At 39.7% G+C, this 72,089-nt stretch overlaps 1 protein-coding gene across 1 annotated transcript; it reads left to right on the plus strand.

Moving 5' to 3' along the window:
• The first annotated feature begins 1,156 nt into the window (after nt 1-1,156).
• Nucleotides 1,157-44,075, plus strand: mapk9 (mitogen-activated protein kinase 9). The gene is made up of 12 exons (XM_057850309.1): nt 1,157-1,343; nt 10,092-10,238; nt 11,107-11,236; nt 19,587-19,645; nt 21,007-21,145; nt 22,144-22,309; nt 23,072-23,143; nt 34,998-35,180; nt 35,478-35,602; nt 35,703-35,766; nt 38,952-39,023; nt 39,110-44,075. The coding sequence occupies exons 2-12, from the start codon at nt 10,123-10,125 to the stop codon at nt 39,244-39,246; spliced, it is 1,263 nt and encodes a 420-aa protein (XP_057706292.1). The 5' UTR covers nt 1,157-1,343; nt 10,092-10,122; the 3' UTR covers nt 39,247-44,075.
• Nucleotides 44,076-72,089: the final 28,014 nt, after the last annotated feature.

A 72,089-nucleotide genomic window follows, 5' to 3' on the forward strand; every position in this document is an offset into this window, starting at 1 on the left:
ACTCCTGCAATGAGTCACATGACATTTTGGAGGGAAAATGACAAGCAGTACTCAATTTGGACATTTAGGGGTGTACGTAGTTTCTAAGGGGTGTACTCACTTTTGTTGCCAGGGGTTTAGCTATCAATAGCTATATTTTGAGTTATTTTGAAGGGAAAATAAATTAACTCTATTATATAAGCTGAACACAGACTACTTTTCATTGTGTCAAAGTGTCATTTTGTCAGTGTTGTCCCATGAAAAGATATACTTGAATATCTGCAGAAATGTGAGGGGTTTTCTCACTTTTGTGATACACTGTATATAACACACACAGAGATCTGAGCCAACATTCAAAGAACCAGAACATTCATTTACTGCTCAATTTTATTTAAAACTGTGCAGAATGGGAAAAACAAGCAACAAAATTGACTGCACTGTAAACAGAAGCTTAACAAGCTAAAAAAAAAAAAAAAAAAACTATTATTATTATCAGGTGCATACCGCCACCTATTGTACAAGGGTGTGCAGCACCCAGCTGAAGGCACGCTCCTCTCACTGTTGGATTTTTTCTTGTTCACCTGCCTAATCTTGCTTGTACTCATGTTGCTGCCTCTAGTGCTCGGTTACGTTATAGTTGCATGGGGGCATGAAAACGAAACTATCAATTCACAATGAGAAAAAACAACCAAATAAACAAAAGGAACTTGTAACGCAGGTGACAGTTTGAAAGTTAGTAAAAGGACGAGATACGCGCTGGACAGATACGCACTGTAAAATGTAGTGAAGTAAAAGTAAAAAGTACAACTTCATATTTGTACTCAAGTAAAGTACAGATACACAAAAAATGTACTTAAGCACTTCGTTACATTCCACCACTGGTACGGGATGATGAATGCACTAAAAAATATCACATTTTTACATGATGATTAATAAGCAGATTTCCATATAAATTTTGGGGGGGGGGGGGTGCGTACGTTGCTCGCTTTTAGCATAATGGGGGAAAGCGTGACACTGGAATTGTTCTTTTTGGGGGCGTGGGGGGGGGGCAAACGTTTCAATTATTTATTTATTTTTTGTTTTTTTTGCGTTCCCGTGTTCAACCAATCAAGTTTCTTGGAGTTGACGTCAGCCTGCGTGATGACGTCATGCGCAACTCCTGGCTGCCTGGGGTGACGTCGTCCTCCTCCGCACTCGGCTCCGCCACTGGGAGTTCGGCTAGGAGCTGCTGGAAGCCCCGTCGTCGTGACAGACCGAGTGGCATTTCGCCCAAACTTTTCCTCCGATTCTCGGACGTGTCGGAAAGACTGAAGGGGCGCCTTTTCTGTTTCGTCCATGCCTGGGAGAACCCTGCGTGCGAGAAGGTAAAGTGTTCGCCGGCTCTTCCGCCCCCTCGGCGAGGCTCCGCAAACCCGCCGGCTTTCACTTCAGCTTTCCGGCCCACGACTACCGCATTCCTCCCATATTTTCGGACACCGAATGACTCCATAACTTAATTCCATCGATAAAACTACGCTAAACGTGGTGCTTGTTAAACTGACTCTGTCGGCGCCTCATTTTTGGGGCGATTTACGGCCGTGCAAAGCCACCTTTTTGGCCCAGCTGTGCTGCGGCGTTCGCGTTGTCATCCACGCGTGACTTCATACGCCGTCTATGCTTGCTTGTGTGTGTATTTTAGAGCAGGCATGCGGCGTTTGGGGATTAAAATTGGCCAGGTATACACCCTGTTATGTCACATGATAGTCCAAAAAGCCCACCCCTCTTGGGTCCTCCAAAGACCTCCACCACGTCCGTCTGGACAACTGGTGCTGTAGATCATCCCCACATTAATTTGGAGACAAGTTTGGACCTGTCAACACATGTGAGTGGTGTGTACATTGATACATGGGTGATGACACACATACACACTCACGCATGGACACAACACATTGTGTTAAGTCATCTTAACCAAGCATTACATTTAAAGAGCATCCCTGCATGGTGCAGCATCATCGGCGGGCTGTTTTTTTCTTACCCTCGCATAAGTTTGAGATGCCAAGTCTTGAGGCCATGCTAATACAATCAACCACTCAGCTCACTGACTCCCATCCAGTTCCCAGATTTGAGCTGTGGTCATGTCAGACCCCAAAGGCTTAGACTCGGAGTGGACAGCAGTCGTGTGGAGTGGAGGATGGCACTGTGAAGGTCACGCTGCATCATATCCTTGGCCTCAAAACTAAATCATATGCTTATGTAACTGATTTTGCAGTTGGTTATATTTGAGCTGTTAGTGGTTTCACTATGAAAGCTAGGAGATGACTGACAATAATAACATGCAACATACAGTGCATATTAAATGTCAGCTGGTTTTCTTCATTTTGATGGTCCTTTTTCAAGCCAAAGTTCATGTAAAATAGGTAAATATTTATTTGTAAATGTATTTTGTTGAGGGACAAACTCAAGGGGTTCAAGCTGAAATGATCAAGCATTTATCAGGCCGCTGAAGATAGCATCAGAGATTTGTTAAACTACAATTATATAGGTACAACCTGTAATAAAGTGTTTGTATTATTTGGTATTCTGCAAATTTATTGAATGAAACTGTTAGTAACAATAGTTTTTCCCTTCAAAATTGTTTTTGTACATTAGAGATGTCCCAGTTGCATATTTTTGCACCGGCGTCCTAGTCACCTGATTTTGAGTATATGCAGATAGAGAGTACCGATCCGATACCGAAAAAAATCTTATTCTTTCATTTGAACAAAAGATCCTATCAAGTTACAGTACTTCCTCTTCAGCTTTTTCAGGGAGTGTTGTGGAATAAAATGTCTAGATTTTTGTTTCTTTTGGCAGTGCCATCATATTTCTTCATTATTTTTTTACTTTTTAGCATTTAAAATATATACTATATTTATATTTTTTTCATTAAAACCCCGATCCTTTTCACCCAATTCCAATCCTCTGCAAAATGGCCCGATTTCAGATCACATGGTCCGATCGGGGACATCCCTATTGTACATATCAGTAACATTAATACACACATGTGTAAGAGATTGCATTTGTTAATTTATTTTTTATCAGTCTGCCTAAATTTGTGCCCTGCAGCTGGTGCAGGATTGTACACTTTATTACTGCAGCCAAAATGGCTTTGGGGTATGATTAATTGCCTTGTCACTATGTTCTTTTTAGCCGACACTGATTTTGAATCTGTGCTTAGAGCATTGCTTGAAAGAAATTACCTACAGGGAATGAATAACCAAGTATTGTTGAACTTGTCAGTTGGTGAAATATTTGAAGTACCGGTATTATTGGTAATGGGCCTTCTATTTTGGTGCAGCAACAGAATCGAACTGAAGCTTCACTATTTTTTCATAGTCACCTGAGTGTTTCAAATTGGAATATTACTACAGGTAGTCCCCAGGTTACGAACGAGTTCTGTTCCTACTCTGGCGACGTAACCTGAATTTCCACGTAAATCAGGGATAACCCTTAAATTAAGTTACCCCTGAATCTCCCCTAAATCTAAAAATAACTATCCAAAAACATGTATTATACGTCATTGTACTGTCCTTGCCAAGACATTGCAGCTAAGTCCTAGCTAGACAGTGTGCTAAACTGTAATCTTTCTCCTCTCTCTCTGTTACTAGGCTGTGCAAAAGCAATCTTCCTCATGTGTGCGGGTGCACTCTTCTTCGTGTGCGCAAATATGTTTTTCTTCATGTGTACCTGTGCTCCTACTCGCGTGCGGAAATACTACCTGATTTACGCTTCCTGCACCAAAATAAAAGCATGCATCACAAAACAAAAGTCAACATTATAATGAAATACACATATCACCAAAGGCCGGAACAATAATATTAATAAAATAATGTAAAAAAATAAGATTTTGTGAGGAACAATTAAGTACTGTTTACGCAACTAAAAAAAACAAAAACAAAACACTGGAGACAGAATGGCGGACAAGACTCCGGTGTTGTAAAGTCGAAATCACCTAAGTCAGGTATGTCGTAACCCAGGGACTACCTGAATAGAAAAACTTAAAATAGCACTATAAGTACGGTAGTGGAATCATAATGGGAAAGTTTAAATGTGTTTTATTTGTATCAACTAGTGCTGCAACGATTAATTGATTAAATTGAGTAATTCGATTAGAAAAAAGCTTCGAATCAAATAGGCTGGCTCGAGGATTTTTTAAATAGAGTGGCATTGTAATGGTTTGTTTTGAAAGTGTTATATTTAGTTTTATTGACTTGGGTGGATACACTGCACTCTAGTGGTAACGGTGACAGTAACTCATCAAATATGGATGAATCCAGCTGCTCCGTAAGGTCAACATCAGGTTATAAGTATGTTTGTTTATGCATTTGTAATTTAGTTTATTTAGCAGTTTTTTTGAGGGAAAATGTGTCTGAACGATTTGTTAAGAGCAGTGTTAAAAAAAAAAAAAGCCTGAGCATTTAGCATTTTCTAACATTTAAGTTAGCGAACTTTTGCAATGCAAGTTGGTCAATATTTTTTATACCGTTTGAGGCTAAGTTCAGGCATTTTAATCATTTTTAAAATGCTTTTATTGCCCTTGTGAAATAAAAGCGCAATTCTGAATAGTTTGAAGAAACCCTCAGGTATTTTGTTTTATATTAGCGTTTAATGCACGTTTGAAAGTGCAATTTTAGCAAGCCAAAATAAATGTTATTGCAGGCATAAACATTTGTTTCTTTGTTTTACATTTTCTAAAATTTATTCTGCAATGCATTAAATGTTTATAATCCAATTATTCAAACTAATTAATAGATTATTCAATTAACTAAATAATCGATAACTGCAGCTCTAGTGTTAACCCTTTATAGGGCACTCATTTAACTCATTGGCTGCCATTGACGGCACTAGAGGTTCAGTCCATTTTGTCTGGGAGATGTAACCATTCAGTAGCATCTTCTTTCCTTGGAAAAAAAACATGTTACAGTCCTGTATATGGAACTTTTTGCATATACTGTAAGATTATGAAAATCTTCTGATTGCGGAATTGTTTTCCCCAATGACCTTCTATTAGCCTCTGTGTAGAATTTTTATTCGAGCTGGACAAATTCAGGAAATAATAAGGAATGATAAATTTTAGAATCCTCAAATGTTGGAAAAGATCCCAAAGCAACTAATGTCTCATGTTTAGTCAGAGAGCCAGTTGGATGAGAAAAATCCACAGAGGCACGAGAGGGAATAGAGATGAGGATATTTTCTTCCCCCTTCACCGAGTAAAGCGGAGTACCACTAAAATCTCCACCAGCTGACAGTCTTTTTTTCCTGCTTCTGTGGAATTTCAAAACAGCGATGATAGGTTCAAATGTAGAGAACCAATCATTTGAAATACTGTAATAAGTCTAAATGTTGCAGTGTTTATAAATAAAATAAGTTGCATTCTTCACCGCTTTATGGTATGAAGGTCTTAATCTGGCTTGCCCACACACATACACTGTCTCAATGTGTTTGTTTACATAGTAAGAATCTGTCAGTTTGTGTTGCGGTGATGCTCGTCTCGAGTACTTTGGAACTCCCAAGCTGTCATCTGCTCTGCCTCTGTTCTCCCCTAAAACATGCCAGAACTACTTCTTTTATCTACAGCCTACTGTCACCTTTGCCAGTTTACATGAAAGCTTTGGTGAAGTGCTTGGCTAAATTAGGAAAATGACAGGAGTGATACTAGTGAGAGGCAGATTGAACTACTGAATATTTAATCTTCCACCTATGTATGGAAAATAGAGTACTCTTCTCTTTTCTATGATCTTGCTGCAAGATTTTGAGGCATGTGTAAGAATGTTTGTCCATTCCTTTATTTGCAGTGGTGGAATGTACTGAACTGAACTACATTTTACACCAGGCATCCGTACTTTTTACTCCACTACTTTTCAAATTGTCGTCTGTGTTACAAGTTACTTTTTTTTTTTGTCTACTTCTTTTTGTGAATTGATCGTTTCGTTTTCATGCCTCCGGCACAATCGATAAGCCCCGTGCAACTTTACTGTAACTGAGCACTAGAGGCAGCAACACGAGTACAGGCAACATTAGGCAGGTGAACAAGATATTGACCAATTAAAACCACCACATTCTTGTACAGTAGATGGCAGTGGGCACCTGACAGTATTTTGCCATCCGCCATAGAGCAAGGTTTTGGGGTTTTTGAGCATGTAAAGCTTCTGTTTAGAGGTCACTCAATTTTATTGGTTGTTTTTTTGCATTCTGTACAGTTTTAAATAAAACTGAGCAGTCAATGAATTTTCTGGTTCGTTCTTTGAATATTGACTCAGATGTCTGTATGTGTGTATATATTTATGTATGTATGTATGTATGTATGTATATATAGAGTACATATTGGACAAAATAATGGAAACACCTAACATGTTTGCATCATAATCAGTGAACAATTGTTAAAGAATTGTATGAGGAACATTCCAATGAAGTTGAGCATCTCGTATGGCCAGCACAATCCCCAGCCCTCAACATTATTGAGCATTTATGGTCAATTTTAGAGATTCAATTAGGATTTGATTTGATTGATTTAGTGCCGCAACGATTAATTGATTAACTTGAATATTCGATTAGAAATAAATATTCAAATTAAATATTTTTGCTTCGAGTATTCGTTTAATTAAAGTGGCGTAATGGTTTATTGTGAAAGTGTTTGCATTTAGTTTTATTGATTAGGGTGAATACACTGCCGTCTGGTCTGCCTCTTTTCACATGGCTGAATCCAACTGCTCACTGTTAAGACCAACGTAAACTAAGTTTTTGTTTGAGCTAATGTTTTTAATGCATTCAGAATTTAGTTTATGGGTATATTCAGTTTTTTGTGGGAATATGTGTCTGAACCATTTGTTAAGAGCATTGTAAAAAAAACTGAGCCAATTCTTATGTTGTACATAGATCTTCATTTAAAAAAAAAAAAAAAAAAAAAAAAAAAAATATATATATATATATATATATATATATATATATATATATATATATATATATATATATGTACCGTATCCAATTACTCGATTATTCAAACTAACTAGTCCATCGATTAATCGACTACTAAAATATTCGATAGCTGCAGCCCTAGATTGATTTGATTTTGACCGCCATCGTCTTAGCTATGAATTTGGAGGGTATTTTAAAATTTCTCTTTTCTGAGCACCAACAACTTCCCATACTGCTGCTTTTTTATTTAGGTCTCGGAAATTATGCCGAGGTATCATAAAGTATGTGCTGGCAGCACACTGCTGAAATGATACCCTCCTCCATGTTGACAAAGTGTGGGGTGTGGATGTCAATTTCTGGGTTGGCCAGTGTTCTCGCAGTTGATTTGTCGATCAGTAAATCCGTTTGTGATTGGTTGTAATACCAGGACAGAAATGGAACAAAATTCCCATGTAAACCTAATTTCTAAGCAGCATACTGCTTGATGTCGAAAGTCATAGATAATAAAAGCTAGATTCATAAGTTTGTAGTTTTATGCATTAATCATGAAAGTATTTATCGGCTAAACAGTGAAAATTAGAGGGAAAATGTTGCATGTCGATTTACAGTGTGCAGCCCTGAAACTTCTGTTGGCACCTTTAAAATTTTAAGTTAGGAGCCACTGTACTCAGAGTGTTCATCTGGAAGCCTGGGCCACCCGACAAGACATTTTGTCATGCCGGTACTATTTTAGCAAATCAAATGTGAGTATCCCAAATTTCCCACCTTTCCTTGTGATGTCATTAATACCCAATAGTCTATCAGTGTGTAAGAGGTCAGGTAAAACTGAACTGAACAAAAGTAGTGATTTTTTGTCTTTAAACTTGTTTTACTCTATTACCACAGGTCCAGTAAAGTTGCCTTTGTTATACTTAAATACTAATTATATGCACTGCTGGCCTAAAATATTGGCACCCCTGCAATTCTGTCAAATAATGCTCAATTTCTCCCAGAAAATGATTGCAATTACGAATGCTTTGGTAGTAATATCTTCATTTATTTTGCTTGCAATGAAAAAACACATAAGCGAATGGGAAAAAAATAATAAGTCATTATCATTTAACACAAAACTCAAAAAATGGGCCAGACAAAAGTATTGGCACCCTTTGAAAACTCCTGTAATGCTTCTCTAATTTGTTACCAGCACCTGTTACTTACCTGTGGCACATAACAGGTGGTGGCAATAACTGAATCACACTTCCACCCATTTAAAATGGATTAAATTTGACTCAACCTTTGTCCTGTGTCCTTGTGTGTACCACATTGAGCATAGAGAAAAAAGACCAAATAATTGTCTGAGGACTTGAGAAGCAAAATTGTGCATGGGCAACCGGACGCAGTGTCATCAATAAGTGTAAAGCCCATGGCACTGTGGCTAACCTACCGAGATGTGGACAGAAAGGAAAAATTGACGAGAGATTTCAACGAAAGATTGTGTGGATGGTGGATAAAGAACCTCGACTGGCATCCAAACAAGTTCAAGCTGTCATGCTGTCCGAGGGTACAACAGTGTCAACCCGTACTATCCGTCGGCGTCTGAATGAAAAGGGGGGACTATGGTAGGATACCCAGGAAGACCACACTTCTGACCCCGAGACATACAAAAGCCAGATTGGAGTTTGCCAAAACTTACCTGAGAAAGCCAAAAACGTTTTTGGAAGAATGTTCGCTGGTCAGATGAGACAAAAGTAGAGCTTTTTGGGAAAACGTATCAACATAGAGTTTACACGGAAAAAAACAAGGCCTTCAAAGAAAAGAACACAGTTCCCACAGTCAAACATGGCGGAGGTTCCCTGATGTTTTGGGGTTGCTTTGCTACCTCTGGCACTGAACTGCTTGACCGTGTGCATGGCATTATGAAGTCTGAAGACTATCAACAAACTTTGCAGCATAATGTAGGGCCCAGTGTGAGAAAGCTGGGTCTCCCTCAGAGGTCATGGACCTTCCAGCAGGACAATTCAAAAAGCACTAGAAAAATGTTCGAGAGAAAGCACTGGAGACTCCTTAAATGGCCAGCAATGAGTTCAGACCTGAGTCCCTTAGAACACCTGTGGAGAGATCTGAAAATGGCAGTTTGGAGAAGGCACCCTTAAAATCTGAGACCTGGAGCAGTTGGCCAAAGAAGAATGCTCTAAAATTCCAGCAGAGCATTGTAAGAAGCTCATTAATTGATACCGGAAGCAGTTGTCCGCAGTTATTTTGTCTAAAGGTTGTGCTACCAAGTAGTAGGCTGGGGGTGCCTATACTTTTGTCCGGCCCGTTTTTGGAGTTTTGTGTAAAATGATAATGATTTAATTTTTTTTCTCCCATTCTTTTTTGTGTTTTTTCAATACAAGCAAAATAAATGAAGATATTACTACCAAAGCATTTGTAATTGCAATCATTTTCTGGGATAAATTCAGCATTATCTGATAGAATTGCAGGGATGCCAATATTTTGGCCAGCAGTGTAGTTATTGTGAAAAGATAATGCAGACTCTATTTTAGGAGAAAACCCAAGTGAGTCACGCAGAGGCACACATTTTATATTATCCATCATCAGGAACGCAGTGTTACAGGCGTAACGTCGCAAATAAAGGAAGACATTGACGAGGCTGACTGAAAAGCAGTTTGTTTGTTCGTTGTTTGTTTTTTTGTCCAAAAAAATACTAGATTAGAATATTTCTTTCTACAGTGCTACTCCAAATTATTTGTTTTATAACTAAAGTCATAATTCTTGTTCATGCATGCACTGCCTTTCCTTAGACGTAAGAAACGGGATGCGCAGTGAGTTAGACAAATTCTTTATTTCAAATCAAGTGATTAGTATCAGTCAAAATCAGCGTGGGATTTTACAGATGTTCCTGCAACCATCAGTGTTTGAATGGGCACACACACACTTTACTTCATCTCTCTCCTACTCTCGACGCCCCCTGCCAACAAAAACTCGTACATGGTTGGTTACCTTTAAAATTGGAATTCACAGAATTTATGAACCATGCAATTGCAGTGTTGCAAGTGTAATAATATTCAATGGTTATTTCACTTGCCACCTAAAGAGCCCAGAGTGCCACACTGAGACGGCAGATGTATAGTCAAGTCTTTAACTTTAGGGATATACAGTGTATTTACTCTGTGTGTGCGTGTGTGTGTCATCCACAGACAGCGCTGGTGCCCCTGACTGTCCCTCAGGATGAGTGAGGCCGAAAGTCAGTTCTACAGTGTTCAGGTGGGGGACTCTACCTTCACTGTGCTCAATCGCTACCAGCAGCTCCGTGCCATCGGATCTGGAGCCCAGGGCATCGTTTGGTGAGTCTCTTAAGGGTTTTAGGAGAGCCTCTGTTTCACACATTGTAAAAGCAGGTCAGTTGATAAATTAATAAACCCTCTAACAGTGTGGGTCTAATATTGCCTTAGTTCATTTTTTTCCATTTTTTTTCTCATGAGGCACTTTTCTAGCAGATGAATTTTGAATGTAAATGAATAATTCTGATGTCTGCTGTCACAATGGATTGTAGCTCATCTAATTTGGAATCGCAAGTACTAGTTACATACACAAGCATAATATTCTCAAGTATATTAGAGTCCCCGGCCACAAAATCAAAAACACCTACAAATCTTGTTTGATTGTGGCCAGGGAGTGAATAACATTTAATGTGCCCCAAGGACAAGCTAGGTTTTGCATACATAAAGTACATCCCCCAGCAATACACTGCTTTATTTCAAAAATTTGTCAAGCAAAAAAATTATTCTGTAACAAAGTCATTTGTATGTCCGTGCCAGAGTCCGAACAGCTTTCCCGGAAAAGAGGTCTCTTGTTTAATGACCAGGAATGCTAATGATCAGATTAGGATGATCTTTTAATGTGTATATGCCTGCTGAGATCTTGCAGCACCATGAAAGTGAATAATTATCTTTGTGTAATGAACTACGCACGTTAACGGGCTCAATGGTCCATGCTAATATCGGGCTCTCACCAGGTTAGCTTCCGTCCTTCTTGTTTCCCATGTCATCTTAGGTGGCTTGTGCTTTGCATAAAAACTACCTACTTCAGCATTTCATGACTGTATACATGTTCCTCATTTTTATAAGCTTTATTACAAAATGTTTCAATCTTTGACTATAAGTCCGAAGACTTTGTTGGCTGTGACACCATTTCTATCTTCTGTATGACCAGCTCTGCCCTAGATACTGTCCTGGGCATTTCAGTGGCAGTGAAAAAGCTGTGCCGGCCCTTCCAGAACCAGACACATGCTAAACGTGCATACAGGGAACTTGTGCTGCTAAAATGTGTCAACCACAAAAATGTAAGACTTACTCATATCCTCCCCGAACACCCCAAACTGCCTTTAATATAATGCTTTTTTTGGACTTACAGAAATGCATACCATACACTGCACAGTAAAATAAGCATCAAAGATTCTTTTAATATATTTTCTTCCCTTGTCATTTTGAACTGGAATACACCACTGGCCAAAAGTAGTGGCACCCCTGCAATTCTGTGAGATAATGCTCAATTTCTTCCAGAAAATGATTGCAATTACAAATGCTTTGGTAGTTGTGGCGGGGCTCTTGCTCACAATGAATGGCAGTTGGCAACGGAAGCAGTTTGACAGTTTTTTAGTGTTTTTATTAACGACGTTCCCAACAGTGTTCTGTGACAAAGTGCAAAAGTGATTATTTACAAAAGTTAAACATAAATTCACCATATTTAAAAAAAAAAAATCATAGCATGACAAATAAAACAAAAAGGTCTGTTACCTGATCTGCACCACTGCGTGACTCCAACTGACTGAGGAAGAAAAGGTAGGTCCCTCTATATATTTCTCCTGGCCCCTCCCCTCCAGTCAATTAACTCAAAAAGGTTCGTTTTCTGCTCAACAACTCCAGTTTGTTCAATATTAGCTGCATAGTAAATTAAAGAAAAATACAATAAACAAAATACTGGTACTACTATACCGAAATAACATTTGTAATGAAAAATATTTAAATATATTAAATATTTACGTGGGCCAAAAACCCACCCCATACGGTGACGTCACACGCTGACGTCCTGCCCGTGACGTCATAAATTCAGGAAGTAATGAGAGCTCGGTTTTGACAGTTCAGCATGCAAATGGAGGATGAATACTTGTGGAAAAGTTTGTTAAGAGTATGGCGTAAGGATGTTGTAGCAGCAGCCTAGTGTGCACCCCAGACCTCCGCGACGCCTAACAAGTTAACAGGTATGGTGTGAGCGTATGTGCGCGTGTGTGTATGTGTCCTATGAATTATATTGAAGACGCCGGGTTGGCCGTGTGTCATGCGTTATATTGCGGAGGCCGAGTTTCCCATGTGTTATGTATTAAGCCTGAGTTATACTTCCGCGTCAGACCTACGCCGTCAAGGAAGAATCGAGTTACGACCCTACGCCGTAGCCTGACGCGCACCTCTCGATTTTTGTAACCTTCACGTCGCGTAGACGCGTATGACGTAGCGAAAACGGACTGTGATTGGTCCGCTCAGACTGTTGTTTCCGGTTTACCGCGAAAACACCGCCATTGTACAATAGAATCAAACATTCTTTTCTACACGCAAAAATGGACCAAGCCGACGGGAGTATCATCGAAGAGCAAGTCTCGTCAAGAAATTATTATTGTGATTGCCAAATGGCAAGGTCGGCGATCGAAAAAAATAAATAAATGGAAGAACCACCGAGACGTGGGTGGTCGGAATCGAGTGGCCACACGAAGCGGTGACCCAGTCGGCCAAAAACTGCCAACTTTTTATCACTTTATGTCGTATTTTTGGTTGGTGCACTTCATCATTTACTGTGTACATATGTTTCAAGTATATGAAGAATAAAGCACAGATTTTGGTGTCAAAAGAGTTGTTTTTAATCTTTAATTTTCAATAACAGACAGTTCACACACACAATACATCATCACTGATTGAGAGTGCCTCGGTGCTTTTTATGATAACCTTAAAATCAAGCCTCCCAACGCAGTTTGGGAAGTTCCCTAGACGCCAGAAATCTGCTATGGCTTCCCACTGGCTGGTTGTAGGACACGGCAAACAAATCAGGCTGGAGGGCTTTGCAGACCTTGAACGCAGTGCTCGACGCCAGTTTGAAGCTAGCCGCCACAGCTAGCTCTCTCCACCCGAGTCTAAAACTCTGTGCGGCATCAAAAGTCGGCCAGACCGCCTCGAAACCGTCTTCTGCGTCGCCTGCCCGTCAACATTTGTATGTTCCATATTTATGCAGTGTTGATGAGCAGAATATTTACTTTCAAGAGTTCCATCTTGTATTGTTTATTTTTTCTCCGACTAGCGGAAGTAAACAAGCATGCCCCAAAACCGTACAAACATAACGCCACATCCCTCTAGTGGCTTGGCGGTGAATTACAGAGCAACGCATTCCCTCACCGCAGAACTATCGAATGTCGAATGACGCCGTAGTCGCTACGCCGTCACCGCAACGCGGGAGTATAACTCAGGCTTTAAACCGAGGACGCAGTGTTTCCCCCGTGATCTGACGGGACTACTCAGTCACACCATCCACCTCCTCCCGAAGGTTGACCAAGTCTTGGCAACCTGGAGAGGTAGTCAGCTACCAAGTTGGACTTCCCAGACCGGTGTGTGACATTAAACGGGAAAGGCTGCAGCAAAAGGTACCAGCGTGTCAACCGGCTGTTATGGTCCTTCATGGAGTTGATCCATGTCAGGGCCCGATGGTCTGTCTCTAGATCAAATTCTCGTCCCAATAAATAATACATCAGACTCTCGAGAGCCCACTTGATGGCCAGCCCCTCCTTCTTCACCACAGAGTACCTGGCTTCCCGTGGTAGCAGCTTCCAGCTCAGATACAGGATGGGTTGCTCAGCTCCGGGGTCGCCCTGTGCAAGAACTGCTCCGAGGCCAACATCGGAGGCATCTACCTGGACCAAGAATGTCGATCAAAATCAGGACTGCGCAATACTGGGGATGAACAGAGGAGTGTTTTTAGAGTCTCAAAGGCAGCTTCATACTCCTTTGTCCAAGTCACTGGACTGTTTTTGTCTTTGTAGTCAGAGCGGGGAGTGGGGCTGCAATTGTGGCAAACTGCGGAACAAATCTGCGATACCATCCCGCAAGGCCAAGGAATGATCACACCTCCTTTTTTTGTGCAAGGACGAGGACACATCTGAATTGCTTCCACCTTGTCAATTTGGGGTCTTACCTCTCCTCCGCCCAGTTGATACCCTAGGTAAGGGGTTTCCCGGCATGCCCACTCACATTATGATACATTTAGGGTCAGCCCAGCCTCCTTGATCGTCCCTAATACTACCCTCAGGTGTTCGAGATGTTCTTCCCATGTGCTACTGAAAATCACAACATTGTCCAGGTAAGCTGCACTAAATGCTTCACAGCCTTAAAGAACCCTGTCCATGAGGCGTTGGAAGGTCGCTGGGGCACCATGCAGGCCGAATGGCATTACTGTAAATTGATACAGGCCGGTAGGTGTTTGAAAGGCCGGAAATGGTCGGCTGGAGGCTTCCAGCGGTACCTGCCAATAGCCCTTACATAAGTCCAGAGTTGTAATGAAAGTTGCTGAGCCAATGCGATTTAAGAGGTCATCTATTCTCAGTATAGGGTAAGCATCGAAAGCAGAGATGGAATTGAGTTTTTGGAAATCAACGCAGATACGCAAGGACCCGTCCTTCTTCAAAACAATGACAACTGGGCTGCACCACTCTGATGTTGATGGCTCTATGACTCCTGGTGTCAGCATAGACTCCACCTCCTGCATCAGCTGTTCTTTCAATTATTGGGGGATCCGGTATGGGCGTTGAAGAATGGGGTTGGTGTTCTTCAACCGGATTACATGCTCTGTCACAGTGGTCCTGCCAGGCTCCGCGCTGATGGTATCTCCTCGAAGATCTTCTGAAGGTTGGCAGCTTGGTCAACTGAGAGGTGAACTATGTGAGGGTCAGATGGATCATTGACTAAAGGAACACCAGGATCTTCATCATCTACCTCCAAGGTCCTCACTAAACAGGTGATGTCTGGATTTGCTGGAGGAGCCACCTTCCATTCCTTCAGCTGGTTCACTTGGTAAGTTTGCTTTGACTTTTTCTTGTCAGGCTGATGTACTTCATAGGTGATAGGTCCCATTCGTCGCAGGACGGTGTAGGGACCTTGCCACTTTGCCAATAACTTGCTGCTGGAGGATGGAAGTAACAGCAATACTTTCTGGCCCGGCTGGACGTCACGATGTCTGGCTTGTTGGTCATACCATAGTTTATGCTTCTTTTGCGCCTCCTTCAGGTTCTCTTCAGCCTCTTCGAGATAGTCAGACAGGCGATCCCTCATTTGCAGCACATACTGGACGATTCCCCTCTCAGTGGCTTTGGACTCGGATGATGCCCATGTCTTGCAGTCATACCTGGTTCTAGGCTTTATTATTTTTTAAGAAGTTGTATTTTTTTACGTGGTTTTTTTTAGGTATGTTTCGGGTGAAATGTCAAACTTGGCCAACAGGGCTGCTTTCAGGTCTGAGTAGCGGTATGCTTCCCCTTCATCCATGGCTGTATATGCTTCCAGATTGACAGAAGTGGCACAAGCCGGCATGCCCACTCAGTCTTTCAGTTCTTTCAAACGTAACAGATAATTCTCTAGGTCTTCCCTCTTCTCATATGGCGGAATTTTCGGTTCTGCTGCATATGGCCTCGGCTCTATACTTGGTGGTGGAAGGTCTTCTCCGGCGGCGCCCTCTTCTGGTCCCCCCTTGTGGACTGTCCTAGAGGCTGCCTTGACTGGGCAGGTGTAGGCAGCGCCATCCTCGGGCTGCCCACGCTGGATAACAGGTCATGTTCAGCTGAAAAGGCAGAGGTAGCTGGTCTCAGCGAGACATGGAGGTTACACATCTCGTTCAACATCCCCTCCTCTCTCCTCTGCTGACCGGCCAAAAACTCCTTCATTAGGCCAAGGAGCTCCCCTACGGGCTGTTGCGCTGCTGCCGCCCCCTGGTCCTCCGAAAATTCTTCTTCCTCCACTTTTCGCTGTTGGGAATGTCGTTTCCTCCGGTTTTGCCATCCCACCACTACCACCATATGTGGCGAGGCTCTTGCTCACAATGAATGGCAACCGAAGCAGTTTGACAGTTTTTCTAGTGATGGGACTAAATGAGCCGAGGTTCCGAAGCTTGTGTCGAGTAATGGGAGGGGGGTTTCCACGAAGCTTGTAGCGAGGCGCGCTTCATTTCGGCAAAACCCGGAAATGATGACGTAGGAAGCCTCGCCGGCGGCCGGCTGAATCTCGTGAGTGCTTCGGAAGTGATCCAACGTTTGGCGCACATTGCAAAAACAGGATAGACTACGGTATAAATTGGTTGCAAAACGCAATGGCGATCGCCTGTTATCTCACATTTTGTGGATTTCGGGCTCCTGTACTTGTTACATCTGTGCGCAACAGTGCAATCTTTTTTCGAGCCTTGTCCTTTGCTTGCGATGGAACCTGCGCGAAAAGAGCGATCCTCCCCTGTATGGGAACATTTTGATTTGATTGCTTTCAATAAGGTAAGGGAGAAAAACTACTTTAATATAAATGTGTGTGTGTACCTATCTGAACCAAACATCAACAGAATGAACAATCCATTAGTGTACTGGGAGGCACAAAAGAATACCTACCCAAATTTATATAAACTGGCACTCACATTTCTCTGCACCCCAGCTTCATCTGTGCCTTGTGAAAGAATATTTCCTAAAGCTGGTGAAATATTTTCCCCCCAAAAAAAGAAACTGTTTAAAGCCAGCCACTGTGGGAAAGCTATTATTTCTAAATAAAAATGAATAACAAATTACCCTTAGCACTTGTTGTATTTTGTTCACATACTAAATTACTAACACAAGCACATTCATATCTTTGTCTTAAGCAAATAGCCATTGAATTTTTAACAATGTTGACCTCTTGGGCTTCTAGACCACTTGATGGCGCCATAGGGTAAATGAAGCACCATGAAGCTTTGCTACATGTGCAAACCAATTGGCTGCAAAGCTTCATTGCTTCATGAGGCTTCATTTGGCCACCACTAAGTTTTTCAGTGTTTTTATTAACGACGTTCCCAACAGGCTTCTGTAACAAAGTGCAAAAGTGATTATTTACAAAAGTTAAACAAAAATTCACCATATTTACAAAAACATTCATAGCATGACAAATAAAACAAAAAGGTCTGTTACCTGATCTGCACCTATGCGTGACTCCAACTGACTGAGGTATGCAAGGTAGGTCCCTCTACATATTTCTCCTGGCCCCTCCCTCCAGTCAATTAACTCAAAAAGGTTGGTTTTCTGCTCAACAACACCAGTTTGTTCACTATTAGCTTCATAGTAAATTAAAGAAAAATACAATAAACAAAATACTGGTACTACTAAACCGAAATAACATTTGTAAAGAAAAATAAATTTACGTGGGCCAAAAACCCACCCCATACGGGGACGTCACACGCTGACGTGCCGCCCGCGACGTCATATATTCAGGAAGTAATGGAGCGCTCGGTTTGGCAGTTCAGCATGCAAATGGAGCATGAATACTGGTGGAAAAGTTTGTTAAGAGTATGGCGTAAGGATGTTGTAGCGGCAGCCTAGTGTGCACCCCAGACCCCCGCAACGCTTAACAAGTTAACAGCTGTGGTGTGAGTGTATGCACGCGTGTGCATGTGTCCTATGAATTATATTGAAGACGCCGGGTTGGCAGTGTCTCATGCGTTATATTGCGGACGCAGCGTTTCCTGTTTGTCATGTATTATACCGAGGACGCAGTGTTTCCCCCGTGATCTGACGGGACTACTCCGTCACAGTAGTAATGCCTTCATTTATTTTGCTTGCCATGAAAAAACAAAAGAGAATGAAAAGAAAAAATCATTATCATTTACACAACACTCAAAAAATGGGGCGGACAAAAGTATTTGCACCCTCAGCCTCATACTTGGTAGCACAACCTTTAGACAAAATAACTGAACAACCGCTTCCGGTATCCATCAATGAGTTTCTTACAATGTTCTGCTGGAATTTTAGACCATTCTTCTTTGGCCAACTGCTCCAGGTCTCTGAGATTTTAAGGGTGCCTTTTCCAAACTGCCATTTTCAGATCTCTCCACAGGTGTTCTAAGGGATTCAGGTCTGGGTTTATTGCTGGACACTTAAGAAGCCTCCAGTGCTTTATCTCAAACATTTTTCTAGTGTGAGAGAGACCGATCTTTCTCACACTGGGCCGTACATTATGCTGCAAAATTATTTGGTAGTCTTCTTATTTCATAATGCACTGCACACGGTCAAGCAGTCCAGCGCTAGAGGTAGCAAAGAAACCCTAAAACATCAGGGAACCGCCGCTACTTTTGACTGTGGGGACCGTTTTCTTTTCTTTGAAGGCCTCGTTTTTTTTTCCTGTAAACAATGTTGATGCCTTTTCCCAAAAAGCGTTGTTTTTGGAATGTTTTTGGCTTTCTCATGTAAGTTTTGGCAAACTCCAGCCTGGCTTTTTTATGTCTCTGAGTCAGAAGTAGGGTCTTCCTGGGTATCCTAGCATAAAGTCCCTTTTCATTCAGACGCCGACGGATAGTACGGGTTGACACAGTTGTACCCTTTTACTCCAGGACAGCTTGAACTTGTTTGGATGTTAGTCGAGATTCTTTATCCACTATCCGCACAATCTTTCTTTGATTATCTCTTGTCAATTTTTCTTTTCCATCCACAGGAGGAGGTTAGCCACAGTGCCATGGGCTTTACACTTGTTGATGACACTGCGCACAGTAGACACAGACACATTCAGGTCTTTAGAGATGAACTTGTAGCCTTGAGATTGCCCATGTTTCCTCACAATTTTGCTTCTTAAGTCCTCAGACAGTTCTTTGGTCTTCTTTCTTTTCTCCATGCTCAGTGTGGTACACACAAGGACAGAGGGCAGAGGTTGAGTCAACTTTAATCCATTTTAACTGGCCGCAAATGTGATTTAGTTGTTCCCACCACCTGTTTTGTGCCACAGGTAAGTAACAGGTGCTGTTAATTACACAAATTAGGGAAGCATCGCATGACTTTTCAAAAGGTGCCAATACTTATGTCCAGACCATTTTTGGAGTTTTGTGTAAAATGATAATGATTGAATTTTTTTTTTTTTTCATTCTCTTATGTGTTTATATATTGCAAGCAAAATCAATGAAGATATATCTACTAAAGCATGTGTAATTGTAATCTTTTTCTGGGAGAAATTGAGCATTGTCTGACAGAATTGCAGTGGTGCCAAAAGTTTTGGCCAGCAGTGTATATGCTATGTCACACTGATAGTTAATAATAAATCGAAGCATTAGAACCTTAACGCTTAAAATAAACATTGCCTTATAGTAATTTGTACGTATAGTATCCACATTTATAGACCTCAATCTGGGGTTAGTTTTGCAAATCGTCATCATTTGGACACCAGATACTTTTACCTTGAGCTTTCTGCAGACAATTTCTTTGATTGCTATGATTATTGTTTAGATGACGGAAAAACAAACTGCTAAGGTTTAGAATCCTAAACAAGTTATCTCCTTTTGAAGCATTACACTTGCAAATATAGAAAAATAGTTCATCCCCTATCTGATGTGGATGAGGAATTATGATGGGACAATCACAGTGTGATGTAACGCCTCTCTTCTTCCAGATCATCCGTCTGATCAATGTGTTCACGCCTCAGAAATCCCTGGAGGAATTCCAAGATCTGTGAGTTGTCGTCTAAGCCAGTGTTTCCCAACCTTTATTCTGCCAAGGCACCCGTTTCACTGTAAAGTAAATAAATAAATGAGTCTCACATCTCGTCCACATACAGTACCTTAGAGCAGTAATTTTCAAATAGTGGGGCGCGCCCGCGAGCCCCCTTTGGCGCGTGTGACCTTGCGGAACATACTTTTTTGCCGTACTCGAAGAATGTGTAATTGCATATCCACTCAGTGGGTGTCAGTGGCGCTCTCATTTTCAGAGCGGGCGCAGTATTTTTTAACCAAATAATCACATTCAATCACATTCATAAGCCGCTTGAATTTTTTTTTTTTTTTTGCGAAAACGTGCGGAATATTGCCAACACTCGTCCCGCTTTGTGAGTGCTACATCAGTAAATTGGCGAGCACTGTTAGCGTCATACAAGGTGGCATATCAAGTTGCTCAGTGCAAAATAACCCCACACTATAGCAAAGGAGCTGATACTGCCTGCAGCATTAGACATGGTCTCAGTCATGCTGGACGATACAAGTGCTGAATTTTTTTATCATCTATTGATTTTATTAAATTTTATTTTTCAGTATCAATTAGTCAAAAAATATGCCTGAGTGTTTTTTGTTTTTTTTTCAGGCAAACTGATGTGCTTTAAGTCTTCTCTGTTACAAAAATAAATGTTAATAGAGTTGTACTTTATTGTAAGTTGATCTGTATTTTTTTTCTTTAATGTTATGCAGAGGTGTGCTTATAATCATTTTATAGACAAATGATACTATTTACAGTGGCGGTAGAAAGTTTGGGGAAGGGCGCGAAACCTTCTTCCTGGGGGGTATAGCAGAAAATATTTGAGAAGCACTGCCTGAGGGCATCGCGAGATCCTTTTCAAAAGACCAACACCACATTTTATCTATATTTCCACTCAAGGCACGGTGGTTGGGAATCATTCATTCATTCATTTTCCGCTTTTCCTCACGAGGGTCGCGGAGGTGCTGGAGCCTATCCCAGCTAACTATGGGCAGTAGGCAGGGTACACCCTGAACAGGTTGCCAGCCAATCGCAGTGCACAAAGAGACATACAACCATTCACGCACACACTCATACCTACAGTCAATTTAGAGTGTTCAATCAGCCTACCATGCATGTTTTTGGGATGTGGGAGGAAACCGGAGTTCCCGGAGAAAACCCACGCAGGCACTGGGAGAACATGCAAACTCCACACAGGAAGGCAGAAGCCCGGGATTGAACCCTTGATCTTAGAACTGTGAGGCAGACGTGCTAACCACTCAGCCACCGTGCCGTGGTTGAGAATCAATAGTCCCAAATATTGCATTTGTGTTGAAACACGACTATTTTATATTTACTCCTTTGAGGTATTTGGTGATGGAGCTGATGGATGCCAGCCTTTGCCAGGTGACCCACATGGATCTGGACCATGAAAGAATGTCTTATCTGCTTTACCAGATCCTCTGTGGAATCAGACATCTGCACTCTGCTGGTATCATTCACAGGGTATGGATAGCGGGTTTTCCTTTCAAACTATATCACATACATTATCTACATGGATACATATACAATCCATTCATTGAGAGATTTCACTGCTACACTCAGGTTGGGTTGCTGAATCAATAATATTACAAAGTGTCGAGAGTTAGATTGTTTTTTGTGTTGTTAGATCCAGTGCACATCCATCAGAGGAGAGTAAATCTAATTGTATTGTTTGTATTTTTTTTTTTGTACGTACCATGGGGCCTCAGTTAGTTAGTGATTATGCTAATCAGTGTCTTAAGGGTCCGTTTGTATTGTTTTGGAGAAGCGTATCAGCACTTGAGTTGTTAGATAGTTGTCTCGTTTCTTTTTATAATGAAACGACACGCATAAACACACACATAACAGGTTAGAGTCTCAACACAAGCTCTTATTTAAACTGTAAATTGTCATACAAGAAAGTGTGCTTTGAAATTGGATTTGGATTGTGTTTATGAACAACTGTTTGATGAAGAAAATTGATTCAATTCAGAGTGCCTCCTCCCCATTCGATTTTGTTGTTCAGTTTGTTTAAAGAAAATAAATGAGTCATTGACACAATTTTTATCTTTGCCCAAAAGAAAAAAAATCTGTCAATCAGCAGCACTTTTTTTATTTGAATGAACAGGACTTTTGTCTGATTTGTGTACTGAGAAATTCTTTTCATGTTTTAAACTCAGAACCTGTATTAAAAAACTTTAACATGTTTTATGTTCTTAAACCAGTACAGTTGTCGACTCCTCTTAAGTCAGGAAGCTGTAATAAAATATTATTTTTGAAGGAAATAGTCATCCATGTTGTCTTCATTGTTACTTACAACATGCTAAAAACAACTTCAAGTTAAATTGTGAAGGTATTTAAAAAAAAAAGTGACATTTATCCGATTAATCGTTAAATTAACCGTCTGATTAATCGATTATAAAAAATAATCATTAGTTGCAGCCCTAATGTACAGTAAGCTTTGCATCTGTGTGTCCTCTCAGGACTTGAAGCCCAGTAACATTGTGGTGAAGTCAGACTGCACCCTGAAGATTTTGGACTTTGGCCTCGCTAGGACAGCTTGCACCAACTTCATGATGACACCATATGTGGTGACCAGATACTACCGAGCACCGGAGGTCATTCTGGGGATGAAGTATAAGGAGAATGGTAAGCAGGAAATCAGGTTGTAGGGACATGCTCTTCCTTGAAACACCGGATGCTGAAAATATGTATGGGAATGAAAGCATGTTATCTAACCAAGGTTCAACACTTTGTATAGTGCTTTTAGAAAGGTATTGCGCAATGCTGCTTGTTATTCACTCTTAATTGGTGTGTTTCTTGAGACACACCCACACTTGAGCTTGATAATTTTATTTAATTAGAACGCATTTCTCGTTGGGAATGTTGAAGATGTTGATTTATTTTGTATTTCAACACTGCAGAGAGCTATGTAAGTCATTTGAACTACTGTGGTCTAGTTGTATTCCATTGTCATGCAGGCAACAAGAATTTCAACTTGAATGTAGAGTTTCGGTGTGGCGACTTTGAACTTGAGCTTCACTGAAATGAGTTGGCGGCTGTTTGCCACACATCAAGCGAAAAGTCATCACAGGGAAAATTGGGGGGGTCGGCATCCCTCCCTGCAAGGCACACTCTGGCAGCAGCTGCGGGACGTGATATGCAGAGGAGCCCGTGTGTGGTTGCCTAGATCAGAAAGGCGAAACCAATCCTGCCTGAGGATGAGCATGATGATGAATGCAACAGACCACAGCATAGCTCACATCACGGACAAAAGCATGCAACACTTCAGTGTCAGTGTGTTCACGTTAAAGCATTAACCAGTTTTTCCTCTAGTTGCATGTTAAGTGTGAATAATTTATGTGTTTGATGTTAGATGAGAATGGTTGTGAATACCAACTCTGTTTACAGTTGACATCTGGTCTGTGGGATGCATCATGGGAGAGATGGTTAAAGGTAGTGTCATCTTCCAAGGCACCGACCGTATCCTTCTAACTATATTATAGCAGTTTTGACAATATGATGTTCTTCAAACACATCGTTCTTCTATTTTCATCATTGAGAAATTACTCTTGGAAAAGTGAGAACAACTGAACAAGATGTCTCTAAAGTCTAAAACTAAGCTAAATTAATGCGCGTGCTCCAATTAGTTGCACATAACACATCAAGACGGGACTCTATTTTCTGCCATGTTTTCTGTAGCCTTATATACTATCAATAAGTTTTCAGCTTTCAGATCAGTGTTGTCACATATCTTTATGAATATTTACCATAGCGACTCAGAAGTCGGTATATTTTATATGTATGTACAGTGCCTTGCAAAAGTATTCGGCCCCCTTGAATCTTGCAACCTTTCGCCACATTTCAGGCTTCAAACATAAAGATATGAAATTTAATTTTTTTGTCAAGAATCAACAACAAGTGGGACACAATCGTGAAGTGGAACAACATTTATTGGATAATTTAAACTTTTTTAACAAATAAAAAACTGAAAAGTGGGGCGTGCAATATTATTCGGCCCCTTTACTTTCAGTGCAGCAAACTCACTCCAGAAGTTCAGTGAGGATCTCTGAATGATCCAATGTTGTCCTAAATGACCGATGATGATAAATAGAATCCACCTGTGTGTAATCAAGTCTCCGTATAAATGCACCTGCTCTGTGATAGTCTCAGGGTTCTGTTTAAAGTGCAGAGAGCATTATGAAAACCAAGGAACACACCAGGCAGGTCCGAGATACTGTTGTGGAGAAGTTTAAAGCCGGATTTGGATACAAAAAGATTTCCCAAGCTTTAAACATCTCAAGGAGCACTGTGCAAGCCATCATATTGAAATGGAAGGAGCATCAGAACACTGCAAATCTACCAAGACCCGGCCGTCCTTCCAAACTTTCTTCTCAAACAAGGAGAAAACTGATCAGATATGCAGCCAAGAGGCCCATGATCACTCTGGATGAACTGCAGAGATCTACAGCTGAGGTGGGAGAGTCTGTCCATAGGACAACAATCAGTCGTACACTGCACAAATCTGGCCTTTATGGAAGAGTGGCAAGAAAAAAGCCATTTCTCAAAGATATCCATAAAAAGTCTCGTTTAAAGTTTGCCACAAGCCACCTGGGAGACACACCAAACATGTGGAAGAAGGTGCTCTGGTCAGATGAAACCAAAATTGAACTTTTTGGCCACAATGCAAAACGATATGTTTGGCGTAAAAGCAACACAGCTCATCACCCTGAACACACCATCCCCACTGTCAAACATGGTGGTGGCAGCATCATGGTTTGGGCCTGCTTTTCTTCAGCAGGGACAGGGAAGATGGTTAAAATTGACGGGAAGATGGATGCAGCCAAATACAGGAACATTCTGGAAGAAAACCTGTTGGTATCTGCACAAGACCTGAGACTGGGACGGAGATTTATCTTCCAACAGGACAATGATCCAAAACATAAAGCCAAATCTACAATGGAATGGTTCAAAAATAAACGTATCCAGGTGTTAGAATGGCCAAGTCAAAGTCCAGACCTGAATCCAATCGAGAATCTGTGGAAAGAGCTGAAGACTGCTGTTCACAAACACTCTCCATCCAACCTCACTGAGCTCGAGCTGTTTTGCAAGGAAGTATGGGCAAGAATGTCAGTCTCTCGATGTGCAAAACTGATAGACACATACCCCAAGCGACTTGCAGCTGTAATTGGAGCAAAAGGTGGCGCTACAAAGTATTAACGCAAGGGGGCCGAATAATATTGCACGCCCCACTTTTCAGTTTTTTATTTGTTAAAAAAGTTTAAATTATCCAATAAATTTTGTTCCAATTCATGATTGTGTCCCACTTGTTGTTGATTCTTGACAAAAAATTAAAATTTTATATCTTTATGTTTGAAGCCTGAAATGTGGCGAAAGGTTGCAAGGTTCAAGGGGGCCGAATACTTTTGCAAGGCACTGTATATATATGTATATATATGTATACATACACACACAGTGGGGCAAATACGTATTTACTCAACCACTAATTGTGCAAGTTCTCCCACTTGAAAATATTAGAGAGGCCTGTAATTGTCAACATGGGTAAACCTCAACCATGAGAGACAGAATGTGGGAAAAAAAAAACAAGAAAATCACATTGTTTGATTTTTAAAGAATTTATGTGCAAATCATGGTGGAAAATAAGTATTTGGTCAATACCAAAAGTTCCTCTCAATACTTTGTTATGTACCCTTTGTTGGCAATAACCGAGGCCAAACGTTTTCTGTAACTCTTCACAAGCTTTTGCACACTGTTGCTGGTATTTTGGTCCATTCCTCCATGTAGATCTCCTCTAGAGTAGTGATGTTTTGGGGCTGTTGTTGGGCAACACGGACTTTCAACTCCCTCCACAGATTTTCGATGGGGTTGAGATTTGGAGACTGGCTAGGCCACTCCAGGACCTTGACATGCTTCTTATGAAGCCACTCCTTTGTTGCCCTGGCTGTGTGTTAAGGATTATTGTCATGCTGAAAGACCCAGCCACGTCTTATCTTCAATGCCCTTGCTGATGGAAGGAGATTTTCACTCAAAATCTCTCAATACATGGCCCCATTCATTCTTTTCTTCACACAGATCGGTTGTCCTGGTCCCTTATCAGAAAAACAGCCCCAAAGCATAATGTTTCCACCCCCATGCTTCACAGTGGGTATGATGTTTTTCGGATGCAGTTCAGTATTCTTTCTCCTCCAAACAGAAGAATTTCTGTTTCTACCAAAAAGTTCTTTTTTTTTGGTTTCATCTGACCATAACACATTCTCCCAGTCCTCTTCTGGATCATCCAAATGCTCTCTGGGGATGGCGTGGCTCAGTGGTAGAGTAGTTGCCCCCCAATCTAGAGGTTGTGGGTTCGATTCTCCACCCTGATGAACTAGCCTAAGTATCCTTGAGCAAGATACTGAACCCCACATTGCTCCTGGTGCTGTGTCACCAGTAGGTAGATGGCAATGTAGTGTAAAGCGCTTTGAGTACCTTGAGAGGTAGAAAAGCATTTACTCTAGCGAACCCCAGACGGGCCTGGATGTGTACTGGCTTCAGCAGGGGGACACGTCTGGCAGTGCAGGATTTAAGTCCCTGGTGGCGCATTGTTTTACTAATAGTAACCTTTGTTACTGTGGTCCCAGCTCTCTGTAGGTCATTCACTAGGTCCCCCTGTGTGGTTCTGGGATTTTTGCTCACCGTTCTTGGTATCATTTTGACGCCACGGGGTGAGATCTTGCATGGAGCCCCAGGTTTTGTATGTCTTCCATTTTGTAATAATTGCTCCCACAGTTGATTTCTTTACACCAAGTGAAGAGTGAAGAGTTACAGAAAACGTTTGGCCTCCGTTATTGCCAACAATGGGTACTTAACAAAGTATTGAGATGAACTTTTGGTATTGAGCAAATACTTATTTTCCACCATGATTTGCAAATAAATTCTTTAAAAATCAAACAATGTGATTTTCTGTTTTTTTCCCCCCCCACATTTAGGCCTTGGGGTGGACCCTGAAAAAGTGCCTAGAAAATGAGTTTCGTTCCACTGTCTGGGTACTACTTGTTCAATGCATTTTTTGATAGATAATACCCTTCTGAACTTTGGGTTAAAAGTTCACCCAACGTTTCCCTGCACCAATTTTGTCAAAAGCCAGGAATATATACATAGGGAAATAACAAAAAACGAAAATCTGGTGCTGCCATTTCTGGGTGTAAAATGTCTTACATTAAATTTGGCAACACAAAATCTTTCTCAAATGTCATACATACATGTACCTAATATCAGAAACAAGTATTGGTGGTTTAGTATACTCATATGTGAATTTAGATCATTAAATGTAGCAAATCTGTGCAAAAAAAATCACTTCAACTAGAGGTGACACCAGCACATGAAGCACATATGTTACATTTATCTAAAAGCTTATGTTTTATATATGAAAACAATTCACAACCTACTATGTAATGAAAGGTACACAAGAAGCAGCACACATTGGCCAAAAATGGCTGAAAATCCTACCATGCACCTCAAAACTGGAACAAGGCAAAATGGACTGGATGAAAATAAATGCATTAAGAGCCCAGATAATTGTAACAAAGAGTATTTATTAAAGTGTCAGATTAAGTCACAGCATGTCATTTACACCCCCACCCCTGCCTCACACAAAAAAATAATATATATTTACATATATCAAATGTGGATTCACAATAAAACCATGGCACTTCATTGGAACATCCATCTTTTTTGGCAGTCAAATTGAACAAAGGTCTATGTTTTGGGAAAAGGCAATACAGACATTTTTTTTGTTTTAAAAGGGTTAAAATGGAGAGAACAATCTTTATAATGAATCAAAACTTAGGACAGATTTTACATAATGGGTGATTACTCATCAATATCACTATCATCAGTGTCATTATCCCATGTGCCTCTTTCTGTTTCCTTTGAAATATTTTCACAGTTCTGGCAGTGGAATAAATCTGTACAAGACATTTTTGCAGACAAGCATGAACATCTTTCAGTCTCACACTTGCTTATCTTGCAACCACAGTGGACTACCTGTAGCACACTATCTGGGGCAGGATTTCTAGTCATCCATTTTACTGTTAATTCACCATCCTCAATGTCCCATCCATTGCCAATTGGTGAAGGAGCACACATCATACCAGTCAGAGAATGTTGCATTACTGCTGCTTGGTAGTTTGCCCTTTTGCTGTGTTGGAAGAGAGCATCACTTGTTGGAGGAATGGACAGTTCTGGCAAAGCTGACGATGCCATACAGAATGCCTTGTATCTTGCATAGTTGACATTTTTGGCAGTTGACTGGCCATATAGATTGCACATATATTTGCTCAATGCCTCAAATGTAGACTGGTCAAGGTTAAAACTACTACCCAGATATGTAAACGCAGTCAGGTATTCTACTTGCAGACAAGCAAGAGAAAATGTCTTTGTTTTGCCCTTGCCATGAAAGGCACTGGTCGAGTCACAACCTGTGAATGTATGGATGCCAAAGAGGGCTGAACAAACACTTGGGCCCAGTGCTGGTTTTCCAACCAGATGTTGTGCTACCCATTTTTTCAGTGTCACTTTCTTGGCTTACCTCAGTAGATTCGGTAGCTGATGTACCCGATGACTGAGGTATCCTGTCTAAAAGTTTGTCTGTTGTTGATAATGTCTCAAAAAAAAAAAAACATTTCAGACATGTTGTGCTGGAAAGGGGTGTGAAAAACCAACTGGAGGAAATCGCGCTTCAATCTTCTTTTCAGCAAAACCTACCTGAAACAAAGTTAAAGGGAAAGATGAGCACAAGACACACATATTCACATCACACACACCCACATTCACTCTTAAACATATATTTCTCATTCACACAAATACACCAAAGAGAACAAAATTAAACATTCTCTCAAAGCCTTTTTTTATTAGAGACTAAATTTATATTTAAAAAAATTTAGTATGAAGATTTATATATTACCTGTAGTCTGAAGCATCAAGATCCTCATGGTTCTTCACGGTGTTCACGAACAATCTTTTTAGCTTGTCCATTCTGAGCACTTCTTTGTCAACGATAATCTTTTGACAGACCACTTGTTCACAAAAGAGTTTGTAGCTCTCAGTACAGGGTTGTCTGAAACACACACATACTTAGGATGTGCAAAGAGTAACGCTTTCAATGCTTTGGCTAAAGGCAAGCAGAATACAAGTGGCATGTTGTTGACCAATGCTTTACCTTTGAAATGTGTAATTTTAGCAAAGTGTCAATGGAATAGTGCAATGTAATAACTCACAGTTCTTCGTCCGTCGTTGCAGTTTCTGCTGCTGTTGACTTGGTTAGGAACCTGGTGTAATCTCGGTAACAGGATTTATGGTATCGCACCTCCATTGCAACACAGTCTTTGTCTTTGATATGTTGAAGGATTGAAGAGTCTTTCTTCATCTCTGCTTCCTGCAGCAACCGGCCTTTACACAAAAAAAGAATTATCGTAAGTCACATCACCGCTTTTCACAGTATATGCACATCACAGATTTAAAAGTAAAGGGTCTGTTGAGGTTGGTGGGGAGGGGGGGTGTAGCTGTGATCTATTATTGTGAGGGGCACAGCTAACCCGAGTTTGGTAACCACTGCTGGATTCACTCGATAAATCATTCAGCAGCTCGTGTGTTTACTAAACTATAGCCTTAAAAATTAACAACAAATTATTTTCAGTCCATTAATAAATATTGGTCATATTGTAAATAAAAATGGGCGCGTGTGTGTGAGGCACATACCTGCCGACAATGTCTCTGCTTTGGCGAGATGATCCCGCTGCCGTTTGCCTTCCGATCCCAAACGAGCATACTTTGACACTTTTTTACAAATGATGCAGATGGCTGGAAGGACAGGGCCAGCAGATGCGATGGGCAAACCTGAACGGGAACGAATTTTTTTCTGGGAGTTTCAGACGCTTCTGCAACTTCGCTAGTACTCGCAGGGGGGTCAAAATGGCTCGCGGCTGCAGATGGCTCTCCCTCGGCACGTGCGAATTTTTTCTCAGCCTTTAACAATTTCTGTTTATCAGTAAAACGCCGGTAGCATGTAGTGTGGAATCCAGCGTCGCCAGGAATATTTTCAAAATCCATATCCACGCAATGTTTATATATTCCTGCAAGATCCTTGTTAGCGCCGTGAAGACAAAGCCACTTTTTAAAGCAGGTTCTGTACGTGTTCCACCGTTGAAAAGTGAAGTCCAAGACGTCCTCATTCTTCACGGAAAAAAGATGCACGTAGCATCGTTTATTTCCCACTTTCTGCGCTCTTTTTAACTTTTTTCTCCATTCGCTCGTCTTCGCTGTCCGATGTTGTAGTCGCCATTTTTGATATCTGGTTGTTATGGTGAGGAGAAAGCGGCTACCTGATTGGCTCATGTGACCAAAATCACACCACTCCCGACCTAATGGCACTACGCGCACACCAGGAATCAATGCGCCTCAACGCAAAATACTCCCGGGGTTTCAACACCGTGAACAAAAAATTGACACGTTTTCAGAGAGTGAACTCCACGGATTCTTACTTAGAACTAATAAATCTATTTTATGAAGAAGAAATTATTTAGTGCCCCTGGTAGCGAAGCGAAACTGAACGAAAAGGTAGGTGACCTGACGGCCTAATTCTGTCTCTCATGGTTTAGGTTTACCCATGTTGACAATTACAGGCCTCTCTAATCTTTTCAAGTAGGAGAACTTGCACAATTGTTGGTTGACTAAATACTTATTTGCCCCACTGTATATGGGGGTAAACACTCAGATGACTTCTTGAAGTTCCGCTCTGAGACCCTCAATTTGGCCAAATTTCAAAATTGTCCGATATGCATGTGTGATACATCATTGCAAAGCTTAAGATCTCAATGTTCTAGGGGAAGAAAATTTTTGAACAGGAGGGCATTTAAAAATAAGTAAATAAATAAATAAATAAACAGCAAAACCCGAACTGGAGGTGAGCGCATGAGAGAGCAGCATTAAAGATGCCACGATTTTAATGAGATATTATTGCGTACTTACCTTGTTTCAATCCAAAAACTCCATGTAGCATGTATCACCGAGTGTCAAGACACAGATGTGAAGGGCCACAGCCGGATTTTTGAGGGATTATATGGGTGAAACATAGTAGTATAACAAGGGTCGCGATGCAGAAATCGCAGACATCAAGGCAAGGCAAGGCAAGGCAAATTTATTTATATAGCACAATTCAACACAAGGCAATTCAAAGTGCTTTAAATCACATGAAGATCATAAAAATCACATTTAAATCAATACAACGTAAAAACCAAGACAAAAGATAGCATTTAATCACAAATAGAATAAAAAATAAATAAATAAAAATAAAACAAAAACTACTACTACTAATAATAATTGAAATCAGCAATGGAGATAAGCACAAGAGGAATATAAAGCAGGTAGATTGAAATATATAGCCAGTTATGGATATGCAGTGCCAAACAAAAGCGTTTTTAGCCCTGATTTAAAAGAGCTAACAGTTTGAGCATACTTCAGACGTTCAGGTAACTTGTTCCAGAGGTGAGGAGCATAATAACTAAATGCTGCCTCACCCTGCTTGGTTTTTGTTCTTGGAATATGCAGAAGACCCGTTCCAGACGACCTTAGGGGTCTAGATGTTTCATAGGAATCTAACAAGTCAAGCATGTATTTTGGTCCAAGGCCATTAAGTGTTTTATAGACGAGCAGTAGTATTTTATAGTCTATCCTTTGACTCACTGGAAGCCAGTGTAGCGATTTCAAAACCGGTGTAATGTGGTCCAGCTTCCTTGTATTTGTGAGGACTCTGGCTGCAGCATTCTGTACTAGCTGCAGCTTCCTGACGGATTTTTTATCGAGACCCGTAAATATACCGTTGCAATAGTCCAATCTGCTGAAAATGAATGCATGCATAAGTTTTTCCATGTCTTGTTGAGTCAGAAGCCCCTTAATTCTGGTTATATTTTTTAGGTGGTAATAAGCGGATTTAGTGACGGACTTTAGATGGCTATCAAATTTTAGGTCTGAGTCAATAATTACGCCAAGGTTTCTGACTTGATTTGTAGCTGTAAGTGACATTGTGCTAAGTTGCCTGCTTATCTTTGACCTTTGCTTTTTTGGCCCAAAAATGATCACCTGTCTTCTCCACATTTAACTGGAGAAAATTCTGGCACATCCATTCATTGATTTGATGAATGCATTTACTCAGGGAGACTAAGGGATTATAATCATGTGGGGACACAGAAATGTACAGTTGTGTGTCATCTGCATAGGCGTGATAGGAGATGTCATACTGTTCCATTATCTGAGCTAACGGAAGCATATAGATGTTAAATAAGAGTGGTCCAAGAATTGACCCTTGAGGGACTCCACACGTGAATTTGGTTCGTTCTGACTGATAGTTTCCGATTGACACAAAGAAATCCCTATCATGTAAATAGGATGTGAACCACTGAAGAATAGTGTCAGTAAGCCCTACCCACTGTTCCAATCTGCTGAGTAGTATGTTGTGATCAACCGTGTCGAATGCGGCGCTGAGATCCAATAGTAACAGAACAGATGATTTGCCTGCATCGGTATTCCGACGAATATCATTTAGGACTTTGATAAGCATGGTCTCGGTGCTGTGTTGTGGCCGAAATCTAGACTGAAATGAGTTAAAAAGATTGTTTTGCATCATAAAAGTCTGGATCTGTTCGAACACAACCCTTTCGATTTTCCCCAGGAATGTCAGATTTGATATTGGCCTGTAATTGCTAACGGTTGAGGCATCCAGATTAGGTTTTTTTTTAGGAGGGGTTGTATTACTGCAGTTTTTAAAATCTGTGGAAACTCTCCTGTTTGGAGAGAAGTATTTATAATCTGAAGTATGTCTTGGGCTATGCAATGAAAAACAGTTTTGAAAAAGTTTGAAGGAAGGATGTCAAGGCAGCATGTTGTGGGCTTTAATTTTGACACAATTTCTGTTAAAGTGGCATAGTCCAAGAGGCTAAACTGTCTAAGATTGACGTGGGGGACATTTTGGGAGGCATTTAGTGTAGCAATTGTTAATCTGGAGTTGCACACAGTCTGTCTAATCTTTACTACTTTGTGTGTAAAGAATGCTGCGAAATCATTACAGGACACCTCAGATGCCAATTCCTGTGGTATTGATGCTTGTGGGTTTGTCAGTTTGTCAACAACAGAAAATAGTGTTCGAGTATTGTTGGTGTTTCTACTAATGGTCTCTGAAAAATATGACTGTCTAGCATTTTTCAGGAGAGATGTTCTTTTTCATATATTTACTCTTTTAAATGTTGTTTTTTTTTTTTTCTTTGTTTGGATTGATTATTTGTCATCTAACATGTAGGGGAAAATGCACCAGTAACAAAAAAATAAATTAAGCGATAGTTATGAGGTAGATATCCGTGACCTATTTACAGACACCATTTTTTTCATTGTGGCGTAATTTGTTGTAAATTTTAAAATATGCGAGTGAATAATTTTTTAAAGTCATCTTTTTTTTTTTTTAAACAAAATATTAGACATCAATTAATGATTCTAAGCTAAAAATTACAGACATTTTGAATAATAAATACGATTACCGGTACTTACCTTCTTTTTATGGCTGGGTTGAAACAAAAGCGGTTGCGCGACGTCTGTAAGCGGGGGTTTCCAGGGTAAAACGGACAAATTAAAAATAGTTTCGGTGCTTAATGCGCCATGACTCTGCTATGGCAGCATGTAGACATATTGTTCTATCAAGCACAACACTTCTTCTTCACTTTAAAATACAGCAGTTTATTTTAAAGAGGGGTGCAAGAGCAGAAACCGCTTTTTCAGTCTTGTCTGTGTTTTCCGCCATATATGTGCATATATATATATATATATATATATATATATATATATATATATATATACACACACACATACCTACAATAAGGTATGTGTACTGAAAATCCACTTGTCATTTTTGTCCAAGTCTGATCGACAGGAAAAGTGAACAGGTTATCGGCATTGGCTTTAAGAAGGGGCATGAAAAATGGTCAGTGTGAAATAATTGGAGGGTGTTTTCACCGGAAACAATCGATCAGAACAAGCAAATCTTTGCAATCCAACTAAAATGTTTATTTAAAATGTTTAAATTATAGTTGTAATTGTGCACTAACCCCGTGTAGCGTCCAGTGGAATGCATATATTGCATATGCTTATATAGTTGTGTGGCCACCATCTAATTCCGTGTTAAAATGCAATGTTGAGCATACTACTTGTGCTGGGTTGTTGGGTCCAAGATTTGTTAAATCGACACGTAAGAAACCTCGATATCAGCCAATCACCATGATTTATGGTGGTTCAACACTTACCAAGTTGGGCCGCAAGTTGTTTAACTTTACAAGTACAAATGCATACATAAACATACTGTATATCAGCTGAAACAACTTAGTCTTATGTGGGTCAAACCAGAGCGCAGCTGTCCTTTATCCATATCAGACGAGTCTGCTACTCAGTCATACAAAGCGACAGTCCAGCCAATCCCAACGCTGCCACCAGAGGGCAGTGTATCCTCCATCATTAAACCAAATACAGTGCTACCTCTACTTACGAACGTCTCAACATACATAATTTTTAGGTTAAGACATGGCTCAACAGGAAAATATTGCCTATTGTTCAGAAAGAAATTTCAGGATACAAAAGGCAAAAATACAGTGTGGCTGGTACTGGCAGCTCCCAGAGTTTACCGAACATAACATACTTTGCCATTGGCTATTGCCTAGCATTCCTGGCATCCAGTTGGCTAAGAGGGACCTCGACTATATGTGCATGTGTGTATCCCAGCGTCCTCTTCATTTGCCCCTCGTGTTCCGACAGCTTTACATGAGTATTAACTTTTATTCTGTACTCTATTCTTGTTTTTTTACATAATGCACACCTCTGATTTTATGTTTATTGTGCAAAAATTGTAAGATGTATGTTACATGTTTTGATGCATTTTTATGCATTATAAAAGATTTATGTCTGAATTTTGGGGGGCTTGGAATAGATTTGGGCATTTACATGGAAAATGCATCTCTATTTACAGCATTTTCAAGTTACGAAACTACTCCCAGAACCAATTAATTTCGTAAGTAGAGGTACCACTGTACAATACTTTTGGACTTGTTGGATATATCGAGATTTACAGCTTCTTAAAAGGTTAATTCCAATTTGCGCGGAAATTTGGGTTACGTCACCACCATAGGAACGGAACTCGTTTGTAACCCGGGGACTACCTGAATATTGTGCTAGTGCTCTTATGTTGTGGTTGCTTGGTGCATGTATGCACTTTACCATTTTCCATAACAAGCTTCCTGGCCAGACATCGATCAGTGGAACAAAGTAATTGAGGTTCTGGGCACACCCAGCCTTGAGTTTATGAACCGTCTGATGGAGACTGTGAGAAACTACGTTATGAACAAGCCACAATATCCAGGTGTCAGCTTTGCAGATCTTTTCCCCGACTGGGCCTTTCCCTCGGAATCGGAGCACGACAAGCTAAAGAGTAAGGAACACTCTCATCAGAGAAAATGTTTAGTCAAATGGTTATTTGTACTCTAAATTTTTAAAGGTCTTTAAAGGAAAGCCTATATCATTAGCAAACTGTTGGGGAGTTATGCTTGTCTTTTACTATATAGATCTAATGCAATATTCAATACCAAAATAGTGGGTCTTAAAAACCCTGACATCATTCGGATTTAGGAGTGACATCACCTTTCGGGGTAACTCCTTGGCTCACTTGAAAATAAGCAATGTCGTAGTTTTCATAATAACTGTCCTTCCTGTCCATTGACATGAGAAGCGAGTCAAGCTCGAGACTTGCTGTCCAAAATGCTTGTCATCGACCCTGAGTGCCGCATCTCCGTAGAGGAAGCTCTCAATCACCCCTACATTCACATGTGGTATGACCCTGCAGAGGCTGACGCGGTGAGGCCCCAACCTTTTCAACAACAATTAAGGTCTTTTCAACAGTACAATGATCACATATGGCCTCTCTGGGATTTGTGCATGCCTCCTTGTCTTTCAGCCTCCTCCGCAGATTTCTGACAAGCAATTAGAAGAAAGAGAGCACAGCATCGAGCAATGGAAAGGTAGGATGCACTACCCTCTAGTGGACCAACTGAGTATTGTGTTTACATAGATGCTGTACATTCAAATTCCGTTTGTTTTTTTATGTGATGTAAGAAAATACAACTATGCAGGGGTGAAAGGGCCAGAGTTTCTTGCCGGAACTCCCTAACACAAAGGTTGCAATGGAGCCCGACTTTTTCTTTTGTTTTTTATTTGATGGGGTGGGGGTGTCAAACCACCTAAAACCATAGAAAGGAAAAGCAAACAGCTTTTGGCATTCATACCTATAAAACACAACAGGTTTTTACACATGCTTTAGGCTGCTGCATGACATTTACTGTAACATGGCATACATGAGAAACTAATTTTCTTTCAAAATTGTATTTTTTCAATGTAGTGCAAAATAAGTTAATAAAAACACCATACAGTACCCCAACCTCCATCTCCTAATTTTAATTTTCCCTCATTTCCTCAGATCTAAATGCAAAACTTCAATTTTTAACTACTTAAGAACCTATGGTGGAAATTAAAATTGAAGATAATGTGAACATTTATTTATTTATTTATTTTTTAATAATAAAGATATAAGTAACACGCATTTACAAAAATAACTACAAAAGACTTACATTATGGACAGTGAAATGGAATATATTTCGAAGATAACGCAAACATACTTTTTTAAATCATAAGGAAACATTTGAGACTAGACTTTCTGGACCTCATTGCAGTTTAAAAAAAAAAAAAAAGAAAGTGTTTAAAAGCTTATTGTGTTCAATCTCACTTTGGTTGTATTTGTTTTACCACGACAAGTGCATGTAATGTAGTGCTGTCCCAAACGACTAATTATCTCCCGATTAGTCATCCGACTATTTTTACGGTTGGTCAACTAATCTAATAATATATATATTTTTTTTTTTTTACTAATTTAGCAATTAAATTTTTGTTGACGCTTATCAATTCACAAAAACATTTTGGAACACTTAAATTATTTATTAAAGTACAAATAAACACGTACATAACAGTAAATCACAAATAAACAATGAGTTCAAATGCTGATTGAATTAACTAGTGCAAAACAATGGAATGTAAACAGATTCAGAACACTGACTTCGCCTTTCCAACATGATTCAAAACAAGTCTTAGAAAAATTCCTAGCATTAATATTATAGTATAGTACATAGTATATAATAGTATTATAATAATTATAATAATTATTCATTGCCAATCAGATTTTTCATAAAGGGTGTCATTTTAAACGTATTCGTCGTGTAGAATCTGAATTCTGAAGTATATGGGATTAACTCCAGAAATCGTTATTTATATGACGAACATGACATGCTTTTATTTTGAAATGTTCACCGGAAATACATTCGCTAAACAGCTAACTTAAGCTTTACACTCACAATGTGGTGTCAGTAATAGATTTTTTAAATTTGTTTTTTTTATTTTTTTTTTTCGTTTGCAAAAGCTGTTAACCGGCCATTTTTCATGTTTGAAGTGTCACCTTTTGTTGTTTTATAGCAGGCTAAAGTAGGTGCTCTTTTTTTCCCCATTCACCTCAATGTAGCAATGCTAACGTTTACAGTGTTTAATATAGATGTGTTTTCTTATTTTGTATGTCATAACTTTAATTCTACAGCATGTTGATAAGAGAAAGGAACTGGATTCTTATATGCCATCAGCACGCTCGCACAAACAAATGCATGCACGCGTGCGCAGCAATAAAAAGCAGCCGTTTTAAAATTACTGCCCTCATTTTTATTTACCACGCGATAAATGGACTCATTGCATCTTGCGACAAGCTTAGCAACTTCAATAAAACATGATGTTAGTTAGTTAGTTACAGTAGATGGACTTACTCCTGTAGTCTTCGAAAATGACAACTGTGTGACAGCGTAGGTGTTTATTCATGGCTGACGCGTAGCCAAGCTTGGCATTGAAGAGACAGGACACAACAGTGTACCCTCCTTTGTTTCTTTGAAATAAGTCAATGTTTTGGACACTCTGGTGCGCTATCTTGGCTTTGTGCTGCTTTCCCCGATTGCATACCGAGCGTCCGACATTCTGAACTTTCCACGTATTTTTGTAACCCTTCATTAATCGTCGACGGGATGTTGTGCTCGTTGACGGATTTACGTCATCGATGACGTTTACTATGTCGACTAGTCGGCAGAGCTCTAATGTAATGCTTAATGTATTATTTATGCTATTTTCGATACAAATTAGAGAACATATACGAATTCATTAAAAAAAAAAAAAACTTTTTATTAACATTATGTTTACGGACCACATGAAGCTTTCAAATTAAGAATTTTTTTTTTTTTAATTCTCCATAATTTCTGGGGTCAGGCATTAGACTTAACATGAAACAATAGAAATAATATAAGCTCCTTCAACTCTTGCCTTTCCCTTAAAGATCTGATCTGATTATCGCAGTAATTCAATAAGATTGTTCTTTTATCTTTTTTTTTCTTGTCCCAGAAACATGTGTATTTCAACCAGTTAGAGCTAACTATCCATGCTGATCACATGTCAACCAACTGAACGGACAGCTGGAGTCCAGGCAGGGTGGTTTGCTGCACGCATGCACACATCGACGCGACTCGACTGTCTCGTTGGACTCAGACACGCTGGGAGAACTCCTTGGAATAAATAATAAATATCGGTAGAAACGGATACACACACGATGCAAGCATTTTATTAGGCTTGTTATTAACACTTGCATATGCAAATTTGACGCTAATAGATTGTTTTCTTCTTGGAGTTGCATGTTTGGCAGCCTGTTTTTTTTTTTTTTTTTTTTTTTTTTTTAATTTAAACATGGAGGTTTGACAGTTGCTGTTCCGCCCCCGAAATTCATACCGGAACGGTGAACCGGCCCACTTCACCCCTGCAACTATGCATCCATTTTATATGTCTTTACACCTTGCCATGCTGGTACTACCTAGTGACAATTTATTTAGGAACCCTGAGTATCAGTGGAAAGTCAAACAGCAAGAGGGAAAAAAATGCAAACCGCACACAGGAAGATGAGAGTTGAGATTCAAAAGCTAAACTTCAGAAAAGACTATTTTAACGTACCTCACTAATGATACATTTTGTACCGCAGTTGAAATGAATAATAAAATGCTAGGACTACCGTGCGTGCAATTTAACGAGCAACATTTTGAAATTATATTAACAAACATTTTCTGCCACTTTTCAGAGCTAATTTATGAAGAAGTGATTGACTGGGAAGAGAGGAACAAGAATGGTGTGATGAAAGACGATTGCTCAGGTACGTTCAAGTGCAGGCCATCCATTTCAGAGAGCATTTAAATAAAACCAGCTGAAGACTTATTCCATCAATGTGTTACGCCTTAGATGTAGTGTCCAGTTCGGCCTCGCAGTCGTCTTCGGCTAATGATATATCATCTATGTCAACGGAGCACACTGTTGCCTCGGATACAGACAGCAGCAGCATCGACACGCTCACGGGGCCGCTAGACGAGAGTCAGTGAACGCAATCTATCTTCTTCTTTGCCCTCCGCCCATCAATCCTTATACCCTTAGTCTTTTTTTCAAATGAATCTTTATCTTGACTTCCAAAACAATTTTTGGACTTCCATTTTAGAGATCAAAATGTATGCTACGCAACTCGTTACCTTTCTGACGTGGTGGATGCATGCATTGATTTAGCAGGAGCACATGTCTGGAGGCGTTGTGGTTTGTTCGACATATGTAGTATTTTTAATAGTTTTATTTTTGTAGCAGATATTATGTTGAAATAAAAGGTTTACTGTCATCTACTTCGCAGAAATGCACCAAATGTAGACCACAGCTTCTCTCATGCATGTCAGCAAAAGAAACAAAAGCTTAAAGTTGCTGTTTATGTGATCAACTCATTCAAAAGTTGATCTGCAAATCTCTGGCTGGCTTGCAATCTCCATCCAGTGTGCACAGAAACATACGTTTATTCATTTGTCCGAAGTCATGTGGAGAATTTTCTCCTGCAAGCATGGCAAGGCTGTGGTTGCATTGTTTTATTCTGCCATGTAATATAGTGTATGTAAAGATGCACACACAGACATTGTGATAGTAGACCCATACATTGCAAATAGTGTTTGATGTTTTTGTATATGTATAGTATTGTAATCACACAACATTTTGTTTAAGGTACTCTTCTTAGAGGATATCAACAATGTATACATCAAATGGAAACGTATCCTGTAAATCTGGGGGGGATGGAAAGCGATACATGTTTGTTTTTATCTGTTATTGCAAAATGTTGCACATGTTGAGGGCCGTCCGATCAATTATTTGCAAACTTTTTATTTCCGTTAACAAGCGCACACATGACTATGATGAAAACCATATCATCAGCCAGGGACAGGAGCAAAAGCAACTAAACACTGATATTGCATTCAGATGCAGTTCAGCTTTATATTTTGTCATATACAGCGGTACTTCTACTTATGAAATTTTATTGGTTCTAGAAGTAGTTTCGTAACTTGAAAATTCTGTAGGTAGAGACACATTTTCCATGTAAATACCCTAATCCATTCCAAGCACCCCGGAATTTAGACATTTTTTATAATTCATAAAAATGCATCAAAACATGTAACAAATACAATACATGTTACAGTTAGATTCATACGTGGAGTTTAAGAGGGGCCAGGGGGGCATGCCCACCTCCTGGTGGCCGAAAAGTGTCATTGCATGTAGTTGACTTTCCTATATATGATTTTAAAATTAAGAGTTTTCCGGTAAAATACTGTCTATAAAAGTTGTAAAGCAATAAAACAAACTTCAAAAATGAATGAAATGAAAAAAATATATATATATTTTTATAATGGGTCAAAATTATTTTTTAATAATTTTTTCACACCTAATCTTTCAAAAGTGACAACAACTACTGAGCAAGAACCAAGGATTGAAAATATGGCCCATGAAACGCCAGAGACCACCGTAAAAATGGTGAGTGGAGTTTCAATTTGCGGAGTTTACACGGAGCTAATTTTTAAAGATACACGATAATATCGGTCACCGATAATTATCGGCCGATAATGGCAATTATGACGTCACACAGATAATCCAGATAATAAAAAAATTCAACCGATAATGCAATCCGATAATTATATACTTGATTTAGCTTCCAAATGTGCGCAACCGAAGAATTCAGCACGCCGCCTCCTCAACCCCTCCCCTCTCTGAAGCCCCTGAGGGAGGAGGGGTTGAGGAGGCGGAGTTACACGACAAGAAGTAGTTGAATATTATGGCGGCTGTTACTAAAAAAACGACGCTCTCGCCATCTGCGAAACATGTACCGTAGAAGTTCCAGGCAGAAAGAAAGCGTCCTCATTCAAAACCACTAACCCAGCAGCCGTTTAAAACTGCGTCACAAAGATTTTTGGAACGAATACGAGGCTGCTGTTAGCGGGAATGCTCAGGCTATTGTAAACACAAGCTAAACTACGGGGCTTGTGACAATACAGAGTCGGGCAGTTTGTGGATGCAGCCCAAGGCGGGTGGTAAATTTGGATCTAAGGCTAAACACCGGCACGACTGTAGACCGATAGTCGGCAAGTAGCCGTCTTCCGACGGAGCCCGCCGCTCTGGCCGGTCCGTTAGGCCGCCTCGCCATAGGCGGGGCAGGCCTGGCCGAGCCGAGCCCGATTTCCCGGCTTCGGGACCTCCGGCGAACACCCCGGTTTCTCGAGCGTTCCCCCACGGCGTGCGAGCAGAGCCAGGACCCGAATACGCCGCGGCGAACCAGTCGGGGCGGGCGGATTATCCGGTACGAACGTAGTTGCCGCCGCCGAGACGAGACACGTTTTTTTTTTTTTTTACCGAAATGTTCCGAGAACCAAAGCCCTGGATAAAAAAATAATGCTGTTTATAGGACCACCATTCTTCATGAAAAAGTGATGTCCAGTAAGCAAGCTTATCATGACGGCACAGTGGTTAGATGATAATTTAACATGGAGAAAACGAAGTCAGCCAGCCAATAATGCATTCAGTATGTAAAATGACGAGCGGTCAGATGACTTTGTAACGCTGCCTTTATTTTCGGCTTAACAAAACTCAGGCACAAAACAACACGCACGCAGATGCGAGCTCCAACTCTGTCCAAATAGTCCTGCCGTGTATCAGTTTAGCTGCTGTAAAGCAAATGTCGCGAAAGCTGCAAATGTAAACAAAGCGCTGGGTACATGACATCTCGCTCTTTTGAGTTAATCATTTTCACAGTGTGCAACAAAGCATATACAGTAACATTAGCAATCACTTTTCAAATTATTTAACTTATTTCTCTGATCAATTACAGTCACAGTAGATAATCAAATTCTTAAATCAACATTCTGTAGCCACAAATATTATTCAAAATCTTTACTTCTTCCAAGTTTTTGTTTTTTTAGGATTAAGTAAAATAATGTATTGCTTAAAACAAGGTTGTTAAGATTATTTTCAGCTAGCTATTTTTCTTCCAAGAAAGCTGAGAGAAATACAATTGAAGCGATGGCAGATAATTTCACTTATTGCCAATAGATTTACACTTAAAACTGACTAGTTTTAAGGAGGTGTGTTTTGCAGTGTATTAATGTTATATATGTTAGGAATGGCTTACTTTTAAAGGCATTTTTGTGCAACTTAGGTATTTACTCTGTAAGTAATTGTTGCCAAAAGTTTACCATTACACAACGTTAGACAATCTGTCATTATTTAGATGTTTGAATTGACGACTTGTTCATATTTTATGTTGAAAAAAAGAGCAATAAATTATATTTTTGCACAGTAATATTTTCTTTTGTGTATACTTTAAAATTTTACATAAATCTTTTAATAGAATTATCGGCTTGACATTATCGGTTATCGGTTGGAATGAGGAGGAAATTATCGGTTATCGGTATCGGTTGAAAAATGTATTATCGTGCATCACTACTAATTTTACAACAGAGCCACCACCGGTGTCTTGCCAATGTAGTTACACCCGTCAAAAATGGTATCTCCTGGCTGTGGGAGCGCGCACACACACATTAGTTATGAGTTATGTCGACCTAAACAATTAATTGAATCCAGAAAAGAACAACAGTTATATATTTTAGACATCGATGTTTATTAAACTGGAGAAGCTCCATACAGGACTTGAATTACAGTAATAAAAGTTATAGGTCATCCTATGTGTAAAATAGTAAAACATCGCCTTTTTTTACGTTCAGTACGTGAGTTACGTTATACGACAGAAAAAATTAAATTAAAAAAAAAAATGTTGACGGATGGGCCATGTTTTAAAACCTCTTAGATAACTACATCACCAAAACACAGAAATCAAGCAAATCAGTACAGCGCAGTCGCTCTGCCCAGGGGATACAATTTTTGACGGGGGTAACAACATTGGCGCGACATCGAGGGGTGTACCGTCTTCACTGGATGATGATCTTGGCGAAAAGTACAGCTGTCCTAAACAGTCTGATTTAGAATTGGCCTCAAGAATGATGGGGGGGAACCCATTCATTTTCAACTTATTATTATAAATATTCTTGTAAGTTAATTTTATTGCTGACATTGCGTTTCGGGGTCATCAACGTGTAGTGCCCCCCCTGCCCCAAAAGTCAAACTCTGCCTATGGTTAGATTATTTGACAATAAACATAAAATAAGAGTTGTGCAGAATGTAAAAAACAAAGAATAAATAATAAAAGTTAATAAACTCATGTAAAGGTGTCGGAAGGGCGGATGAAGAGAGCACTGGGATACACACATACCTGTAGAGTAGAGTTCCCTCTTAGCCATCTGGATGGCAGGAATACAAGGCAATAGCTAGTGGCAGAGCCGCTATAAGTATGTTATGCTCAGTAAACTCTGGGAGCTGGGAGTACCAGCCATACTGTATTTTTGCCTTTCATATCCTGAAATTTCTTTCGTAACAAGAGGCAATATTTTCCCGTTGAGGCGTGTCTTAACCTGAAAATTCTGTATGTAGAGACATTCGTAAGTAGAGGTACCACTGTTTACAAAATTCTGTCAAGTCTTTGCTCGATGTTTTGGTTTCTGAAGGATGTACCAAGAGATGTTTGCTTTCATTTGACATTTTATTGCTATGCTATTGAGTTGTTACTCTGCAGCCCCTGCTATCGTCATCATTGAAACATTGGCAGTGGGCTTCTCATGTGCAAGTCATTGGAAGATGTAGCTTAAAACCATGAAGAATATACACAGTGATGAAAGATAAAGTGACTGTCGCGTAAATCCTCAAGCCTGGCACAAAACAAAGAGGAAACATGTTAGAAAATGGACTTTGAAGCTTCACACAGGTACGGACTCATGTGTGCGTTCAAGCGTAAACCTGCATTTTGGGGGGGGGGGGGGGGGGCACAATACAACCTTATACATCCTGCCTTGGTTGACGTTAGGACTGGCCAGCTCGCTTTTCCCATAATGTTTTGTATTCATAACGTTCTTTAATTCTAAACACCTTTGCACATCATTGTACCTACATGTCCTGTTCAATCGCATTGTTTGCATTATCATTCAACAGCCTGTTCTCAGGAGAACTTGGTAGGCTTTCACACGAGCTGTAGGTAGTAGAAAGAAATTACATTTTTAATGAATGTTATTGGAAAAAAAAGATGTGTAGTCAGAGTGTAGAATAACCAATGCATTTTGACTACATTCTCACGAGAATGCGACATATTCGGCCAACCCAGCTCATACAATTGTCTTAAGTGATCAGGTTTCATTTCTGTACTTTTTCAGATTATTCATGGTAAACTTACTGTACAGCATGGAAACCCTTCCCTGGAAGGAAAGGGAATGTTCTGTCTAGGGAGAGATAAACTACTGTACAACATCATATTGTGTCCGTATTTTTTCTTTTTTTTTTCTTTTTTTTTTTAATAAATTTCCACAGTTAAGTAAACTTGCTCAAAAGCTCCTGATGATGTTTTCTGTCTTCTTCACCTCGTTGTTAAGATCTCCAAAGGTGTCAAAGAACTGCTCCAAGTCTTTCTGCAGTGCCGAGTTGCGTAGCTCAGCAGTGGCCCTCTTGTTTTCGGACTCTGTGATCTTTGCTTGCATGTCCTGGTACCACTGACGCTGCCGCGACAAGTTGGTTTTCAACAGAACAACCTCTGCCTGCAGCTCCTTGTTTCTCTCCTCTAGACTAAGAGTCAAGATGGACATGGGAAGGAAGGGACACACGATTAAACAAGGCAATGCTCAGGTCAGTCATCTGTTTGTTGTTGTTTGAATTTTAGGAATTAATCTTATTGACGTATATGAAACTGCCACCATGTCACTTTCATAAGATTATGCATTGAATTATGTTCTAAATGTTCTTAAAAGGTCACTTGTGAAAACTGTTGGATCATAGTCAGTGTAATGATATTATAGTTATGATTACAATAAACTAGGCTCCAAATCCTGCTGTGATTTGTTAACGGTTGATTGGCACTCCTACCAAAAAGGCTCAATTTCCTATTTTACTAACAATAACAAGTGAAAGACTAAACCTTTATCAGGTGCATCACAGCAGAAACAACCCTGTTTAATAAGTTAAGGGAAAAAATATATACATTTTTAACTTACTAATGTGTTATAGCATAGAAAGATGCAAATAAAAGCCAGTATTATATGCCAGGACTATTTAGCCAGTCAAATGTATCTCAGATTGCCCGGCACCATTGTGAAGTCATTAATACCCATTAGCACATGCACCTGTGTTCAAGTCTGTTTATATATGTGGAAATATGTGACTTCACAAAATGACTGCACTCATCAGCAGTGTCATTTTGTTGTTGTTTAAATATGATTGTTTTTTTTTATACTAAGTGGTGTCTGTCCCTTTAATTGTTCTGCGTATTGGTTGCTGTTATGTATAGATAAACACGGGTTCAGTATTTTTCATTCCTAAAAAAAAAAAATTTTTTTAAATCCCTCTAAATAACCCTTCCATTAATGAATGAGGTTTTAGTTTTTCCTTATATGTTTTATTAACATATGGGACAGGTGTCTCAAACCTGTGGCCCAAGGGCCAATTGGCCCCCACAGAACAATATTTTGGAGCTCTGTTTGACATCCAATTGTAGTAATAGTGTTGCCCGGACATACTTTGTGATGGGGAATATATATAATATACAGGGTGTCACCAAAAAATGTGTACACCCTTTTGCAGCTGATAAGTTGACATTTTGGATTGTAATGTGAAACAGATATGAGTAAATTCTTATACTTTGCAAGTAATTCTAGGCCTCTAATTTTTCCTTCAAGTCTTTGTACTTTTTTCAGTATTGATGTGAAATGGGTTTAAATTGTATTCTCTATGGTCTTTAAAAGTATTCATTTTGACTTGTTGAAACCTGTAGAGACACTGAACTGACTACTTCAACACATTCTCTGTAACCTGAGCTGGCAATGAATGAGTTAAGCTAATGATAACCTTTGATTAGATGTCCACTGTGGCGACCACTGTCCCTGAAAGGGTTAAGTATACACTGCACTATACAGTTGGGTTGCACTGGTTTGTGAGCGGGGCATGACATTAAAGTTTATGATCATTTGGAAGATTCACCATAAAGAAAAAGGAGCAAGTGCTCGCTATTCATCGCTGCTTGTTCTTCTTGATTTAGCCCCTGCTGCTGCTGCTGCCTGATGACCTTTTGCCCAACTATGCTCCTATCTATATTAGTAAAAAGGTATGTGTTGGGACTAGGTCAGCAGCATGGCCTCCTAATTTAGCACACCGCGCCATCAATGTGCCATGTGCTTTTTCCGTAGACACAGGTTGTAAAAAGTTCTTGAAAGTAATAAAACTGCAATTGGGAAGGGTTAAATTGGGCACAATAGGTGGCAAGGGTTTAAGAATATCTTAACTTAGAACTCAACCTGAATCTGTGTTGTTTTTGGCAGCCCATTTAATTTTCGTCTTAGTCTTTATCTTTTGGACGGTAAAACATATTAGTCTTAGTCATATTTTAGTCATCTCAAAATGTGTTTTCTTGGTCTAGTTTTGTTGATGAAAACTAGTTTCGATGTTTACTTAAACATTTTTCATATGGATTTTTTTTTTAAAAATCACTCCAAAAATTAATAAAAGATTCCAACTATTTCGAATGAACGTTGACAGGCGAATGCATATTGTAGCGGCTACAACAGGGGTCCCCAAACTACGGCCCGCGGGCCGCCTCCACATTTGGTCCGCCGCCCTGAACAATATATATACTATATATATATATTTTTCCAATAGTGTTATTTAATTTCTGGCTTTTTTCTGTGAAGAACTCAGAGAGGGTTATTTGGTTATGATCTATTTAATTAACAGTGTTATTATTATTCATATCATTATATTATATTATACTGTATTGTATTGTAATGTAAAATAATAGTTATATCATAACTATAATATAATATATTATATTATATTATTATTATTATTATTTTCATTTTATCTACTTTTGTTCCGTGAATAATCCAGAAAGGGTTATTTGATTGTGGCTTACTGAAAAACAATATATTTTTACATTTAGGCACTCCTGCAATCGTCACACCTTTTCTGTTACAAACTGACCCCGGCCCCTCATCAGAGAAGGGAAAAGTTATGTGGCCCTCACAGGAAAAAGTTTGGGGACCCCTGGTCTACAAGGACAACGGCAACTTGATGATAATACATACTCAACAGGAAAACAATAACGTCATTTTCAATTAAATATACCCACCTGGACGTCACAAACTATGTAAAGAAGACTTTTGCCTGCTTTTAGCATTGGCCTAATGCTAACGTGAATGCTAATGCTGCAAGTTACATTTAGTGTGTGATGATCCCTCACAAAGGCTAAAGCAACATTTTTTTTCATTTATTCACTCTGGCCTAGATTAGAAAGAAATCTTCCCATGTGTGCGAGCCAGGAGATTGGATAGCAGCAGCACGTCACATGAGTGACACAACCAGACACTGCTACGATGCTGGCCAACTGCAGATAAAATGTCACACATTTTGAAAATATGACTGAAACTATGGCACATTTTAGTCTCGTCCTTGTCTCATCAGACGAAAACTGGGAATAGATCCGTTATGTGTTAGTCTCCCAAAACACGTTTTTAGCTCGATATTGTCGTCATCATCATCAAAAACGTCCGTTGTCGAAATATTTTCGTTATAGTCATCGTTGACGAAAACAACACTGACCTGAATGAGTCATTTCGATGCACGAGTGGTAAAGTTTTGTGTAATTCTTAAAACAGTCTGTTCGGTTAACAAAAGTGTGTAAATGTAAGATAATTCACTTCATTTTAATAAGAGTATTTCACATTATTTTACAGTTTCTTTATTAGAGGAAATTATATGTTAATGTTAATTGTTTTTCTTCTTTAAGAATACTCATTTTCTTACATATAAATTTATTCACTATTCAATGAAATAAACAAACCTGGCAATCCGGGCCTCATACTCTTCATGTTGTCTGACGATGTATTGCTGGAGGTTCGTGAGGAGGCTGCGAAGTGCACTCGCAGATGGGTCAGCAAGAGGTAGAGGAGGGGGCTCTTTGGAAGGCCAGTCGGTCTGCTCCAGGTGCTGCCCCTCACTTTGGGGCCACAGGTCCCGCGGGTGCTGCTGAGGTGAGTCTGACTGTTGGAGCTGCATCATTTCATCTCCTTGTCCAAATACAGATTCCCGCACAGGCTTCTGTGGGTCCCGGATTTCTTGGTTCTGGTTATCTGAGCCACTGTCTGACCAATGGTCGCTCTCTTCAGACCGGCCCATCTCAGGACCCCACATGTGTTCTTGGAAATGCTCCTGAAAGCTTGATTCCATCTCCAAGATTTCTTGGATGCCGTCAGGGGTTTCAGGTGTAGGGAGGTTATCGTAAAATGATAGAGTGCTCCAGTGCCTGATGCTTGACTTGGGGCTGTAGTCCAGTTGAGATGTGTCTTTCCAATATCCTCTCTGCTCTTCTCCCCTTGCTCTGTTTATTCCCGCATCATACTGTTGAACTCCTAATCCTCCTTTCCAACCGCAGAAAGAGTGATCTGGCCCAACGCCATGTGCTCTTCCCTCACTGACCCATGTAGGAACCTCAGTCACAACGGGGGCCAGAACAGTCTGATGGCTGCTGAGGCCAGGGGGTCCGGTTACAGTGGGATACGCAACTCTACTCTCCAGTTCCCTCTCCCTTTGCCTCATTCTCTGGCTAAAAGCTGGGAAGTTGTCGTAGCGGGGGTCCATGGAGCTGGAATTACTCGTGGTGGGGGTCTCAAAAATAAGCAAATCCATGATCCAAGGAAAAAAAAAAAAAAAAACTTTTTCTCTCTCTGCCGTTACATGAGGTTTGGGCCTTGGATTGTGGCTCTGTTGTGGAGCCTTCCTGCTGATTGTGCCAAGAAAGAGGAGGCGAGAGTGTAGGAGCCCTCCTACTCTTTGATGCCACTTGCAAAAGGGACATCAGGTTGTACTACTGAAGGAGTGTAACTATGCACCGAGCATGTGTGCGTGTTTAAGCAGGACTGACATCAGCTGTTACTTTAGTACTACATCTGAGTGAGTAAAGAGCCATTCCTGAAGACACTCATACACAACTGTGACCCCAGAAATAGCTTTCTTTCCAGGTTTGTTCATTGCATTAAAACGTGTAAAATGTAGACACATCTCACTCAACTAAATGTAATATAATACGAGACCTTGGAGAGTAATCTTTCACCAAATGATCTGCTTTTTGTGATTCTGTAGCAGAGTTATTTAAGAATACAATGTATTTATGATTATATCTTTTTTGTTTTTTTTTTGTTTTTGTTTAGGAGAATAATTTGTTTACAGTCAAAAGGAAACATTGCTGTGACAATTGAGGCCAAATTCATGGATTACATTATGATGCAATAAATTTGGCCATTGAGCCTCTATTCCACTGGGTGGCGCTACAGAGCTTCATAACAATTGCTTCAAACTGATTGGCATTTCCCTTTTACTATAGACCAAAAGTCCATAAGATACATCTGAAATTATACTTGTAAAATGTCATACGAAGTTATATTTATCAATATAATTTCATTTCTTTTCCTCCAGTTTGACGTTACAGTACACACTTCATCTTCTTCCCAGAATGGCACATTTTTCATGTAAGCATATAAAGTGAAAAACTACATATTACCAAGTCGTATCTGTGCTGTTGCTTTTTACCAGATGAACTCCATTTTAGACAATTATTAATCAAGCATTGCTGTTTAAAACAGGGTTTCAAGGCAAGCGAAGGGTTTCATGGAAAGTTCAAAGTAACGTTTCCAGACCATCAGTAATGTTCCAAGTTGGGGTGTGGGCAAGGGCATAGGTTTGGTCTCAACATTGGTAGGGACGCTATAACAGCATAACCTGCATATGGCAGAAAACATTGACGACTGAAAAAGCAGTTTCTGCTCTTGAAACACCTTTTTAAAATAAACTGCTGTATTTTAAGCCAAACACACTGTTGTATTTCATAGAACAATATGTTTATTTGCTGCCATAGCAGATTCATGGCACATTAAGCCCCCAAACTATTTAATTTGCCCATCTTACCCTGGAAACCCCTGTTTACAGATATCGCGCAACCTCTTGTTTCAACCCAGCCATAAAACGTAGGTAATTTATATTTATTATTCAAAATGGCATTTTTAGCTTAGAATCAATAATTGATGTCGAATATTAAAAAAAAAAAAAAAAAAGACTTTCAATAATTATTCACTCGCATATTTTAAAGTATATGAAAACACCTGGGGAAATGCTAATATTCCATCATTTATCCATAAACGCATGCCTTTTGGATTCATATCATGCCAATTTGTGTCATTACACACATCGCAACACCAAGAAAATGATAGAAATTTGGATCGATTGTCAAGCTAAAACGACCGGCGCCCGAGATCCCGGAAATCTAGCATATTTTGTGCGTGATGTCACAACTAGGAAACAGTTACTCAGTGCTTAGTACTGAATGGCAGCGATGATGGCGGACTATTTTGTTTCTTGTTGCAGCGACGAATCCAACGTGACGTACGTTCTTCTAATGGTGACGAGGAGAGTTATGAACCTTTCTTTGGCGTTTTGGGTTATCAGTTTGAGCCCAAACGAAAGCCAATGCAGCCTGATGAAACGATCATTGAGGGGAGCAATCACACTGATGAAACACCGGCAACAGATCGTGTGGGAAACACCGAATGGTTTGTTTTGCATTTCTTTTTGTGAAGCTGATACACCGTGACCGCAAAATAAAGTAATGTATTGAATAATTATCATTTATTGTGCTATCATCGGTTTTCGCTCTGCCAACAGACACAAATATGAAAGGGATTAGAGGATTCGTTGTACAGTGGGGAGAACAAGTATTTGATACACTGCCAATGGTTTTACCCATTAGCAGTGTATCAAATACTTGTTCCCCCCACTGTATATATTTTACGAGCGATAATTTATACATGTGTCCAGTCCTATATCCAATGCGTGATATGTTTTTTATTATAAAAGAGTACTCACTCTGGCCATTTCGAGCTTGGCTGCTCCCCTCCTTTGCTTAGCCGGGGGTGGTGGGGTGGTCTCATCAGTGCCAGTCATCGTCCTCTTTCTTGATATCTCGGGACATTTAGGTGGCTGCGCGTGTATGGTGGGCACCGCATCTGCTTTCAGCATCAATTTCTTAGCAAGACCTGATTTGATTTGTCCATAGTTCAAATAGCTTTCAGGTGTAAAATGCGCACCACACAAAACCGTGCCTGAGGCTGGGTCTGCAAAATTAGCCCTCTTTGCACTGACGAACTTTAATCATTGTCGCGTAGTCCAGCTCTTTTTTTTTCGCGTTCGGGAACTCATGGGTACTACATTGCGACAAATTGCTATTTGTACACCACATAGCATGACAGGTTTGAGCCATTTTAGCTATTTTTTTGATAAAACACGAACGCAACTCTCTCGTCGATAAACAACGATGGCACCTGCCTCGACCTTTTGTTTCCTGTATGTGACGTCAAAGCCCCATTCGGCTGTTTCCGGAATACTTTCGGAAATGTTCGTAATTTTCGGTCTATTTCCGATAATTGCTCATGAATGTGACTTTTTTTTTTTTTTTGTTAACTTTATTAATATTTGTTATCTTGCCACATAACCGTTCTATTGATATCTCACAGCGCCTTAGTATTATAATTCTCTTTAAACTTTTAAACAAATTACTTCACAATGAACAAAATGGTGTCTGTAAAAAAGTCACGGATATCTACCTCATAACTATCGCTTAATTGTATTTTTTTTTGTTACTGTCGCATTTTCTCCGATATGTTAGATGATAAATAATCGATCCAAACAAAGAAAAAGTGGTAAAAAAAAAATAAATAAATAAAACATTTTAAAGGTAAATTTATGAAAAATAATCTCGACTACTCCTTGATGTCTGCGATTTCTGCATCGCGACCCTTGTTATATTACTATGTTTCACCCATTTAATCCCTCAAAAATCCGGCTGTGGCCATTCACATCTGTGTCTTGACACTCGATGATACATGCTACATGGAGTTTTTGGACCCAAACCAGGTAAGTACGCGATAATATCTCGTTAAAATCATGGCGTCTTTAATTCTGCTCTTTCATGCTCTCACCTCCACATAGGGTTTCGCTGTTTAAATAATAAAAAAAAAATTTTAAACCCCTCCTGTTCATTTTTTTTTCCCCAGAAAATTGAGATTTTAAGCTTCCCAATAATGTATAACACATGCATATCAGACACTTTTGAAAGTTGGCCAAATTGGGGGTCTCAGAGCAGAACTTCAAGTCACCTGAGTGTTTTCCGGCATATACACTTTTTGCTGGGGTCAGGACATTAATAAGACCAAACAGATTGGGTGAACGGGGGTCAGGGCTACATTTCTCACAAATGTGGTGATGTGTTGCCTATGTGAAAAATAAAAAAAGTTAAAATTGTTATTTTCAAGGGAGAAAATGGGGGAAATCCCCCTTTCTTCATATAAAAGAAATGTTCTGTGGTCAGATGAGACAAAAGTAGAGCTTTTGGGGACAAGGCATCAACATAAAGTTTACAGGGGAAAAGAAACTAGGCCTGAAAAGAAAAGAACACGGTCCCCACAGTCAAACATGGTGGGGGTTCCCTAATGTTTTGGGGTTGCTTTGCTGCCTCAGGCACTGGACTGCTTGAGCGTGTGCATGGCATTCTGAAATCTGAAGACTACCAACAAATTTTGCAGCATAATGTAAGGCTCAGTGTGAGAAAGCTGGGTCTCCCTCAGAGGTCATGGGTCTTCCAGCTGGGCAATGACTCAAAACACACTTCAAAAATCACAAAAAAAATGGTTTGGGAGAAAGCACTGGAGACTTCTAAGGTGGCCAGCAATGAGTCCAGACCTGAATCCCATAGAACACCTGTGGAGAGATCTGAAAATGGCAGTTTGGAGAAGGCACCTTTCAAATCTCAGAGACCTGGAGCAGTTAGCCAAAGAAGAATGGTCTAAAATTCCAGCAGCGTATTGTAAGTATCTCATTAATGGATCCCGGAAGCGGTTGTTCGCAGTTATTTTGTCTAAAGGTTGTGCTACCAAGTATTAGGCTGAGGGTGCCAATACTTTTGTCTGGCCCATTTTTGGGGTTTTATTTAAAATGATTTTTTTTTTTTTTTTTCATTCTTTTGTGTTTTTTCATTGCAAGCAAAATAAATGAAGATATTACTACCAAATCATTTTTAAATGCATAATTTTCTGTGAAAAATTAAGCATTATCTGACAGAATTGCAGGGGTACCAATACCTTTGGCCAGCACTGTATGACCTCGGGGAACATAAGTTTTTGCCACACTAGAATAAAGTGTAATTAATTGCACATCCACTCAGTGGGTGGCAGTCGTGCTCTCATTTTCAGAGTTTGCACAGTATTTTTTAACCGAACATAAGCACACAGCAAAGAGCAGGAGATATGAAAGGCTTTGAACAAAGCCTTCAGCGACAACATGAAAAAATATTCGACAGGGATGTCGGAGATGTCTCCCAAAAGCTAAGACGAGGAAATATGACGAGCGTATGTAGCGTTTGGTTTCACTTTTAATACAGTGTGAGATGGAGAAAGACTAGTATGCTTACTGTGTCTACAAATGTTGAAAGCGGACCGCATGAAGCCAAATAAATGACGTCTCTTAAAGACATTAGACCCCAATCACATTAATAAACCGCTTGATTTTTTTCTGCCAAAACGTGCCAAATATTGCCAACAATCGTAAGCCAGCCAGCACTGCATCATAGTGTACTAGTATAAGTTGTGCAGGTAAAAAAAATAAATAAATAAGCCAGCCAGCACTGCATCATAGTGTACTAGTATAAGTTGTGCAGGTAAAAAAAAAAAAAACTACACCATAGCAAAGAAGCTTATACTGCTTGCAGCAAAAATAAACAACTGTCCCTCTGTCCAATGACACTGCTATTTTTGTTGATTTTTTTTTTTTCTTTTTTGGATCAAATTGTTAAACCTATTGTGCTCTAAGTTAATGTTGCTAATTATTTATTGATTTTATTACATTTTATTTTTCAGTATAAAATGGTCAAAACTATATGTTTAGTTTGGATTTGCATTTTTTAAAGGCAAATTGATGTGCTTTAGATCTTTTCTGTTACAAACAAAACATGTTGATAAAGTTTATTGTAGGTTGATGTATATTACTTTAATGTAAGCAAGGACACCATGTTATGCAGAGGTGTACTTGTTATCAATTGTCTATAAAATTATGATATTTACAGTGGTGGCAGAGTTAGGGGGGTTGTGAAACAGTTACCTCTTCCTTGGGGGGGCCTAACAGGAAAAAATTGAGAAGCACTGTATTAAAGTAATGTATATGTTAATACACAAGTGTAATCAAAAGTTGTGTGAGTCTCAAAACTTTAGACCAAGGGTATACAATTAAGCACAGACACTTGCTTATTATTGCTCAATTTGCATTAAACAGACGGCGTGGTTAAATGGTCCACCAAATCGTTTATTAACCTCCCATTTAGCAAGAATTATCCATTTTTTATGCAAATGAAGATGGTCTAATGATGTGCTTCTGTAATTGCCTCAATGCAAAATAATAAACCCAATCATTGTTGGGAGTTGGTACGCTTCCATAACACAGCAGAGAATCGCTGAATGATATTTAGGGGTCCATGCCCTCATCAACATCATCCTGGACTGTTCATAGATATGACAAAGTGCAACAGAACAAAAACAACATGGCATTTACTGAAACTGTTCTGCCTTTACCTCACTACACCTTTGACCTCGTCGCTTATATGCACTAGTGTGCCACTGATGCAGAGGTGGCTTTATTTCTGAGAGCTCTCATCACTCTGATCCTGTTCCACTTCCCAACGGTCTGCATATTGTAGCTATAGCGACAGGCCCCATGGCAACAAGAATGCCCAAACAAAAAAAAGGTGAATAGATAAAGTCGTGTATTTCATTGGATTTAGTAGGTGAAGTTTATGAGGGCAACACGCGCGTCACGTCTCTTCGTGCAACCAAGTGGTGGCCATTTAGCAACGACAGTAATAGTAATAGTGTGTGCAATTATGGACTGCACAGAATCTGAATTTGAATCTGTTGTCCCTGTTGCTGATGCATGGATTTCTTAATTTTGACCTTTTTGGTTTTGTTTTGTGTTTTTTTTTACCCAAGGAATTTAATGTTTTATTTATTTTTATTTTTTATGTTTTATTTATTTTTGTATTTTACCACTACAACTGTGTAAGTGTAAATAACGCATTTTTTTTTTTTTCAATTTTACCCAAGGAATTTAATGTTGTTGTTTTTTTTTTTTTGTTTTTTTTTTTTTTTTTTTTTTTTGATTTAATTTTTTATTTATTTATTTATTTTTTAATGTTTTAGTTATTTTTGTATTTTACCGCTACAATTGTGTATGTGTAAATAGCACATTTTTTATTTGAAGTTGAATTGGTTTTACTTACATTACAATTTGTTCCGTCAAGTTTAACCACAACAAAAGAATATATAATATACTTTGTTAACTTCCAGGTTTATATTTCTGAGCTCTGGTACATGTTGGATTACAAGATTTAATTCTGCCCAGGTGATACAAAGAATGTATTTAAAAGAGGATTTTCTTTTGACACAGATTTTTTTTAACACATTGGCTAAGCATGTCTCATCTCAAATGATTCAGCCTTCATCCTAGCATTAAAGGATTTTGACCTGTTTTAGTGTCTGCATGCTCTTTACGAAGTGGCTTCATTTTGAAACATTCATTCATTCATTCATTTTCCATGCCGCTTTTCCTAAGCATCTACATTTGTTCAGCCATTTTAGACAAATTCCTATTCCTGAGCTTTCTTTAATTGTTAGTGTGGGTGATTTGAGAACATGAACAAGGTGTCTTCTGGCAAGAAATACTCACATCCACAGAAAGGGGATTAGCACACTTTGGCATCCGTGTTTGAGTAGGACATGATTCTGCCATGCTGAATAATGTTTGGTTACCTTCATTTAAAAACTAGCTGTGCAGTGTTACATCTGACAGATTCACAGCTGTGCGTCTATGATTTCGTTATTCTTAGTTATTGGTGCTGAATGAGGCATCTGATTATTTTTTACACATAGTAAAAGAAAAAGTTGAGTGCATTTTCCACTCATTGGGGAATCATAGTTCTCAGTAGCTCTTATATCACAAGGCAAAATTACCATGGAAACGATTTCTTTGAAGCAAGAACCTAGCAACCAACCTGCCCCTCTTTGAGGCATGTGAGACACATGCTACCGCCATTTTGCAGCAGACAGCCCTCATCCCTTGGAGCTGAGGTTTTTTTTTGTGTGTGTGTTTTTTTTCTTCTTTCTTCAGTATGAGTATTGGGATGTGTGGGTGTGTCTGTTAAGGTACATCGGTATGCAAAGATTTGGGCACCCCTGATAATTTAGTCTTTTCCTTTCTAAATCCTTCATTGTTTGGAACAAAAATTTCAGTTAAATATATCATATAGCAGACGCACACAGTAATATTCGAGAAGTGGAATTTTTAGGATAAACAGAAAGTGTGTAGTAATTAAACATGATCAATACTTAGTAGAGCCTCCTCATCCAAAAATAGCAGCCTCTAATAGCTTCCTATAGCTTCCAATGAGGGTTTGGGTTCGGGTTGGAATTCTTCTTTACAAAACATGTCTAGATCAGTCAGGTTTGATGATTCTGCACTACAACCTTAACTTATAGAGACCGGTAAATGGACATCGGAGGAGACAGCGGGTGAAGGTCTCTTTATCCTTAGTCCATATGAGCAAAAGGCATACTATCTCCTCCAAAATAGCACTACAAGATTTAAAGAGAATATTCATCCCCTTGGATGCTTTGACCACTTTGATGGATTCCATCTGCTCGAGGACCGTCGAGATCATAGACATATTCCGGACATATTGTCGAGCCAGTTCACTGACACACACACCGCACTCGTATTTTCCTTTCATTTCCGTCTTAATTTCAATGGGAAGCATCTCCTTTTTTTTCACCACCTGCACTGCCCTTCTTTGACCCATGTTGATTTCTCACAAGAAAATCTGTTGTGCTGCCGTCTTGCGAGAAAAACAATGAAATTGTGACGCTGTCATCGTATTTCGAGCATGTCGTATGTCGAGGCAAATGAGTCAAATTTTACGTCTTATGTCTCATACGTCGATGCGATTGTATGTCGAGGTCCCACTGTATTTAGCTGGGATAGGCTCCATCACCCCCACGACCCTTATGTGGCACAGAAGTGAATGAATACTAGTAGATATTAATATTGCTGTATTTCCTTGTGATTATTATTGTTTATTTTATTATGTATTTTGTTTAACTTTATCAACTTGCTTTAGCATCTACTTGAAGCAAAAAATAAAGTAAAAAAAAAAAAATATATATATATATATATATATATATATATTTTTTTTTTTGTTTTGTTTTTTTTTTTTCTTTTTGTATTGTGAATAAAGAATGTATGTTCCAAAAGTGTCAGGAAATGTCAAGGTTTAGAATGAGCAAATACAAGAGGAGTGAGCAAAAACAAATGTCATATTGGCTCAATGATGGTGGGAAAAATACTGATTTGATGACATATTCAGGATTTCTTTGGAGTTCCCCTCAAGGGTTTCTTTGAAAAGTTCTGTGTTTGATGTTGTTTTACATTTAGTGTGTGTGTGTTAGAAGAATGTGCAGCTGAGGGTTTTTAGAAGAGACCCACGGATGGCTAGGGAGGAGGTGTGATAGTGAGGCAGAACAGAGAGAGAGGCTGGCTGGAAATAAGAGGAATTGTGGGAGATCTTGGTAAGGATACCTCCTCCAGAGAAATGAGCCCACATATGGGAACAAGTATAGTATGCAGAAAATACACTGCTGTAAAACACAAAAAAAAAGGTTGGACGATAAGTATTTGTGACAAATGCCAATTTTGCACATTGTGTGCTTTTAGCAATACAGAATATTCTTCCCAGCACAAGTGTTCGCTTGCAGAATGCCTGCGTTTGTTTGTGTGTGTGATAGGCACTCATTTGAATCAGGTCCAGTTTGCGCAGCAAACGGCTCATTGGCTATCTCTGGGTCACTGTGGGAGACAGTGCTGGGATGGCTGAGCGAGTCTGTGAAGGTAAACGCATGACAGGAACAGCTCATGAGGGGGTCGGGAGGTCAGCGCGCTGGATTGCATCCATCACCTGCCAAAGTTTTCAGTCTGTGGGGATGGGAACTGCAAATGCCAAAATGACAGCCAACACCACTTCATGCCAATGGACCGTTGTAAATTATTCTTGTGCATAATGCAGACAGTAGGCCAATATTGTACCAGGTTTGACAAGACTTGAGCGCAGCATACTGGATTTACATCAGGGGTCTTTCTATTTACATTGCTGGCCAAAAGTATTGGCATCCCTGCAATTCTGTCGGATAATGCTCAATTTCTCCCAGAAAATGATTGACTGTGGGGACTGTGTTCTTTTCTTTGAAGGCCTCGTTTTTTTCCCCTTGTAAACTCTTATGTTGATGTCTTTTCCCAAAAAGCTCTACTTTCGTCTCATCCGACCGGAGAACGTTCTTCCAAAACGTTTTTGGCTTTCTCAGGTAAGTTTTGGCAAGCTCCAGCCTGGGTTTTTTATGTCTCTGGGTCATTCAGACGCCGACGGATAGTACAGGTTGACACTGTTGTACCCTTGGACTGCAGGACAGCTTGAACTTCAATTTTTCCTTTCCGTCAACATTTTGGGAGGTTAGCCACAGTACCATGGGCTTTACACTTATTGATGACACTCCGCACAGTAGGCACAGGAACATTCGGGTCTTTTGAGATCGACTTGTAGCCTTGAGATTGCCCATGCTTTCTCACAATTTTGCTTCTCAAGTCCTCAGACAGTTCTTTGGTCTTTTTTCTTTTCTCCATGTTACACACAAGGACACAGGTTGAGTCAACTTCAATCCATTTTAACTGGCTGCAAGTGTGATTTAGCTATTGCCACCACCTGTTATGCGCCACAGGTAAGTTAGAGGAGCATCACATGATTTTTCAAAGGGTGCCAATACTTTTGTCTAAGGGTGTCAACAATAATCGATGCGGCGATGCATCCCGATACGGGGGCATGGACGATTCAATTCAATGCGGGCAACAAGCCGAATCGATTCAGCGCATTTTAAAATATATAAGTATGTTCAAAAATCTTCCCTGCGCAATTCCGGTGATGCAATGGATTTGGTTTCCCCATTTGTATTATTCTCATGTTTAATTTTTTACACACCGCATAACTCTGGTCAAGTTTCCCACCAACCTCGTAGAAGCCAAAATGTCTCCAGATGTCTGCTTTTAATGTGTTAGGTGCATCAATAATCTTTCTCGTTCCCACTTTCTCCGCTTCAGCCATTGTTATGTTATGTCCTATCTCTCTGCTCTCTCGATTAGAGCTTAGTTCGGGCCTAAAAAATCCAGCCCGACCCGACCCGGCCCCGTGTATTAAAGGCCGAGAGCCCGAAATTTTACGTTTCATTTGTAGGCTTGAGCCCGAAACCCCCACCGAAAATGTACATTTCATTTGTAGGCCCGAGCCCGTTTGCAATGCGTGGTTGCGTTTTGTGTGATCACAACTGGGACGATGCCTATGTGCATAATGATAAATTAAAACCTGTTTTTTGTAACAAATTCTCCCAGATAAACAAGACTGTAAGATGCATATTCAATAAACATTTATATCGTTTATATTTGTGTGTCTGTTCTATCAGGTGGATAGTTCATGCGTCATTTCCTCGGCAAAATGCAATAGACATTTATTTCAATTTCTTTGAGTTGGCAGAAAAAAACGCAAGTTTTCTTAATGTTTAAATAGTCTACATATTTTTATTATAATTATAAATGCATTTACGCAACGAAATAACGCTGGACAGGTTTGTTAAATATATTTCTGTGTGGGATATTGTGCTCACTATACGCGCCTCTCTGACAAGGAGAGGAACAGCAGCATATTAAAAAATAAACTAAAATACTTTTAAATAACATTCTTTATTTTAATGACTCGCATCAGAACACACAAAAGAACAACCTGCCTTAAGGAGCACTGAAACAAAATAATAACGTTTTAAGGAACACACGAACTCCACGATGTCCTGCTTAGCACGAAGAGGTGCAGCCCTTGAAATAAATGATAATAACGATGTTTGACTAATATCTTTTAGGCCAGTACAGTTTTTAAAATGCCTGCTCAGCGTCAATGTGCTTTCTGCTCTCGTACGAGAGCAAAGCGCCACATTTGTTGCATTCGGCAAGGCCGACAGTTTTCTGTAACATCTTCCACTATCAATTTAAATCCTTTCCACACACCACTCGTGGATTCTTGCCTTTTCAATCCCACCGTCTTTAGTTTGCTTTTCACCTCTTTGCGGCTCTATATCGAAATTCAAAAAGGAAATACCAGGATGCAGCGTTGCAGACTCGCGGAGAGCGCCAAGAGTGGGTGGGGAAGATTAAAAGGGTGGCGGGGCCACGGCGTTCATGTGCGCAAACAACGCACTGGCTCATGTTTGTGATTACAAAAGTGCCTTCTCTCTGTTTCATTCAATTTATTTATTTTATAACAAGTATTCCTTAGTTTAACATCCATACATTCTTTTAGTATACAAATATATATTTATTTAAAAAAACGTTAGCGAGAGTGAAGTCCGGCCCGATCCGACCCGACCCGAACGTAAATTGACATTTTGGGCCCGACCCGGCCCGAAATTCAGTCGGGTCAGGTTCAGGTTCGGGTTCAAGATCTAGGCTCAACAGTAGAGGCCGCTACTTTACATTCAAATATCAATCAATTCCCTGGATTGTTATTGCGATAAAGATGCTGCTGCACTACAATATTTTCTTTGTCGTTTTCTTTAATATTTACTTGAATATTTTTATTGATGGGTCGTTGTGACTAAAAAACAGTGACTGTTATTACTGATTTTGCACAGGAGTTCAGATGTTGCACTGTGTGAAAGGCTGCTACTGTGTGTGAAAAAAAAAAAAAAAAAGAGAAAGCACTAATTAAATGCTGTGATCTGTTTATATATATATATATATATATATATATATATATATATATATATATATCTGAAAGTATACTATTTTCATTTGACTTCAACCAGGAGTGACACAAGAGCCAATAAAAATTTGTTTAATGTCTGACCGCTTGTGTTGCCTTATGATTCACGAAAAATATGCTTTGCTTTAGAATTTTAATGCATCCCAGGCTGTAACGCATCGCGATGCATTGCCGAATCCAACCGAATCGAATCGTGACCCTCTGAATCGAATCGAATCGGATCAAATCGAATCGTGGCCCTCCGAATCGTAATCGAATCGAATTGTGAGGGCAGTGCCGATGCACACCTCTACTTTTGTCCCGCCCATTTTCGGGGTTTTGTGTAAAATGATAATGATTTCATTTTTTTCTCATTCTGTATGGGGGGGGTTTCATTGCAAGCAAAATAAATGAAGATATTATGACCAAAGCATTTGCAATTGCAATCATTTCCTGGGAGAAATTGAGCATTATCTGACAGAATTGCAGGGGTGCCAATAGTTTTGGCCAGCAGTGTATATGCTCAGGGAAGTTGTAGTGCACATACTATGTAACCTGGCATAACAAAATGAGGTGGAAGTGGCACAAATAGATTCCGAGATATTTTGCAAAAGGCAATAAAGTTTCACCAAGTAAAAATCCTCATGATATTTCTTCATTAAGTATTCTATTATCTGTTTTATCTATTCAAATGTCCATTATCATGACATAAACATCACAAAGTGTTAAAAAAATAATCATACTTTGTCCAGCATACTCAAACGAGATGAGAGAAATGATCGCTCATTTCCTTAACATTTCATAGAAATCTGTGGAATCACCAACGGGCGCATGTCAGTGTAAAGAAGAATATTCACTTATGCTAATTTTGTGCCCTTTTTAATAATTCTACAACATTATGAGCTAAAATCTGGCAGGGAATGTGTAAGGATTTTCCACAATTCTATAAATGCTTTTCGCAATCCAGAGATCCCAGCCTATGATTGGTCTATTTTGTCTACTGACAAATATACAAGTTTCTCTTTGGTATACCTATTTATAAACCTTAGTGTTTATATTGGATCATTTTGTCATTAATGATAAAGCAGCGTGAAGAAAACAGAATGAAAAAACAAAGGCTTGTTTATTTGACCTTTCTGTCAGGGTTGGTTTTTGTCCAAGTCTCTGCATTACGCTAGTTTGCTGTTTCTTCGTGTTAGCTTAGCCATGTTAGATTGCTATCTGTCTTTTTTCTTATCAATCTCGCCTGTATTTCTCTTTTGTGAATAGAGCCAATACATTTATTTGCCATCATGTACGTAATTTTCCCTACTGTGCCACAACACCGAATTTTAGGGCTCCCCCAGCTGTGAAGACCCCACTTTAACCACTGAATGTAGCCCTAAATTTCCAGCGACAGACATATGTGCAACGACTGAAATCTACATGGTAAGCACCTCTATCTGCAAATCTGTGCTGTGTTGACTGGGCTACCGTCTTGAATAAATAAGCTTATTTGTAACAACAGCCAAGTCTGACTATCCACGTGTTCAGCATACATTGTAAATTATGCAAAAAAGCATATGCAGAACTCTGACACTTGACAGAGGAAAACCATACGCCTTTCTACAGTCAGTCTTATGAGTCACCATGTCATTTTTAGAGATTTTTGTTGTCTGTCAGCAAATGTTGAATGAGAGTTATCATAGCAATGAAATGATATTTACAAGATTGGCAGTTGTCATTATTCAAAAGTCATTGTAAAGAAGGATCATACCTTTATTAAGCAGTAGATAGCAATTCCCCTGGAACTCGAAATGTGTAATGTCCCTTTTATTGGATTGTTAGAGATTGTTAGAGATGTTAAACCAGTCAGAGTCAATGCCATTAATACAGACAGAGCTCTCAGCGTTGCTGTAGAGCAACTTGAACAGGGCGATGATCTTGGGTGGCCCTCCGAGGGCCTGGAGGATGTTCCACAGTGAGGAGTGGCATACGGTGTCAAAAGCGGCCTTTAGATCGATGAATCCGATATACAAATGGTAGACTTTACGGAATTCATGGGCATTCTCTATCAGCAGACGGGCGACGGAGATTGGGCGATTGGGCATAAAGCCAGCCTTCTGGGGACGGCAGCAGCTCCGGTATAATAAATATAGAATTCCCTTTTTACTGATGTGTGGAAGTGGAGATAAACATAAATAAAAGCCAGTATTACCTAGAAGTGGCCTTTTAGCCAATCAAATGCACATATACAAGATTTTCCTCTCTACCTCGTGATGTCAGAAATACCCATTGTTCCATGCGTGGGTATACAAAATTAATGCTGTTTACACATGAGTCACTTCAATATAGGGGTTCTGTGCTGGCTACATTATCGCTCTTTACCGTAATTGAGGGTTGGAGGGTGTTGTATAACCTAGAATTGTGTGACCAAAGTGACCAACGCAGCAGGCCAGCCTATTTGTGTAGTTGCCATCACTAGCCTGGCACAGGCATACACAATACTGTATCATCCTATCATTCCTAGCAATATTTTTATCATAACTAGTAGTTTGCAAAAGTAAGTACCGTATTGGCCCGAATATAAGACGGCCCTGATTATAAGACGACCCCCTGTTTTTCAAGACTCAAGTTTGAAACAAGACTTTTTGAACACCAAATTAATTTTTATACAGAAAATAATTGCAGTACATTCGAAACAAATGATAACAATATATTTGAGACAAAAAGCATGTTATTTTGCCTCATTCAAATTTTAATATCTGAACATTTAAATATGTAAACTAAAGTGCAATCACATTCGTAAATGGCTTCTGGTTTTTGAAATGTAAATCAATCTATTGTGATAAAACAACAAAATTTCAATAACTGCATTAACCGTCAAATTGAAGTCTAACTGTAACTGTAGTCTTGAAACAAACCTGAATAAGGAAAAACATTGCAATAAAATAGTGCAAACTGGTTAAACTTCAGAGTAGCTGAGATCTGTCATGACAGAACATCGCTTCAATGTTATCTGGCGCCATCTAGTGTCGTGAATGGGTATAACGTCTAGACCGCGAATATAAGACGACCCCCTCTTTTTCAGTCTTATTTCAATGCAAAAAACACCGTCTTCTCTTCGGGCCAGTACGGTATTTCAACCATTGTCCATCAACAATAATATCAAAGGCAGGAAACATTTGTTGACTTGACATTAGCAAAGGTGAGTTAAATATTACAAGTTGTAGGTTGGGCTTGTTAAGATGAACAATAATAATAACAATTTTAATCATGATAAATTTGTACATCAATTCACAAATCAAATAAATGGGATTCAATATGAAAACACTGAGATGATATGAATAGTAGATCAACGAGTCAGCTCTTATGCCAATCTAGGTGAGAATTTTTGGTTGAAGTTGAAAATGAATTGAACGTCAGGCCATTTACAGGTGTTCTCTAAAGGAGAACAACAGAATTTTGGCTTTTTTAAAAGTGATAAATAGGTTTATACTTTAAAGTGCGTATGACACCAAAAAGCATGTTTATTTCATACTTCACGCGGTGTTTTATGCTCCTGAATGAAATGGACCGCTTGGATGCATGTGGAAGCGATCGTTTTATATATTCAATTTTTTAATCCCGCACCATGAAAATGAGTGAATTCCGGCTCCAGTCTTGTTTTGAGAAAGATGGCGCTGTGACGTGACGGTAGAAGGAGTCCTCGTCACTATCCAGCTGTACTGTTGTATGAGAAGGACTAAGGATTCAGCTGATTTTGCGGATTAATTCGTTTATTTTTCGCATCACGCCAGCCAAACGGCTGCAGAAAAATGTTGCTGCACCAGGGAGAGGCGTGTGAGCCTTTTTGGGGTTTCAGAAGGTTCCCATTCACCGTTGGATATTGGCCAAAACAAGCCCTACTACTGTGGGACCATGGGACTTACGAGGATGTGAGTAAACATCGCATTTTGTATTATGTCAAATACTGGGATCATTTTAATACGTAGGTGGCTTGCAATTTGCGGCTGACATGCTCCTTGTCCACTCGACTGACAAACGGCGGCTTTTCGCACATCCCCCCGCCGGGAAAGCACTATACTCTGCTTGTTTCCCTCTTCATGTGCCCGGTGTTCTGTCAAATTTTCCACCCGATCCAGAAATTGCTTTGTGTTAAAAATAGCCGCGAATGCAGCGATTACAAAGTAAACGCTACAAACTTGCTTTAAATAAAGGACTACACTTAATCATAAACGGGCATGTAAAAAGCTCTCCTCATACACATTCTGTCATGTTAGCTGCACAACAAATCCAGCCGCTCTCCTATGATTCTCTCGCTGTTTACGTCTTCGTCGTATCGTAAAGCATTATTTTGCCATATTCGTATTGACCATTTGGCAGTTACACACCCCTCCGACGTCGGCCGGTTTGTCCGGCAGTCATTGTCCAGCTGCTTCCCCGCAAACCAGCCCTCTGCCCTCAGCAGGGAAACGACGAGGTCTAACTTGCTTGCTGCCGGGCGGGTTGCCAGTTGGCAAAGATAATCGACAACCCTGCCGTCGTGTGAAATGATCCGGGCTAGTTATGTGTTATTTTCTGCTTCGAAGACTTTGAAACATTACTCGGTTCGGGTTAGCATGTCGGCGAGCTGTCACGCCTCTTGGTTCGTTTACATTACACAACCCAGGGAAGGGAAATGACAAACGCCCGACTTACTACGGTGGCATAAAATATCGTTCGGGTGGTTCGACAGTAAAGGTGAAGTCGACAGTTTTGACCATTATGGAGTGATTTTCCATGTCGTACTGAATAAATGCATTTTTATTATTTCATATTCCATTTAGCACAAGACTGCTATTTGTCATGACCATACCATTTGGGAAAAAATACTTGGATAAAAACAATATCCTGTAAAAATGTTGGAGTTGACGGATTGAAACAATGATATTTTGCGGCTCTTTTCGTCGCATTGTCCTTGTTCTGAATAATTCCCCCTTAATTGGCTGAATAGTAAAAGAGATGAGACCATTCGCCTGCCGACGTCATCCACCTGTTGGGGACGCTAGAGCCCTGTTATGGTAGGCGTGTCTAACCGGCAGATTAAAAGACTAATTTCTCGACATATGCGCTTTGCCAAATTGTTGTATATAGTCGAATTGTCTCAAAATATGATTCTAATTCACATAATAATGCTATTTAAAACTTTTTTATCCTGTCGTTCGCACTTTAAAATACTTTAAGCAACCATCTTTGACATGAAGGTCGTTTATGGTAGGGCTTGACTTTCACTTTAAGGTCAGAGCCAGGACACACACCTGATTGTTCACCAGTCAATTAAAGGGCACATGAAACGGCAGAAAGCTTCATCAATCAACTAAAGGATTGTGTCGTGTATCCATTAATTTTTAATGCATCCTATGATTTTATCCAAAATTAAATAACTAAGAATCCGGCATAATGCATTGGTACAGGGATTTATGTATTTTCCCTATAATGGCTTCACATTAAAGCTGTTACATGAAAATAAGTAAAAGATCTACAGGATTATTTGGGTTTGAGAAATCTGGTCATCAAAATGCTGCAACACAATCCTATCAGCAATGCTTGCCTGCATGCAAAAGTACATTCCTTTATCCTGTATTCTCAAGTGTTGGAGTTTAGCGTGTATGATGGCATGCATTCATGTCCGCTGCTTTGTTATTTCAGCAGCCTATTTCACTGTTGCTGTACTTACAAAAGGGAGACTGGAAAGCAGAGATTAAGCTACATGAAGGTAATTCTAAGAAAAGATGGAGGCATATTTTGCCTCTATTTCACACCTGTGTATCTCTCAGTGGGAAGACTGATGATCACATACTCAGCTGCCTCTCTCTGCACACCTCCATGCCTGCAGGTACTAACACATGCACAAACATACATTTGCTGTTTATAAAAAATGGGTTTATTTGCAGTGCAGAAACCTGTGCTACAAATGACAATATCAAAAGAGTCACTGTGCAATTTCTGGGCCCTATTCCATAAGGGAATACTTTGTGGTGCACCCTAAATATGTGCAATCATAGCACCACCTGTCATATATTCCCTATGCAATATCAACTCTTCTTCAGGCGAATTTCCCACCGGTAATGAAAAAGCAGGCCATAATGTGGAGATGTAAGTGGCACAGTGCGCTTTGTCGCGACTGAGGGACCCATTCATCAGATACTCTTTAAATGTCCTCTCCCAGTGACAGGAAACGGGCTCATTCAAGCTTACAGGACAGCCATATCAAATTATTGAACATAATACTTCCCTCTGCGCCTTTATTTTGCGTCTTCGCAAACGACTTGTCACTGTCTGCTTAGTCCTCTCCTCCATTTCCATCTCCATTTCTTCTTAACCAAGATTTGCTTCCTATCAAGGAACTTGTCAGGCTGAACAAATGAACGTTTTCTATTTGCATCCTAGATGAAAGGCAGGGTATTCATTTGCCTCTCAGGAAGGAGGATCATTTGAAAATCTTTCCATTTGCACTTTGAGCGTGGAAATTAAAAGCGATGACAAAAGAACGGGATAACACTGCTCGTTATAAATGGAACAATAGCTTGAGGGTGCTTACATTTTTACGGTCCCCTTTCATTTACTGTGTCACTCCAGTTACGTTACATTATAAAACGGTGCATACCATTCATCTTTTCATTATAGCTTAATGAGATCTTCCCCATAGCATTCAGAGGATTTTGGAACCATTTTTTGCCTTCATTTAAGAGTTTAATAGATTGGGGAGGACATATTCAGAAAAAATTTGGATCTAACGCCTTTATTTTGGCGAGCTCTGTATCGCTTTGAGTCTCACTTCATAAACACTCCTATCTTACCTTGCTTACAGTGTATTAAAGTGCGTATGACACCAAAAAGCATGTTTATTTCATATTTCACACGATATTTTATGCTCCTGAATGAAATGGACCGCATGCATGTGTGTGGAAGCGATCGTTTTATTTATTCAATTTTTGAATCCAGCACCATGAAAATGAGTAACGTCTGGCTCCAGTCTCGAGTTGAGGACTAATACAAATGTGACGTCGCCCGGGTCAGCATCTCACAATACAGCATTGCTTTATAGCATGCAGATGGACTGCGGATTCAGTTGATTTTGAGGATTAATTTGTTTATTTTCCCCAACACGCCAGCCAAACGGCTGCAGGGTTTTGTAGCTGCACCAGGGAGAGGCATGTGAGCATTTTTGGGTTTCAAAAAGTTCCTGTTCATCCCGAGATTGGCCAAAACAAGGGTGTGACAACTGTGGGACCATTGGACTTACAAGGAAGTAAAGTGAAAAGTGAACGTCGTGTTTTGTATTATGTCAAATACTGGGATCATGGCACACGTTTTAATACTGAAGTGGCTTACATTTTGTGGCTTACAATGCTCCTTGTCCACCGAGAATGCCACTCGGCCCACGTCCGGCAGCTTGTCGCGCGCCCCCCCTCAGGTCCTTCGCGTGCCTGCTGGGAAAGCGCTATACTCGGCTTATTATCCTATTCGTGTGCCCAGTGTTCTGTCAAATTGTCAACTTTTGCAACTTTGTGATAAAATGGCCGCGAATATAGCGATTACAAGTAAACAGTACAAACCTTCTTTAAATATAAGAATATTTACTTACGTTTGATCACGGACGGACGTGTAAAAAAGTTCTCCACAGACACATCCTGTCTTGTTAGCTGCACACAACAACTGCACGCCGCTCTCTCTTTGCCGTGTAGTAAAGCATTATTTTTACGCCATATTCGTGTTGACCATGTGGCAGCTACGCGCTCCTCCGACGTTGGACGGTTTGTTGGGCGGTCATTCTCCAGCTGCTTCCCCGCAAACGAGCTCTTCTCCCCGCAACAGGGGAACGACGAGCTGTAACTTGTCCGCCGCCGGGCGGGTTGCCGCTCAGTGAAGACAATCGACAACCCCGCCGCCGTGTGAAATGTTCCGGGGCTAGTTTTGTGTGATTTTTCACTTCGAAAAGCGAAAATAAGACTTTGAGACGTCACTCGTTTCGGTTAGCATGTCGGCCAGCTGTCACGCCTCCTGGTTTGTTTACATTCTCCAAAGCAGGGGCAGGGAAATGACAAAAGCCGGACTAACTCCAGTGGCATAAAATATCGCTCGGGAGGTGCGACAGTGAATGTGAAGTCGACAGTTTTGGCCATTATAGAGTAATTTTGCCATGTCGCACTGAATAAATGCATTTTTAATATTTCATATTCCATTTAGCACAAGACTGTTATTTGTCATGACCATTATTTAGCATTGGGGAAAATACTAAAAGAAAACCCTGTAAAAATATTGAAGTACGAGAGATTGAAACAATGATATTTTGCTGCTCTCTTGATCACATTTTCTTCATTCTGAATAATTCCTCTCTCAAAGGGCCGAATTGTAAATCAGATGAAATCATGACCCTGCTGACGTCATCCTCCATTTGGGAAACCTCGAGTGCTATAATGGCAGGTGGGGCTAAATGGCAGATTAAAAGACTAATTTGTCTCAAATTGAATTGTCTCGAACTGTCTCAAAATATGATTCAAATTCACATAATACTGCTATATAAGACTTATTTTTTTATCCTGTCATACGCACTTTAACGTGTATTATAAACAAACAGAGGTTAGCGCCACAGCTGGTACTTTGGTAGCATGATTTACAGTATGTAAACGGTTCCCGGGTTACGACGTACCCAACTTACGTGATTTCAACTCCACGACACTGGAGTCTCAACCACCATTTTGTCTCCAAAGATTTTTGGGGGTGTTTTAGTCGTGTAAACAGTACCTTATTATACCTCACAGTATCTTATTTTTTTTTACATTATTTCATTAATATGACTGTTCTGCCCTTTGGCGAAATTTGTATTTGATTATAATGTTGACTTTTGTTTTTTGATGCATGCTTTCATTTTGGCGCAGGAAGCATAGAGCAGGTAGTGCTTCCGCACTCGAGTAAGAGCACATACACACACGAAGAAGAACGTATTTGCGCACACGAGGAAGAGCGCATTTTCTCCCTTGAAGAAGTCGCACAGCCGAGTGAGAGGGGGAACGATTACAGCTTAGCTCACTGTTTAGCTAAGACTTAGCTCCAACGTCTTTGGCGAGGACAGTACAATGACATGTTATACATGTTTTTGGATAGTTATTTTGAGATTTAGGGGTATTTTGGGGTGCACAAAGGGTTCATTCCGACTTACGCGGAAATTCGGGTTACATTGCCAGCGAGGGAACGGAACCCATGCGTAACCCGGGGACTACCTGTATTTGATTGTTGGTCTTTATTTTTTTCTAGTAATAGACCTTTCACAAAAGGTCCATGCTCCTTAGATACGGTTCTAAGTCATAAGCTAAGCTTCGTGATTCCAAACGTTTAAAGGAGTGTTTTAAGTGATTTATTTTGGAGCAATACTAGTGCAAAATCCGCTAGACTGAGGCAAAAGGCTTTATAATACAGTGGGGAGAACAAGTATTTAATACACTGCCAAAACCCATTGGCAGTGTATCAAATACTTGTTCTCCCCACTGTATGTAGCGGATACAAAATACAAAAAATTGTAGCAAGCTATCGATGCAAAAGCATAAAGGTTCAACACACAGGGAAAGTAAAGGATTGGGATGTTAAGGTGTCCGTTCATAGAATGTTACATGAAAAATAAAAACAAAATAAGTCCAAGGCGTTTATTAAGATGCTATGTTTACTTAAAAAGACAAAGCATCACTTTAATATTAGCGCACTCAAACAATGGACTGCAAATGAAGACAAAGTTAACTAAATTTAGCTAATGAAAAAGCAATACTTGAGTTACAGCAATGACATCCTAGTCGGATATAATATTAGATATCGGCCTAATACTCGATTACAGTAACAATAACTTTGATATCAAGTTTTATGAATGTTCTTGCTTCTACTAAGGCATTTTAGGCAAGACAGCTCGTGTTAGGGGCAGCTCGCTACTTGGCCTGTGGCTTTGCTTAATCTTACCTTAAGACAAGACATCTCTATGCTTGTTTATTTTGGAGACATGTGGGAGTGACGCTGTTCATCCCGATTCTTTGATCCATTGGAATCCAGTTTTTGTTTTTGGCTTTAGGAAGGGAAAGAAACCCATTCATTCTGATCTACCGTACTCCTTGGATAGCTTTTGTCAGATTTAGCTATTTCATAGGCAGTGGCACAGGAAGTTGGGTTGGGGTGCTATTTTTGTTGTTGTTGTTGTTAAAAACTAATAAAATGTATTGAAACAAAATTAATAAATAAAACTTATTGAAATAGTAACACATTCAACTGTGGGGATTGTTGAAACTGTTGCTACCGGGTCACGTTGAATAAGGCGCTATTGGAACGTAAACATGTTGAGGTGGTTGCAGCTCAACGTTGCATTCGTAGGAAGAATTGACGGAGAATAAGTTGTCTTTTAGCCAAAACTCGGCGTCTTTAATTTCCATTGACATGCGGATACATCCTCTCTCATTGCTGTCTTCACAGGCAATCCCACAAATCAAAGTCATCAAAGTCAAACAAGAAGAAGTAATAAAAGTAGCACTTTAGACAATTAAGTCCCATCCTGCCATCTTGTGGCGAAAAGTTAATATGTCAATAATAACATGCAATAGGAACATTATTTCAACATCAACTGAGGACACATTTATGAATACAAAACATTTCCTCCACCATTTCTCTCAACACCCCCACTTGTTCTCATGTTGATGGCCTTTTTAACAACCAAATGAACTTTTACATTTCAAATTCCAAAAATAACACTGTCAAACTTTTTCAATTTTAACTTTGTTACAGGTTTTGTCATGATATCAGCTATCATGT

Source organism: Corythoichthys intestinalis, chromosome 11 (genome assembly GCF_030265065.1).
Source record: "Corythoichthys intestinalis isolate RoL2023-P3 chromosome 11, ASM3026506v1, whole genome shotgun sequence".
NCBI classification, from domain to species: domain Eukaryota; kingdom Metazoa; phylum Chordata; class Actinopteri; order Syngnathiformes; family Syngnathidae; genus Corythoichthys; species Corythoichthys intestinalis.

Bases quoted from the DNA above. Each gene is read 5' to 3' on its own strand.
- mapk9 (XM_057850309.1), top strand. From the start codon at position 10,123: ATGAGTGAGGCCGAAAGTCAGTTCTACAGTGTTCAGGTGGGGGACTCT. The intron at 21,146-22,143 runs GTATGGATAGCG...GTGTCCTCTCAG, and splicing joins CTGCTGGTATCATTCACAGG to GACTTGAAGCCCAGTAACAT. The intron at 35,603-35,702 runs GTGAGGCCCCAA...CTTGTCTTTCAG, and splicing joins ACCCTGCAGAGGCTGACGCG to CCTCCTCCGCAGATTTCTGA.